Source organism: Hyperoodon ampullatus (assembly GCF_949752795.1).
Source record: "Hyperoodon ampullatus genome assembly, chromosome: 1".
In the NCBI taxonomy this organism is placed as follows: domain Eukaryota; kingdom Metazoa; phylum Chordata; class Mammalia; order Artiodactyla; family Ziphiidae; genus Hyperoodon; species Hyperoodon ampullatus.
In genome coordinates, this window is record NC_136914.1 from 39,808,106 (window position 1) to 39,880,194 (window position 72,089).

Below are 72,089 nucleotides of genomic sequence, written 5' to 3' on the forward strand. Positions count from 1 at the left end.
TAAGTGGGCATAGAGGGAACCTACCTCAACATAATAAAGGCCATATATGACAAACCCACAGCCAACATCATTCTCAATGGTGAAAAACTGAAACCATTTCCTCTAAGATCAGGAACAAGACAAGGTTGTCCACACTCACCGCTGTTATTCAACATAGTTTTGGAAGTTTTAGCCACAGCAATCAGAGAAGAAAAAATAAATAAAAGAAATACAAATCATAAAAGAAGAAGTAAAAGTGTCACTGTTTGCAGATGACATGATACTATACATAGAGAATCCTAAAGATGCTACCAGAAAACTACTAGAACTAAGCAATGAATTTGGTAAAGTAGCAGGTTACACAATTAATGTACAGAAATCTCTTGCATTCCTATACATTAATGATGAAAAAACTGAAGGAGAAATTAAGGAAACAATCCCACTTATCACTGCAACAAAAAGAATAAAATACCTAGGAATAAACCTTCCTAAGGACACAAAAGACCCATATGCAGAAAACTATAAGACACTGATGAAAGAAATTAAAGAGATACAAACAGATGGAGAGATATACCATGTACTTGGAGTGGAAGAACAAATATTGTGAAAATGACTATACTATCCAAAGCAATCTACAGATTCAGTACAATCCTTATCAAGCTACCAATGGCGTTTTTCATAGAACTAGAACAAAATTTTTTACAATTTGCTTGGAAACACAAAAGACCCTGAACAGCCAAAACAATCTTGAGAAAGAAATACGGAGCTGGAGGAATCAGGCTCCCAGACTTCAAACTATACTACAAAGCTACAGTAATCAGACAGTATGGTACTGTCACAAAACCAGAAATATAGATCAATGGAATGGAATAGAAAGCACACAGATAAACCCACACACATATGGTCACCTTATCTTAGACAAAGGAGTCAAGAATATACAATGGAGAAAAGACAGCCTCTTCAATAAGTGGTTCTGGGAAAACTGGATAGCTACATGTAAAAGAATGAAATTAGAACACTCCCTAACACCATACACAAAAATAAGCTCAAAATGGATTAAAGACCTAAATGTAAGGCCAGACACTATTAAACTCTTAGAGGAAAACATAGGCAGAACACTCTATGACATAAATCACAGCAAGATCCTTTTTGACCCGCCTCCTAGAGAAATGGAAATATAAACGAATGGGACCTAATGAAACTTCAAAGCTTTTGCACAGCAAAGGAAACCATAAACAAGACGAAAAGACAGCATTCAGAATGGGAGAAAATATTTGCAAACGAAGCAACTGACAAAGGATTAATTTGCAAAATATACAAGCAACTCATGCAGCTCAATAGCAAAAAAGCAAACAACCCAATCCAAAAATGGGCAGAAGACTTAAATAGACATTTCTCCAAAGAAGATATACAGATTGCCAACAAACACATGAAAGAATGCTCAATATCACTAATCATTAGAGAAATGCAAATCAAAACCACAATGAGGTATCACCTCACACTGGTCAGAATGGCCATCATCAAAAAATCTACAAACAATAAATGTTGGCAAGGGTGTGGAGAAATGGGGACCCTCTTGCACTGTTGGTGGGAATATAAATTGATACAGCCACTATGGAGAACAGTACGGAGGTTCCTCAAAAAACTAAAAATAGAACTACCGTACAACACAGCAATCCCACTACTGGGCATATACCCTGAGAAAACCATAATTCAAAAAGAGGCATGTGGCTTCCCTGGTGGTGCCGTGGTTAAGAATCCGCCTGCCAATGCAGGAAACACAGGTTTGAGCCTTGGTCCGGGAAGATCCCACATGTCTCAGAACAGCAAAGCCGATGCACCACAACTACTGAGCCTGCGCTCTAGAGCCCGTGATCCACAATGACTGAAGCCTGTGTGCCTAGAGCCCATGCTCCACAACAAGAGGAGCCACCACAGTGAGAAGTGTGCACACTGCAACAGAGTAGCCCCCGCTCACCGCACCTAGTGAGAGCCCACGCACAGCAGCAAAGACCCAACACAGCCTATAAATAAACAAACAAACAAACAAACAAACAAATAAATAAAAAGAGTTATGTACCACAGTGTTCACTGCAACACTATTTATAATAGCCAGGACTTGGAAGCAACCTAAATGTCCATCAAGAGATGAATGGATAAAGAAGATATGGCACATGTATACAATGGAATATTACTTGGCCATAAAAAGAAACGAACTTGAGTTATTTGTAGTGAGGTGGATGGACCTAGGGTCTGTCACACAGAGTGAAGTAAGTCAGAAAGTGAAAAACAAATACCATATGCTAACACATATATATGATATCTGAAAGAAAAAAAAAGGTTCTGATGAACCTAGGTACAGGACAGGAATAAAGATGCAGAGGTAGAGAATGGACTTGAGGACACGGGGAGGGGGAAGGGTAAGCTGGGACGAAATGAGAGAGTAGCACTGACATATATACACTACCAAATGTAAAATAGATAGCTAGTGGGAAGCAGCCACATAGCACAGGGAGATCAGCTCGGTGACCACCTAGAGGGGTGGGATAGGGAGGGTGGGAGGGAGGCTCAAGAGGGACGGGCTATGAGGATATATGTATACATATGGCTGATTTACTTTGTTATACAGCAGAAACTAACACAATATTGTAAAGCAATTATATTCCAATAAAAATGTTAAAAACAAACAAGGAAGGGAGAATAGACAAATCTCCCAGAAATATAGAATTTTAAATAATGTATGTAGGTACACCTCCCCCAAGAAGATAGAGCATAATTCCCCACCCCTTAATTGTGGGTTTGCATAGCAACTTTCTTTCAAAATGTATAGTATGAAAAGGAGGGGAAAAACTAACTTCACAGTGGAAAAACCTAACAAAACTACCTCAGCCAGTTAATATCAACGTTAACATCATCAGTGGTGTCCTGTTGATAGCATGTACCCCTAAAATGATGTGATGAGATTGGCACCTTACCTCTAGGGTTTTCCTCTCAAAACCCCACAACTCCAGTCCAACCATGAGAAAAACATTAGACAAACAAAAATTGAGACCCATTGTACAAAATACAAAAATTGAGGCAGATTCTCTTCAAAACTGTCAAGATGATCAAAAACAAGGAATGTTTGAGAAACTATTGGTTTACAGGAGCCTAAGGAAACATGACGACTAAAGGTAATACACCATCTAGATGGGTTCCTGGAACAGCAAAGGAACATTAGGTAAAAACTGAGGAATCTAAATAAAGTATAGGCTTTGTGCAGTACGCAAGCCTCTCACTGTCATGGCCTCTCCCGTTGTGGAGCACAGGCTCCGGACGCGCAGGCTCAGCGGCCATGGCTCATGGGCCCAACCGCTCCGCGACATGTGGGATCTTCCCAGACCGGGGCACAGAACCCGTGTCCCCTGCATCGTCAGGCGGGCTCTCAACCACTGCACCACCAGGGAAGCCCAAAGGATAGGCTTTGATTAATAATCTATCAACGTTGGTTCGTGGTCACAAACCTACCACAGTAAGATGTTAACCAATAAGGGAACTGGTACAAGGTATCTGGGAACTCTCTGTACTATCTTTGCAACTTTCCTGTAAATCTAAAATGATTCTAAAATTAAGCCTTTATTAAAATTAAAAAAGTAGATTGAGAAAATTTAACCCTATTTTTTGTTTGTCCCTTATAGGTGAAGAGCTCTTTTTTTTTCTTTCCTTTCTTCTGTGGTCTCTCTCCTGACCTCGTGAAGAGCTCTTACTGAAGCAACTAAAACCAGCTTCACACCTCTTCAGCTTGAGTGCTTCTCCACTTTTTGCAACTGAAATATGATTGGTATGTTTAATCACAATCAATGGGGTAAAAAAAATTGAACTTTGATTTATTTTAAAGGAATGTTGTCCCTTAGTTTTGCTAAATGGTCCAGCTTAGTTTCTCCTTGTTATTAAATTTTCTGGCTTATAAATTTTGTATTACATTTAAAATATAAACCAAATAAAAGATTTTACTAACATGAATCTTTATGCTTCTTTGCTCTCAGTAAAATATCCTTGCATCATTAGTCAGTTTCAGGGGGGGGTGTCAATCTCATAATTTGGTTCTGGTAGTTTCCTAACAGGAGATTTGGGTCCACAGCTACTCAGCTCTCTTTCCTCTAAGAAGTTTAAGAGATAGAGAAAACAGCTACAGACAACTATGCTAAGACACTTATGGTGCATTTAGCCAACACTTTTGCTCCTTTTCACGTTATCTATAAGCATTATCAATGCTGACAAAGCAACAATGCACTATGCTCTGCTTCCCAACTGCATACCTGATGGTTTCATTGTTGTGTTATTGATTTTCTTTCTCTTTTGGATATGAAGTAACAAAGCAAGTAATAAAAATTCAATTATCAATTCAATATGATTCAATTTTGGTTAAATATTGATGGATACATGTGTGAAGAAACTATTTTTTTCACATTTCTCAAACTGTTTGATCCCTGCAACATTGTACCCTGATGAAAATCTCACTGCCTAATTTCCTTTCGTTCTCCTCCTACACTTCTGAGTCCATTTCATTTGTTGGGGTGGGGGCTTGAGGGAGGCAAAACTATCTACTATAAGGAGATATTTCACTATAAGTATATTGTGAAATGTCAGTGAGATAAAATGTAAAAGCACCTGGAACTTAAGAGGCATTCAACAAACTGGAGTGTTTTGCCCTTCTTTACCTGCCGTATAGATGTAGGTGCTTTGCAAGGTTCCCTCCTGGGTCCACTCCTGTTACAACTCATGTGCTTCTTAGAGTCCTCTACTCCCGTGGCTTCAAACGCTTCCTATACACCAAGGAGGACTGTATTCCTAGTTTCTCCCTTACTGCTGATCTTCAGAATGTCTCTTCAGCTGCGTACTAAACAAGTCCATCTGGATGTGCCCTACCCCTACTCTACACAACAGGTCAAAAGATATTACCACTCAGTTGTTTAAGGTGAGAAATCTAGATATCAGTGAAACCTGAACTGTCTCAGCATACCATTCTCCCTTCTCCTCACATCTAATCCGACACCAACTTCTGTCACTTAAACTCCACTTAATACCCCCAGTGGATGATCTGTTTTGTTTGTTGCTGTATCTGTGGTGCCTAGAAGAATGCCTGACACCTAGTAGATACATACTGAAATCATTTACTGAATGAATTAATCTGTCCTCTCTTCTTTGTCTGCACTGCCATGGATGGAGTCCAAGCCCTAATTATGTCTTTGGAGACTCACATTCATAGCTCCTGAACTAGTTTCTCTGCCTCTAGTAACTCCAGCTCCCATTGCCTTCTCTCCAATTCATCCTATAAACAGCTTGCCATGAGTAAACTGTAAACATCCTAAAAAAATTTGCCTGGTGCTTCACAATATAACCTCAATCTACCTTGTTAGCCTATTCTGCCACTATTTTTTCACTCTACAAATTCCCTATTTTCCCTACTTTCAACACACATACTTTTTTCAAATTTCAAATTCCAGCCCTTCATTGTTATATATATAGGAAAGAAACTGACTTTTGTATATTAACCTTGTATCCAGCAACTTTGCTATAACTCCTTATTAGTTGCTGGAAATTTTTTTTTTGATTCCTTGGGATTTTCTACATAATCATGTCAACTTTGAATATAGTTCTATTTCTTCCTTCCCAGTCTGTATTTAAAGTTTAATTTCCTTTTCTGGAGTTATTGCATTACCTAGGACTTCCAGTGCAAAGTTTAATAGGAGTGGTGAGGGAATTCCCAGTGGTTAGGACTCCGCACTTTCACTGCCAAGGGTGTGGGTCGGGGAATTAAGATCCAAAAAGCCATAAGGTACGGCCAAAAAAAAAAGTGTGGTGAGAGCAAACAACTTCACTTTGTTCCTGATCTTAGGGGGAAAGAATCTAGCAATCTAGTATCTCACCATTATGATGTTAGCTATAGGTTTTTTATACATGTTCCTTATTAAATTGAGGAAGTTCCCCCTGTATTCCTAGTTTCCTGAAAGTTTTTATCATGAGTAGGTGTTGGATTTTATAAAATGCTTTTTCTGTACCTATTGATGTGATCAAATGATTTTTCTTCTTTAGCTTGTAGATGTGACGGATTACATTAACTGATTTTTGAATGTTGAGCCAATTTACACACCTGGAATAAATCCCACTTGGTCATGGTGTATAATTCTTTTTCTGTACTGCTGGATTTGATTCACTAATATTTTGTTAAGAATTTTTGCATCTGTTTTCATGATAGATATTGGACTGCAGTTTTCCTTTCTTGTAATGTCTTTATCTGCTTTTGCTGGAAGGGTGATGCTTGCCTCATAGAATGGATTAAGAAGTGTTCTCTGCTTCTAATTTCTGAAAGAGATTATAGAGATTTGGTGTGATTTCTTCCTTGTATGTTTCATAGAATTCACCAGTAAACCCATCTGGGCCTGGTGCTTTCTGTCATGGAAGGTTATTAATTATTGATTAAAAAATTTTAATAGATATAGGCCTATTTAGATTATTTCTTCTTGTGAGGCTTTTGGTAATTATGTCTCTCAAAGAAATTGGTCCATTTCATCTAGGTTATCAAATCTGTCAGCACAGAGTTGTTCATATTATTCCTTAATTATCCTTCTATTCTTCATAGGATCTGTAGTGATGGCCCCCTTCATTCCTGATATTAGTAATTTGCCTTCTCTTTTTATCTCAGTCTGGCTAGAGTTACCAATTCTATTGATCTTGTCAAAGAACCAGACTTTGGTTTCATCGATTTTCTTTATCAACTTCCTGTTTTCAAGTTTCACTGATTTACACTCTACTATAATTTTTATTATTTCTTCCCTTCTGCTTACTTTGGATTTAATTTGCTTTTTTTCTAGTTTCCTAATGTGGAAGCTTAAATTATTGATCTTAGATCTTTATGCTTTCCTAAGATATGCACTGCTTTCATTGCAACCCACAAATTTTGATAAGTTGTATTTTCATTTTCATTTAGTTCAAAATATTTTTAAATTTCTCTTGAGATTTCTTTCTTTTTTTTTTTTTTTTTTTTGCAGTATGCGGGTATGCGGGTCTCTCACTGTTGTGGCCTCTCCCGTTGTGGAGCACAGGCTCCAGACGCACAGGCTCAGCAGCCATGGCTCACGCGCCCAGCCGCTCCGTGGCATGTGGGATCTTCCCAGACCGGGGCACGAACCCGCGTCCCCTGCATCGGCAGGCGGAATCTCAACCACTGCACCACCAGGGAAGCCTGAGATTTCTTCTTTAATCCATGTGTTATTTAGAAGTATGTTGTTTATTATTTATTTATTGGCTGCGTCAGGTCTTAGTTGCAGCATGTGGGATCTTCGTTGCAGTATGGAGGATCTTTCGTTGCGGCACGAGGGCTCTTCACTGTGGCTCACAGGCATCTCTCAAGTTGTGGCGCACAGGCTCCAGGGTTTGTGGGCTCTGTAGTTTGTGGCATGCAGACTCTCTAGTTGAGGCACATGGGCTTAGCTGCCCCATAGCATGTGGGATCTTAGTTCCCCGACCAGGGATCAAACCCACGTCCCCTGCATTGGAAGGCAGATTCTTTACCACTGGACCACCAGGGAAGTCCCGAAGTATGTTGTTTAATCTCCAAGTTTTGAGGGAATTTCCAGGTATCTTTCTGTTATTGATTTTCAGTTTCATTTCATTGTGGTCTGAAAGCATGCATTTTAGGATATCTATTCTTTTTAACTTGTTAAGGTGTGTTTTATGGCCCAGGATGTGGTCTACCTTGGTGAATGTTCTATGTGAGCTTGAGTGTACTCTGCTGTTGTTGGATGAAGTGGTTTAGAAATAACAATTAGATCCAATCGATTGGTGGTGCTGTTGAGTTCAACTATGTCCTTACTACTTTTCTGCCTGCAGAATCTGTCCGTTGCTGATAGAGGGTATTGAAGTCTCGAAATATAGTAGTGGACTCGTCTACTTCTCCTTTCAGTTCTATCAGTTTTTGCCACATGTATTTTGACACTCTATTGTCGACGCTCTGATTTTAACTGAGCAGTTTATGATTACGTTTTCTCCATCCTCTTAGCTATCAACTATATTTTTTAAAATTTTACAGTTCCGAAACTTCAATCTGTCTGCTTACATTACCCATCTGTCCTTGCACGTTGTCTACTTTTTCCATGAGAGCCCTTAGCAAATTAAACATAGCTGTTTTAAATTTCTGTTCTGTTCGGAGAATTTCAACATCCCTGCCATATCTGAGTCTGGTTCTCATGCTTGATTTGTCTCTTCAAATTGTGCTTTTTCTTGCCATTTATCATCCTTTGTAATTTTTTGGTTGGAGGCCAGACATGACGTATCAGGAAACAGGAACTGAGGCAATTAGGCTTTTAGTATAAGGTTTTATGTTAATCTAGACAGGAGCTAGGCAGTACTTAACGTTTTCTGTAGCTCTAAGTGGCAGAGGCTTGCTTCCTCTATTTTCCTTGTTGTTTTGTCTTCTTCCCTGTTGTGTTTTTTCCCTAAGAATTCTTTGTTGAAGAGTCTGTCTTGGAGCTCTAAGTCATACTCCACAGATACTACACTGGAACTCTGTTATCATGGTGGAAGGGTATTTGGGAAGCATTCAATAATCTTATATCTCTGTCTTTTATTTGGCCTGGGTCCCTGGGCTGTGACCTTCAGAAGTATTTCTTAGACATTTTTTTCTCTTCTCCCATGATATAAGAAGGCTAAAGGGGGCTGAAATTGTCTAACTTGCTTTTCCCCAGGTGAGATAAGGCTCTGGTAGAGTAATTTCCTTCAGAGGGCAGGCCTTTGTCATGGAAAATGATATGGGTGTATTTCAAAATAGTTACCTTCTCCTCCCCTGAAACACAAGGGGATCCCTGATCTTAATCATGATAACTTGGTGGGGTTCCTGGGGATAAATCCTATAAAGTGTGGAGGTTCTCCTAAGAGTGGGGTTTTTGTTTTGTTCTGTTTTGTTTTGTGGTTCGCGGGCCTCTCACTGTTGCGGCCTCTCCCATTGCGGAGCACAGGCTCCGGACGTGCAGGCTCAGCGGCCATGGCTCACGGGCCTAGCTGCTCCGCGGCATGTGGGATCCTCCCAGACCGGGGCATGAGCCCGTGTCCTCTGCATCGGCAGGCGGGCTCTCAACCACTGCGCCACCAGGGAAGCCCAAGAGTGGGGATTTTAACTGTCAAGCCAGTTAGCATCCAGTAACTTGTCAAAGTTACCATTTCACTGTTCATATCAGTTACTGGCCCAAGCAGGTCTGCTTCTGGTGAGCTGATCTCTAATGTGATTCTATCTGGCTGTTTCTCCAGTTTGGGAGTAGTGGTTTGCCCTATGACCTCAATTCTCCTTCGGATCTAAGAAAAGGCATTGATTTTTCCGCCTGTTCAGCCTTTTTCTTATGATTCCATTTTCTCCATCCTCTCTTAGCATATCAACTATATTTTTTTAAATTTTATAGTTCTGAAATGTCAATCTGTCTGCTTACATTATCCATCTGTCCTTGCATGTTGTGGGATGTGTCTTGCTGTGAGGATGGAGTGATGACTTCAGCGCCTTATATGCTGGAGCTGAAACTGGTAATTGCCTACAAACTCTTTTTTACTTTTATTTATTATTTTTTTTGTGGTACACGGGCCTCTCACTGTTGTGGCCTCTCCCATTGTGGAGCACAGGCTCCAGACGCGCAGGCTCAGCGGCCATGGCTCACGGGCCCAGCGGCTCCGTGGCATGTGGGATCCTCCCAGACCGGGGCATGAACCCGCATCCCCTGGGTCGGCAGACAGACTCTCAACCACTGCGCCACCAAGGAAGCCCCCAAACTCTTTTTTAAAAGTTCTTCCCCGTTTTCAGTATAAAGCAAGGCTGAAATAATCCTGAGGAGTCTTCCCTGATCTCTCTCTGCTAAATGAAAAGCTCCTGCCTGTGTACTCTAGTACTTGGTACAACTACAAGTATTTCATATATTGACTCTTAGCTCTGTGACTCTGTGAATGCCTGGAGAACAGGCTTTTTGGCTTATCTTTGCATTTCTTGCATATGGTATAAATAATTGTCTGCTTAATTGAAAGGAAAAAGGAACAAAACACTGGTCACTAATTAAAAACAAAGTACTACTTGTATTTGGCTCACTTCTCCATTTATTAGATAACCACATGTGGAGAGGCACCAAGCACTTAAGTTTTACATAACTACAAAGTTATCACAAATCCCAAACTTTTTAGCCACAGATACTTCACCTACTCTGTTTAAAGAAAAAGCTTTCAAAACATCTGAGTTAGCCTGATACAGAGACCCTGAATAAATGGGAACTACATATTTTTAAATGCTTGTACTTCCTGTTCTAATAATGTCTTCTTTAAATTGAATCCAGCATAAAAGGGATGGAAATATGTAAGGTCATGATGCAAACACTTTTGAGAGATAGTGAAATTAATCTGTACAACATGGAAAAAGATGTAATGTGCACAGAAGGTCTGCAAGGATTCACTGAGCCATCTGGGCTTCCATGGCTTGTGCTGTCCATTCTGGTGCTGTCTGACTGATTTTCTCCAAAAGGTTATTCACTTGGAAACAAAGCGATTGGATCTGTTTGTCCCATGTTGGCAGGGCTTCTCGTGCTAAAGAAAAAAGGAATAATGTACAAAGTTTAAATTACTCCTTTGCAACCACAGTGAATGTTGAGTTAGAAGATAAGTACAGTAACATTGATTTTTAAAAGCTTACTCCAAAAATCTTAGTTAATGAAATTAAGCTAATTAAGAAATAGTTAAGAAAAGTACCCCAATCACTGGCACAAAGTATAAACAAAACAAAACAAAACCAAAAAAAACACAAAATAAAACCAAACCACCTCAACTGCAGCAGTCAGACAGACAACTTCACTGAGGCCACCTGTTCCCTCACCAATGTCTACTGCTTCGTAAGACACTGCCACCCACTGGAGAAAGTGAAACTTGAAAACACTACGTTCAGTGAAAGAAGCTAAAAGGTCACATATTGTATGGTTTCATTCATATCAAATATCCAGAACAGGTAAATCCATAGAGACAGAATAGAAATTGGTTGCCAGGGGTTGGGGAGAGAGGTATGAGGAGTAATTGCTTAAGGGGCATGGGATTTCCTTTTGGGAAGATGAAAATGTTCTGGAGCTAGGTAGAGATGGTGGCTGCATAACACTGTAAACATACTAAATGTTACTGAATTTTTCGCTTTTAAATGATTAATTTCATGTTATGTGAATTTCAACTCAATTAAAAAATAGTAGTGGAGGAATAGGTATTGCTTTACTAACAGTAAAATTTACTATAAATTTATTACCTAATATTGTTACAGATCAATGGAACCAAATAGAGTACAGAAGTAGATCCGAACATATATGTGGAACCTAATATACGCCAAAGATCAGAAAGCATGTTTTATTTAATAAAAGATATTTGCATAATTAGCAATCCATCTTTAAAAAAAAAACAACTAGACCATGCCTTAAAATTATTCACAAAAATGAACTGCAGACAGATTGAATTTCTAAATATAAAACAATAAATAAAATATTAGAAGACATTTTAGGAAAATATTAATTTTATCCCAAAATGAGGGAGACTTTCTTTTTTATTTTAACATCTTTATTGGAGTATAATTACTTTACAATGGTGTGTTAGTTTCTGCTTTAGAACAAAGTGAATCAGCTATACATATACATATATCCCCATATCCCCTCCCTCTTGCGTCTCCCTCCCACCCTCCCTATCCCACCCCTCTAGGTGGGAGGGAGACTTTCTTAATCAATACAGAAAACACAAAAGCCATAGAATTAAAAATGGACATATTTGGCTGCAAAAGAGCTTTTACATGTGTTTATGGTATGCACTGCGTTACAGAAACACAACCGACAGAAAGAGAAAAATATCTGTAACACAGATAGGAAAGGTGTGGAGGGGGAAGGAAGGAAATAGACAAGAAAAACTAACATGAATTCACAGAAAAGGAAATACTAATGGCCAATACATGGAAAGATATTAAACTTCACTAGTGCCAAGGAAATGCACAATAAAACAATAACATAGTATTTCCCCCCCAACAATTGGCAAAATATAAAAAGAAGAAGAATATCCAACTCTTAAAGATTCATTTTCTCATATTGGTGGAAGTGTAAATGGCTACACCTTTCTGGAAAGCAAACTGGCAGTAGCTATTAAGAATCAAAACATGTATATCCTCTGATGCAAAGTATCCAACTTCTGAGACTCTGTTCTATAGAACTAAGTGTCCCAGTATATAAAGATACGCACAAGGAAACCGCCTGAATGTCCATCAACAGGTGAATAGTTGAACTCCACGAAATATTATGCAGCTATTAAAACAAATAAATTAGATTTATATCTAGTGACTCGCAAATATATTCACGGTACATTAACTTAAAAAAACAACAAAACCACTTCGGGACTTCCCTGGTGGTCCAGTGGCTAAGACTCTGAGCTTCCACTGCAGGGGGCATGGGCTAGATCCCTGGTCGGGGAAGTTCCACGTGTCAAGCAGTGTGGCCAAAAAAAACCCCAAACAAACAAACAAACAAACAAAAACAAACAAAAAACACTTCATAGAACACTATGTACATTAAAGTATAATGCCACTTTAAAAAATCCCTACATGTTTTTACTTATCTATATAAACATGTAGAAAGGCACACGAGACTTTAGACTGACATTAGTTATGCCAGGCAGCTGGGATCAGAGGCATGCAGGTGAAAGTGGAAAGACATTACGGACTCTTCCTTTATTCATCCTTGTAATGTTTTACTTCTCATTATGAGCAGATTTACCATTGTATTTTTTAAATCTAAGAAAATTAGAAAGTAAAATATCCCATATTCTATCAAGTTGGTATATGTTAATTTAAACTGTGTTTACTTGGTGACGCCTCTGCTATACTCTTCATCATACATTGTGTTTGCTCATTCAATAATTATTTATTTCCCACTTACAACGTGCAGGACACTGGAAAAGATGTTGGATATACCATGGAGAACAAGAGACACTTAATATCTATCACTAGGAAGTTGAGCTTGGTTAACAGAAACAGACATTTAAACAAATTCAGGGTGACAAGAATGTATAACTTAAAGCCATACTTAACCTGGGAAGTCAGGAAAATCATTATTGATTAACATTGTTCAAACTAAGACATGGGGACAAATAGAAGATGGCTGGAGAGGCTGCTTGTGGAGAGGGATGACTATTTTGGAATGTTTAAAGTGGGAAGGAATTTACAATGCTGGAAAAAACAAAAAGTCCTGTGAGCTGGATTGGAAAGAGAAAACCATAAAGGATCACGTAGGACCTTTTGGAGACTTTGTAGAATCTTACTCTACAAGCAGTGGGGAAGCCATTCATCAGCATGTCAAGGAAGAGAGTAACATTTAATAATTTGTTTTTTATTTCTTTTTTCTGTTTGTTCGCATTTTTAAAAGATCACAATCCCGCTGGCTCTACTAGGGCAACTGGACTAGAAAGGAGCTATTGTAGATGTGAGAAGAAAAGCTAAAAGGCTATTTCTTAAGCCCAGAAGGGGTTTTGGGGGTTCAGAACAGGCTGGTGACAGTAAGAAATGAAGAAAGGTACATGGATTCCAGATACACTATGAGGTAAAATTCGAAGGATTCTGGGCAGTGAAGAAGAGAAGGGGTCAAGGATAAGGAATGCTGGAGAAAGTGAACAGTGTATTTTCTGGCTGGCTGGCTGGCTGTTTTGGGAGGCAGGCAGTGGAGGAGATAGTGAATTCAGTTTTGGGTATATTCATTCTGAGAAGCCCACGAAGCAATCAGGTGGGAAACACCTATTAGTCAATTAGAGCCGCTGAACCTGGGACTCAGAAGGGAGATTTACACTAGAAGTCTAAGCGCTGTCTGCATAGAGATGGTAACTGAATCAATGGGAATAGGTGAGATTACCTAGGGTAACAGTAGAGTGAGGAGAAAAAGGCCGAGGAGTATGTCCCAAGCAACCCCAATATTTAAATTTAAAGCACTATAGAATCTACAAAGACAACTGGGAAGAATACCTGGAGAAATAGGAGGGAAAACAGGAGAATAGGGTGAAGGAGATGACAGAAGTCAAGAAGGGGCGGGGGCACTCAAAACGGAGTGAGTGATCAATCCTATTCAATATTCGGAAAAGTCAGGATGAAGCCTGAAAGATAAAAGGATTTTTGTTAAAACGGAAGAGACCTGACCATGTTTAAATATCGATAAAAAGAAGCCAACAGAGAAAAAAAGGATGAAAATAGACAAAATAATTGCTAAGCTCAGGTTCCTAAAAAAGATTTCTTTTTTGGAGCAGGGAGTGGCAGAGTTCAGAGAAGGGATCCAAAGTGCAAGAGGAAGAACTGGAGAGAGAGATGGAAACCATCTCCCATATAACACGAAAGAAGAAAAAGACAGAATTAGATCTATACTGAACAGAGAGTGAAGGAGGAGAAAAGTCAGAGGTTTAGGAAAATGAAATTTGAAATTGTCATTGCAGAGTACAGAAAAAGTGGACTAGAGAAATGTATCAAGAATCCCGGGCAGCGTCGAGAATCCAGGACCTTGAATTTTGCAGTGGTATCAATCTGTCTGGTGCTCTGATTCTTCTCCAGCAACGTTAGTTAGTTGCTCAAGTACAGGCATGGGAAAGATGGAGAATGGGTTCATTCAAGGTGAAGTTTTGCTGGACAGCAGGAACAGAAAGTTCGCAGGCAAGTGTTCTGGGGCATCTGTAAAAGAAGTAACTGAATCATGAAAATGATTGAAATCCTGATTTCATGATTCACGATGAATCATGAAATCTAAGCTGGATAGGAAGAACAGTAAAGGTTAAAAAAGGGCTGAGCTGGGCTTCCCTGGTGGTGCAGTGGTTGAGAGTCCGCCTGCCGATGCAGGGGACACGGGTTCGTGCCTCGGTCCGGGAAGATCCCACATGCTGCGGAGCGGCTGGGCCCGTGAGCCATGGCCGCTGATCCTGCGCATCCGGAGCCTGTGCTCCGCAGCGGGAGAGGCCACAACAGTGAGAGGCCCATGTACCACAAAAAAAAAAAAAAAAAAAAAAAAAAAAAAAGGGTTGAGCTGACTGAAAGAAAGTGAAAGTCAATAGACCAGAGGCTCCAATGCAGTCAAGGAAGAGGTGAGGTTGAAGTACCTGAGAAAGACCACTAGAAAGGCTGGGAAAAGGTCATGGTCAGAGTGGGATACTTCAAATTAAAACTGTAGAAGTGGAATGGTTCTGGGTAAGGTCCAGGGCATAAATGAGGTGGGAAGAGGGCTGAGGAGGTATTAGACAATGAGAAAGACAAGAGATCTACTTACCTGTCTGCCTTCATCAGTTTAGTGAGCTGCTGAACAGGATATGCAACTGTCTTTTCTACATGCCCAATACACGGTATGTGGTCAATAAATGTTTGGTGAGTAATTCATGAGTGAACTAATATAACAATTCCAGTTTCAAATTTTTCCACGGCATAGAAAATGCTGCATTAATTAGATTCATGAATATAAGTTCATAAAAATTATTTTAAATTATTTCTTTGGGAAATAAGCTCATTCCATAGGAAGATTCTAGGTCAAAGGAAATTGCTCAACATGTTTTAATCACAAATGTACAACACTTCACTGCCATTTCATTATGATACAAACAAGCAAAACTTCTTACTTTCAAAATGAACTATTCCATCAGTCTGATCAATAAATCCATTCATACGTCCTTCTGTTATCATTTGCGATGCTATCTTTTCTGCCTGTTTAAAAAAAACAATAAATTCTTAGACACTTTAATAATCATTTCTAGTTATTCACATATTCTCACCAAGAGAACTGAAAGCTCTTGGTTTAGCTACCCAACACTAAGCTTTACGTATGTGTTCATCTGCCGTTCATTACAAGAGTAAATCTTGTAAATCTGCCTGTTATATCCCCCCAATTCTTTCTGGGTACAATCCATTATCTTAAGTTAATTGGGATCTGTTTTTCTTGTTGTAAGATTTAAAGCAAGAATCTAGTCTTCTAACCAAATTTTCTCTCTGCTCAAAATCAAACTAACAATTTTTCCTCTCACTGGGATCCACATCTCAAAAAAATCCCTAGCTTTTCTTATTTTATTTCATTTCAGTTTTCACAGTATTTATCACCCCCAAAACTCTCTAAGACAGTAATATTTTTGAAGAAAATATTGAAAGGAGGAATAACGTTCAAATTTAAAAGGGAAACGAAAGGATTTAAAAGACCATTAAAGGGGAGCAAAAGGTTCTCTACCTAATTCCTAAAGAAATACTTCATGTTTCCTGTCTGTTTAGCAAACTGGGCTGTGACAGTAGTTTTAGTAACTCTGACCATCTTCACAATCAACCCTAAATCACTCTTGAACAGACTGTGACTAGCGTTTATTGTTAAAAATATATTCACTTCCCTTAGTCTCAGCAAGGGATCATACCTCAAAGCCTAAGAAGGAAACATCTTTTAATGGTAACTGAAGCCTTGGTTCCGAAATTGTTCCACTTCCTTTACTGTGTGTTGAATGTGTATACGTAAAGGAATTGTATTAGAAAATACTAAATTAAAATTTCACTAACAGATAAAAGGGGATGTGACCATAACTACGTGATTCTAAGCTCTACAAGTTTTGTAGTGAGATGGATGGACCTAGAGTCTGTCATACAGAGTGAAGTAAGTCACAAAAAGAAAAACAAATACCATATGCTAACACGTATATATGAAATCTAAAAAAAAAAAATTTTCTGAAGAACCTAGGGCCAGGACAGGAATAATGACACAGACGTGGAGAATGGACTTGAGGACACAGGGAGGGGGAAGGGTAAGCTGGGATGAAGTGAGAGAATGGCACTGACATATACACACTACCAAATGTAAAATAGATAGCTAGTGGGAAGCAGCCACATAGCACAGGGAGATCAGCTTAGGTAGATCAGCTCGGTGCTTCGTGACCACTTAGAGGGTGAAATAGGGAGGGGATATGGGGATATATGTATACATATAGCTGATTCACTTTGTTATACAGCAGAATCTAACACAACAATATAAAGCAATTATACTCCAATAAAGATGTTAAAAAAAAAGTTCTACAAGTTAGGTAAAAGTAAGGTCGATTGCTTGCTTTTACTGTTATTTAAAATTAAGAGAATGTTTTATAGATGTTACCTGAAATACTCTCTAAATACGACCGGTACTTTTTTGGAATTTATACATAGCCAACCAAACGCTATCATGACTAAGAATAAAATTAACTCCCTAATAACTCAGTCAACTTCTTAAGTTAAATCAAGCACAGAAGTTACAATAGAATAGCCTAGAGTATTACCATAGTCATTCTCTCAAAGAGATGAACTTTTTAAACTATGAGTCAATCTAGGGCAGAAAAAAGAATTAAGGCATAGATCAAATGTTAGTTAAAAATCAGAAACCACTATGAAGTGGATTTAAACAGATACTAAACAAAGATATTCTTACAAAATGGGTATCATAACCTGGAACCCCTTTAAGATTTCCATTCTAGGTCACTTTACCATAAAATACAACTTAAAAAATAATCAAAGACAATTCCATTACAGTACTATTTTGACATTCAAATAATTTATTTCCATTTACCTTAGGCTTTTAATGTATATTTTTGTTGCAACTGCCAATATTTATCAATTACAGTCATCTCTCAGTATCCATGGGGGACTGGTTCCAGTAGCCCCCATGAATACCCAAATCCACGGATGCTCAAGACCCTTATATAAAGTGTAGTAGTACAATGAATACAGTTGGCCCTCCAAAATATTCCTCCAAAATATCCACAAGTTTTGTATCCGCAGATATGGAGGTCCAACTGTATATATTTTATTTTCTCTTTATGTCAATAATTTAGTCTCTTAACTTCCTTTTATGTATTGGAAATAAGAAAATACCTTAGCTGCAGGAATCTCTAAAAGGGCTCCAAGTTCCTCAAAGGTAATATTATTAAATAATTTGCTTGCAGACAATAAACTGTGTTCAATAACAGCTCTGTCCAAGATGCTGGAACCTTAAATATATATAAGAATGTTATAATTTTGAAACTAGTTTTACACTCTTAAAAGATGCATCTTGTTAAAAATTTTCTAGGCATGCACTAACTCATAATCATTGCCTTTATTCCTATCAAAATTTTAAAAGTAACCAAAATCCCTTGATACATTTTGAATAACATGCAGTTAAATACAAATAACATTTAGAAAATGATTGGCAAGTATTTATTAACTAGCTGGACAGATTTAATCCTGTGGGTTTGGGGTTTTGCTTCCTTGGACTAGCTATCAACTTCACTAACTTTTCTTGCTATAAGCACATACTTTTATTAGCAAGCAGCAGCAAAACAATCATGCAAACAATCATGCTGTTTTTAAGCTTGATAAGTCAAAAAATACTGCTCAGTGGAAAGATCTCTATTCCCCTGGGCACTTCACAAGCACTTTACTCTGAGGCAAACATGAGAAATGTTTGGAAGGCAGGATCCCTTCATGAGATATCAGGCATAGGATCATCCTTTAAGTAAGATAATACAGGGCCTGACAAAGTTATGGACCTCAGGCCCCATCCTGAAGATGTGGCTCACCCACTTCTTTTTTTTTCCTTTCCAGTTTTATTGAGATATAATTGACATATAACATTGTATTCATTTAAGGTGTACAACATAATGAGTTGATATATGTATATATTGTGAAATGATTACCACTACAAGTTTAGTTAATTAACATCATCACCTCACACAGTTACAGTTTTTTTTCTTGTGACAACTTTTAAGATCTACTTTTTTAGCAACTTTCCAATATAAAGACCTAAATAAACAGGAAAATATGTAAGACTTAATATTGCTAAGATGGCAGTACTCCCCAAATTGATCTACAAATTCAGTGCAATCCCAGCTGGCTTCTTTGCAGAAATTGACAAGCTGATCTTAAAATCCATATGGAAATTCAAAGGACCCATAGAAGCCAAAACAACTTTGAAAAAGAACAAAGTTGGAAGACTCAAATTTTCTGATTTCAAAACTTACTACAAGGGACTTCTCTGGTGGCACAGTGGTTAAGAATCTGCTTGCCAATGCAGAGGACGTCGGTTCGATCCCTGGGCCAGGAAGATCCCACATGCCACAGAGCAACTAAGTCCGTGTGCCACAGCTACTGAGCCTGCGCTCTACAGCCTGCAAGCCACAACTACTGAGCCCACATGCCGCAACTACTGAAGCCTGCGTGCTGCAACTACTGAAGCCTGTGCACCTAGAGCCCGTGCTCTGCAACGAGAAGCCACCGCAATGAGAAGCCCGCATGCCACAATGAAGAGTAGCCCCCACTCACGGCAACAAGAGAAAGTCCGCGTGCAGCAACGAAGACCCAACACAGCCAAAACTTAAAAATTAAAAAAAAAAAACTTACTACAAAGATAGAGCAACCAAGACAGTGTGGTACTGGCACGAGGACAGGCATACAGAATAATGGAATAGAATTTAGAGTCCAGAAATAAACTCACATTTACAGTCAACTGATTGTCAACAAAGATGCCAAGGCAATTCAGTGGGGAAATAAGAGTCTTTCCAACAAATGGTGCTGGGACAACTGAATATTCACACGCAAAATAATTAAGTTGGACCCCTACTTTACACCATATACAAAGATTAACTCAAAATGAATCAAAGACCTAAATGTAAGAGCTACAATTATAAAACTTACAGAAGAAAATAGAACAACTTTTCATAACCTTGGATTAGGCAATGGTTTCTTAGATACAACACTGTAAGCACAAGCCACAAAAGAAAAAACATAAACTGGACTTCATCAAAATTAATAACTTTTGTGTTTCAAAAGATACCATCAACAAAGTGAAGAAACAACACACAGAATGGGAGAAAATATTTGCCAATCATTTATCTGATAATAAGATCTAGAATATATAAAGAATTCTTACAATTCAATAATAAAAGCACAAATAACCCAATTTAAAAGTGGCCAATAAGCATATGAAAAGATGCTTAACACCATTAGCCCCCAAGGAAATACAAATCAAAACCACAATAAGATACCACACTTCATACCCACTAGGATGACTAAATCAAAAAGACAGATAATATAACAAGTGTGGGAGAAAATATGGAGAAAATGGAACCCTCGCACACAGCTGGCAGGAATGTAAAATGGTGCAGCCACTTTGGAAAACAGTCTGGCAGCTCCTTGAAAGACTAAATATAGAGTTACCACATGACCCGGTACTTCCACTCCTAGATATACATCCAAGACAATTAAAAGCTTATGTCCACACAAAAACTTTTACATGAATGTTCACAGCGGTATTATTAATAGCCAAATAGTGAAAATAACCTAAATGTCCACTAACTGATGAAGAAATAAAATGTGGTTAACAGAATGTTATTTGGCAATAAAAGTGAATGAAGTACTGATGCACACTACAAAACGGATGAACCTTGAAAACATCACGTTAAGTGAAAGAAGCCAGTCACAAAAGATCATATATTGTATGATTCCATTTATATGAAATGTCCAGAACAGGCAAATCTATAGAGCAGAAAGTAGACTAGTTGTTACATTGTAAAACTCAGAATATACTGAAACCACTGAATTGTAATAACAACAACAAAGCTATGTCTCAAGATTGCTAGCCTAGGTTTGTAATGACAATAAACAAAGATGTCCAAGAAAGATAAATAAGGAAGGCAATAAAGTCTAAAATGAAAGAGGAAGAAGACAAAATGCCTGTTCTATATACTGATACATAGTCTCCTATGAGAAATTTGAAAATCATTTGCATTCTCCGAGATCCTAGTGAGTAGCCCTCATTTGAGAAGAGAATTATCTGATGTTATCTTTTCTTTTTTCATGGCCAGAAAGCTCAAAGTCAAATGTGAAGCTCAACTACATCAATTCTGGAAACTCTTTCATATTTATCTAGCTTTTGTTTGTCAGACATCTTCTTGCAAAAGAATTTATTTAAAGCTGCTCAGAATACACAGAAGACGAGAAAATTTAAAAGTTAAAAAGAAAAAGAATAACAACAGTCAAAACACACACACTACAGGTGGGCTACAAGTTTAATTTTTTTAACTTTCTAGCAGCCCATCAAATTAAGAAAGCCGGGATTTCTCTGGTGGCACAGTGGCTAAGAATCCGCAAGCCAATTCAGGGGACACGGGTTCGAGCCCTGGTCCGGAAAGATCCCACATGCCGCGAAGCAACTAAGCCCGTGCGCCACAACTAGTGAGCCTGTGCTCTAGAGCCTGTGAGCCACAACTACTGAGCCTGCGCTCTAGAGCCCACAAGCCACAACTACTGAGCCCACTTGCCACAACTACTGAAGCCCGTGTGCCTAGAGCCCATGCTCCACAACAAGAGAAGCCACCACAATGAGAAGCCCACGCACCCGCACCGCAACGAAGGGTAGCCTCCGCTCACTGCAACTAGAGAAAGCGTGCACGCAGCAACAAAGACACAAAGCAGCAGAAAATAAAAATAAATAAATATTTTTTTTTAAAAAAAATTAAGAAAACCAACCAGTTTATCAACTCACAGTGTTTAAATAAGATAAAAATCAATTGCTCTGGAGAATCACAACTAATCCTAAGGCTGAAAAGGAATTTTTCTGAGGATCTGCATAAAGGATATCCTATAGAATAAATATCTCCTTTAGACAGAAAGATAATAATCAATTGATTTGTTTCTTAAAGTACAATTAAATAAAAGAAATTCTATAGGTCAATATAATTGCTTCAATGATCTGGTTTAACTCAGGGCAGTAAGACTGGTGAGGTATATACCTTTCAGCCAAATCTTACATAAATAATTCTTTACAGCTAGATTCTCTTCAATATGGGATGACAGTGAATCCAAGGCGATGAGTCTGACAGATCTGCATGTTTGTCTTGACCTTTTCCATGCTTCTAGTGGCCTACATCTATATTTTTATTATCATGTGTGTTACTGTTATAAGCTACTTTAAAACCTCTGTAGATAAACATACATAAAATAATTGATGTTATGAACAAGCATCTATTACAAAATTCTTTTCCAGCAAAGGCAGTCTGACTTAAGCAAATACTAGGAAACATGACACCAAGTTCTATTCTTATTGCAAACACTTTCCCCTCAGTAACCTTGGGCAAGCTATTGTGCCAAATTTTGCTCTGTCTAAAATAGGACTGGATAATTATGCTCTGTTACAAATTGATGTTTAAGATTAATTAAGGTACTTATCAAATGGTTTGAGTCTTTAAAAAACCAGGCGCTATAAGCCTAGCCTAGAATTCTTCTGCTCTTACAGTTTCCAAAAAATGCTTTATTCCACGAAATGCTTTCCAATAGAGCTACTCTTATACTTCAGACTCGTATCTGTGTATAATATTCATCTTCAGTCAATACTCCTTCTTTTACCAAGTGTTACATAAAAATATTACAGAAAGATATCAAGATGCTTCAAATTTAACATATGTTCTACTAGTGCGACCTCAATATTTACTACCACATACTTATAAGAAGTAATCATTACCATCAGCTGTAGTTGCTTTCTGGTGAGGCATCAGCATGGCAGCAAATTCTTGAAGTTGATTTCCTCTGATGATCCTATCTAGGTACATTTTCTCGAGGATTCCATAAGCAGCAAGTTGCTGGCACCTTTCAACCTTAAAAAGAGTAGCAAGCATCCGAGAACGCTGCTGTCCTAAGGGGAACAAATGAGCATCACATATTCTCACAATCTGTTTTTTCAATGAAAAGCAATCTTTTTTATGACCCCATTTTTGCCTACTAAAATATGCAGGTCGATTCTCGTTATTTCTGGTAGCTATGTTCTATAAATTTGCTGCCAACAGTGTATTAGTGAATACTCAACTCCTGCTCCTAGGGGATATATGGGGTTAGGTTCCATGAGCCTCTGGTCACAACATTTTTGTCAGCTGGTCAATATGTAACCTTGTTTTGTGTATTTCTGTTTAAAGGCACCACATTCAATACATATTGCTGATTCAGTAACATTGAATTCATGGCTTACACTATGACTCATGCCTGAATTAAGTTTACCTAAATTAACACACGTAGTTTCTCCAAAAGGCACATCAAAGACTTCTCACACTTAAGTACACAACATAGTACTTCAGCACTATGCTAGGGGCCATTTTAGACAGCAAAACCACCAACAAAATGCATGAAAATGTGGAGAATGTGGTATTAAATAGACCACAAAAACGACGCTTGTTTATAGTATGAGAGCTGAAACAAGGTAGAGCATTGCCTTGTTCGATCCCAGCTAGAAACATAAACGGGGGACTCAAATTTTTTGCTGCTCTGCACATGTCTGCAAATGACTGTGAAAGCATCGTATTTTGAGTACTGATTTGGGGGTGACAAATTTTAGGAAGTAGGCAAAGTCACTAATGTGGAATCTGTGAATAATGAGGATCAACTGTATATTCATTTGTGAAGACTATGATATACAGTCATTCCCTCAGTATCCAATGGGGATTGGTTCCAAGACCACCCCCCCAATAAATACCAAAATCTGCAGGTGCAAAAGTCACTTATGTAAAGTGATGCTGTATTTGCATTACCTTCATACATCCTCCCCTATACTTTAGATCATCTCTAGATTATGTATAATACCTAGAGATGATCTATCTATGGAAATGCTATGTAAATCATTGCTGGCACATGGCAAATTCAAGTTTTCCTTTTGGGACTTCCTAGAATTTTTTTTCCCCAAATATTTTCAATTCACAGTTGGTTGAATCTGAGGATGAGGAACCCCTGGATATGGAGAGCCAACTATAGGCCAAAATGTTACACGTGATTCCAGTTATAGTTGTTATTTTCTTCTTCTTGCTTATCTGTACTTCTACAATGAACATGCATTCTTCCCCTAATAATAAAAAATTTATAAAAGATGAACAAACATTTCTCAGATGGGAAACTTGATTTTCATAGTTTCAATTTATACCTTCAAGGACCTTTAAATGGTGAAAAAATACATGACAACTGATGACATTAAAAACTGAACTAGAGGGAGCTGGGGGAAGATGGCGGAAGAGTAAGACGCGGAGATCACCTTCCTCCCCACAGATACATCAGAAATTCATCTAAACGTGGAACAACTCCTACAGAACACCTACTGAACACTGACAGAAGACCTCAGACCTCCCAAAAGGCAAGAAACTCCCCACGTACCTGGGTAGGGCAAAAGAAACAAGAATAAACAGAGACAAAAGGACAGGGACGGGACCTGCACCAGTGGGAGGGAGCCGCGGAGGAAAGGTTTCCACACACTAGGAAGCCCCTTCGCGGGCGGAGACTGCGGGTGGTGGAACGGGAAAGCTTCGGAGTCGCGGAGGAGAGCGCAGCAACAGGGGTGCGGAGGGCAAAGCGGAGAGATTCCCGCACAGAGGATCGGTGTCGACCGGCACTCACCAGCCCGAGGCTTGTCTGCTCGGCCGCCGGGACGGGCGGGGCTGGGAGCTGAGGCTCGGGTTTCGGGTTTCAGTCGGAGCGCGGGGAGAGGACTGGGGTTGGCGGCGGGAAGAGAGCCTGAAGGGGTCAGTGCACCACGGCTAGCCGGGAGGGAGTCCAGGAAAAAGTCTGGAGCTGCCGAAGAGGCAACAGACTTTTTCTTCGCTCTTTGTTTCCTGGTGCGCGAGGAGAGGGGATTAAGAGTGCTGCTTAAAGGAGCTCCAGAGACGGGTGTGAGCCGCAGGTAAAAGCGCGGACCCCAGAGACAGGCGTGGGACGCTGGGGCTGCTGCTGCCGCCGCCAAGAGGCGTGTGTGCGAGCGCAGGTCACTGTCCACGCCCCCTTTCCGGGGAGCCTGTGTAGCCCGCCACTGCCGGGGTCCCGTGGTCCAGGGACGGCTTCCCCGGGAGAGCGCACGGCGCCTCTCGGGCTGGTGCAACGTCACCCAGGCCTCTGCCGCCGCAGGCTCGCCCCTCACTCCGTACCCCTCCCTCTCCCCCGGCCTGAGTGAGCCAGAGTCCCCAAAGCAGCTGCTCCTTTAACCCCATCCTGTCTGAGTGAAGAACAGACGCCCTCCGGCGACCTACACGCAGAGGCGGGGCCAAATCCAAAGCTGAGACCCGGGAGCTGTGAGAATAAAGAAGAGAAAGGGAAATCTCTCCCAGCAGCCTTAGAAGCAGAGGATTAAAGCTCCACAATCAACTTGATGTACCCTGCATCTGTGGAATACATGAATAGACAACGAATCATCCCAAATTGAGGATGTGGACTTTGAGAGCAACATTTATGATTTTTTTCCCCTTGTTCTCTTTTTGTGAAAGTGTATGTGTATGCTTCTGTGTGAGATTTTGTCTATGTAGCTTTGCTTCCACCATTTGTCCCAGGGTTCTATCCGTCCATTTTTTTCTTTTTTGTTTATTTGTTTGTTTGTTTTTTTAATTCTTATTTTTTTAAATAATTTTAATTTTAATAACACTATTATATTTTATCATACTTTATCTATTTTACTTTATTTTCTCTTTTTCCTACCTTCCCTCCTTCCTCCCTCCCTCTCTCCTCCCTCCCTCCTTCCTTTCTTTTCTTTCCTCCCTCCCTCCCTCCTTTCATCCTTCCCTTCTTTCTTCCTTTCTTTCTTTGTTTCTTTGTTTCTTTCTTTCTTTCTTCTACTAATTCTTTCTTTCTACTTTTTCTCCCTTTTATGCTGAGCAGGGTGGATGAAAGGCTCTTGGTGCTGCAGCCAGGAGTCAGTGCTGTGCCTCGGAGGTGGGAGAGCCAACTTCAGGACACGGATCCACAAGAGACCTCCCAACTCCACATAATATCAAATGGCGAAAATCTCCCAGAGATCTCCATCTCAATACCAGCACGCAGCTTCACTCAACGACGAGCAAGCTACAGTGCTAGCCACCCTATGCCAAGCAACTAGCAAGACAGGAACACAACCCCACCCATTAGCAGAGAGGCTGCCTAAAAACATAATAAGGCCACAGACACCCCAAAACACACCACAAGATGTCCACCAGAAAGACAAGATCGAGCCTCATCCACCAGAACACAGGCACTAGTCCCCTCCACCAGGAAGCCTACACAACCCACTGAACCAACCTTAGCCACTGGGGACAGACACCAAAAACAATGGGAACTGTGAACCTGCAGCCTGTAAAAAGGAGACCCCAAACACAGTAAGATAAGCAAAATGAGAAGACAGAAAAACACACAGCAGGTGAAGGAGCAAGATAAAAACCCACCAGACCTAACAAATGAAGAGGAAATAGGCAGTCTACCTGAAAAAGAATTCAGAAATGACAGTAAAGATGATGCAAAATCTTGGAAATAGAATAGACAAAATGCAAGAAACAGTTAACAAGGACCTAGAAGAAGTAAAGATGAATCAAGCAACAATTAAAAACACAATAAATGAAATGAAAAATACTCTAGATGGGAACAGTAGCGGAATAACTGAGGCAGAAGAACGGATAAGTGAGGTGGAAGATAAAATAGTGGAAATAACTGCTGCAGAGCAGAATAAAGAAAAAAGAATGAAAAGAACTGAGGACAGTCTCAGAGACCTCTGGGACAACATTAAATGCACCAACATTTGAATTATAGGGGTTCCAGAAGAAGAAGACCAAAAGAAAGGGACTGAGAAAATATTTGAAGAGATTATAGTTGAAAACTTCCCTAATATGGGAAAGGAAATAGTTAATCAAGTCCAGGAGGCACAGAGAGTCCCATACAGGATAAATCCAAGGAGAAATATGCCAAGACACATATTAATCAAACTCTCAAAAATTAAACACAAAGAAAACATATTAAAAGCAGCAAGGGAAAAACAACAAATAACACACAAGGGAATCCCCATCAGGTTAACAGCTGATCTCTCAGCAGAAACTTTACAAGCCAGAAGGGAGAGGCAGGACATATTTAAAGTGATGAAGGAGAAAAACCTGCAACCAAGATTACTCTACCCAGCAAGGATCTCATTCAGATTTGATGGAGAAATTAAAACGTTTACAGACAAGCAAAAGCTGAGAGAGTTCAGCACAACCAAACCAGCTTTACAACAAATACTAAAGGAACTTCTCTAGGCAAGAAACACAACATAAGGAAAATACCTACAAGAGTGAACCCAAAACAATTAAGGAAATGGGAATTGGAACATACATATCGATAATTACCTTAAATGTAAATGGACTAAATGCTCCCACCAAAAGACACAGATTGGCTGAATGGATACAAAAACAAGACCCATATATATGCTGTCTACAAGAGACCCACTTCAGACCTAGAGACACATACAGATTGAAAGTAAGGGGATGGAAAAAGATATTCCATGCAAATGGAAATCAAAAGAAAGCTGGAGTAGCAATTCTTATATCAGACAAAATAGACTTTAAAATAAAGACTATTAGAAGAGACAAAGAAGGGCACTACATAATGATCAAGGGATCGATCCAAGAAGAAGATATAACAATTGTAAATATTTATGTACCCAACATAGGAGCACCTCAATACATAAGGCAAGTACTAACAGCCATAAAAGGGGAAATCGACAGTAACACACTCATAGTAGGGGACTTCAACACCCCACTTTCACCAATGGACAGAGCATCCAAAATGAAAATAAATAAGGAAACACAAGCTTTAAATGATACATTAAACAAGATGGACTTAATTGATATTTATAGGACATTCCACCCAAAAACAAAAGAATACACATTTTTCTCAAGTGCTCATGGAACATTCTCCAGGATAGATCATATCTTGGGTCACAAATCAAGCCTTGGTAAATTTAAGAAAATTGAAATTGTATCAAGTATCTTTTCCAACCACAATGCTATGAGACTAGATATCAATTACAGGAAAAGAGCTGTAAAAAATACAAACACATGGAGGCTAAACAATACACTACTTAATAACGAAGTGATCACTGAAGAAATCAAAGAGGAAATCAAAAAATATCTAGAAACAAATGACAATGGAGACACGAAAACCCCAAACCTATGGGACGCAGAAAAAGCAGTTCCAAGGGGGAGGTTTATAGCAATACAATCCCACCTTAAGAAACAGGAAACATCTCGAGGAAACAACCTGACCCTGCATCTAAAGCAATTAGAGAAAGAAGAACAAAAATCCCCCAAAGTTAGCAGAAGGAAAGAAATCATAAAGATCAGATCAGAAATAAATGAAAAAGAAATGAAGGAAACGATAGCAAAGATCAATAAAACTCAAAGCTGGTTCTTTGAGAAGATAAACAAAATTGACAAACCATTAGCCAGACTCATCAAGAAAAAAGGGAGAAGACTCAAATCAATAGAATTAGAACTGAAAAAGGAGAAGTAACAACGGACACTGCAGAAATACAAAAGATCATGAGAGATTACTACAAGCAACTCTATGCCAATAAAATGGACAACCTGGAAGAAATGGACAAATTCTTAGAAATGCACAACCTGCCAAGACTGAATCAGGAAGAAATAGAAAATATGAATAGACCAATCACAAGCACTGAAATTGAAACTGTGATAAAAAATCTTCCAACAAACAAAAGCCCAGGACCAGATGGCTTCACAGGTGAATTCTATCAAATATTTAGAGAAGAGCTAACACCTATCTTCTCAAACTCTTCCAAAATATAGCAGATGGAGGAACACTCCCAAACTCATTCTACGAGGCCACCATCACCTTGATACCAAAACCAGGCAAGGATGTCACAAAGAAAGAAAACTACAGGCCAATATCACTGATGAACATAGATGCAAAAATCCTCAACAAAATACTAGCAAACAGAATCCAACAGCACATTAAAAGGATCATACACCATGATCAAGTGGGGTTTATTCCAGGAATGCAAGGATTCTTCAATATACGCAAATCAATCAATGTGATACACCATATTAAAAAATTGAAGGAGAAAAACCATATGATCATCTCAATAGATGCAGAGAAAGCTTTCGACAAAATTCAACACCCATTTATGATAAAAACTCTGTGGAAAGTAGGCATAGAGGGAACTTTCCTCAACATAATAAAGGCCATATATGACAAACCCACAGCCAACATTGTCCTCAGTGGTGAAAAAGTGAAACCATTTCCACTAAGATCAGGAACAAGACAAGGCTGCCCACTCTCACCACTCTTATTCAACCTAGTTTTGGAAGTTTTAGCCACAGCAATCAGAGAAGAAAAGGAAATAAAAGGAATCCCAATTGGAAAAGTAGAAGTAAAGTTGTCACTGTTTGCAGATGACATGATACTATACATAGAGAATCCTAAAGATGCTACCAGAAAACTACTAGAGCTAATCAATGAATTTGGTAAAGTAGCAGGATACAAAATTAATGCACAGAAATCTCTGGCATTCCTGTACACTAATGATGAAAAATCTGAAAGTGAAATCAAGAAAACACTCCCATTTACCACTGCAACAAAAAGAATACAATATCTAGGAATAAACCTACCTAAGGAGACAAAAGACCTGTATGCAGAAAATTATAAGACACTGATGAAAGAAATTAAAGATGATATAAATAGATGGAGAGATATACCATGCTCCTGGATAGGAAGAATCAATATTGTGAAAATGACTCTACTACCCAAAGCAATCTACAGATTCAATGCAATCCCTATCAAACTACCACTGGCATTTTTCACAGAACTAGAACAAAAAAATTCAAAATTTGTTTGGAAAAACAAAAGACCCCGAATAGCCAAAGCAATCTTGAGAATGAAAAACGGAGCTGGAGGATCAGGCTCCCTGACTTCAGACTATACTACAAAGCTACAGTAATCAAGACAGTGTGGTACTGGCACAGAAACAGAAAGATAGATCAGTGGAACAGGATAGAAAGCCCAGAGATAAACCCACGCACATATGGTCAACTTATCTTTGATAAAGGAGGCAGGAATGTACAGTGGAGAAAGGACAGCCTCTTCAGTAAGTGGTGCTGGGAAAACTGGACAAGGACATGTAAAAGTATGAGATTAGATCATTCCCTAACACCATACACAAAAATAAGCTCAAAATGGATTAAAGACCTAAATGTAAGGCCAGAAACTATCAAACTCTTAGAGGAAAACATAGGCAGAACACTCTATTACATAAAATACAGCAAGATCCTTTTGGACCCACCTCCTAGGGAAATGGAAATAAAAACAAAACTAAACAAATGGGACCTAATGAAACTTCAAAGCTTTCGCACAGCAAAGGAAACCATAAACAAGACCAAAAGACAACCCTCAGAATGGGAGAAAATATTTGCAAATGAATCAACTAACAAAGGACTAACCTCCAAAATTTATAAGCAGCTCATGCAGCTCAATAACAAAAAAACAAACAATCCAATCCAAAAATGGGCAGAAGACCTAAATAGACATTTCTCCAAAGAAGATATACAGACTGCCAACAAACACATGAAAGAATGCTTAACATCATTATTCATTAGAGAAATGCAAATCAAAACTACAATGAGATATCATCTCACACTAGTCAGAATGGCCATCATCAAAAAATCTAGAAACAATAAATGCTGGAGAGGGTGTGGAGAAAAGGGAACACTCTTGCACTGCTGGTGGGAATGTGAATTGGTACAGCCACTATGGAGAACAGTATGGAGGTTCCTTAAAAAACTACAAATAGAACTACCATATGACCCAGCAATCCCACTACTAGGCATATACCCTGAGAAAACCATAATTCAGAAAGAGACATGTACCAAAATGTTCATTGCAGCTCTATTCACAATAGCCCAGAGATGGAAACAACCTAAGTGTCCATCATCGGATGAATGGATACAGAAGATGTGGCACATATATACAATGGAATATTATTCAGCCATAAAAAGAAACGAAATTGAGCTATTTGTAATGAGGTGGATAGACCTAGCGTCTGTCATACAGAGTGAAGTAAGTCAGAAAGAGAAAGACAAATACCATATGCTAACACATATATATGGAATTTAAGAAAAAAAATGTCATTAATAACCTAGGGGTAAAACAGGAATAAAGATACAGACCTACTTGAGAATGGACTTGTGGATATGGGGAGGGGGAATGGTAAGCTGTGACAAAGCGACAGAGAGGCATGGACATATATACACTACCAACCGTAAGGTAGATAGATAGTGGGAAGCAGCCGCATAGCACAGGGTGATCAGCTCGGTGCTTTGTGACCACCTGGAGGGTTGGGATAGGGAGAGTGGGAGGGAGGGAGACGCAAGAGGGAAGGGATATGGGAACAGATGTATATGTATGACTGACTCACTTTGTTATAAAGCAGAAACTAATAAAAAAATCACTAAAATAAATAAAATCTTTGGTTTAAAAAAAACTTAACTAATGGAAATAATATTATGAACAAACTTTTTCTTTTTAAATTTATTATTAGCTCTGTATACTGAAAGAGCCTAATAAAAGTGATACCCAGCATCAATGAGCATATCTAGTAACCTGATCTCACTATCCTCATTAAAAGGAACTAGAGATCCTCAAAAAATAGCAGATTTCATGTCTGGAACAGGGAAAATACAAAAGTGGCCTGAAGCATCTTTTTATGCTATTAATACATTTCAGGCAAGTACTCAAAGACTAATGGGGCTGTGTCAAAAAGACATAATTTGGTCATATTTGGGACAAGTTGAGCATCAAAAAGAATAACAACTATATTGTGACACACTGAATAAATAAAAAACAGAGTCAAATATACAAGAACTTTCACAGCAGTACTATTACTAATAGCTAATAAGAAGGCAATAGGATAAACAAATTGCGGTATATTCACATAATGGGATACCACAAAACAATGAAAATGAAGAAACTGAATGTAACAATGTGGATAAATTTCATAAAGTTGAGCAAAAGAGGCAAGACAAGAGTATATGATTTCATTTATATAAATATAAGAAGCAGGCAAAGCTAACATATATTAACAATTGCTCTTGGGGGATAGGGGCTGGGGCCAGGGGTTAGGAGAAAGCAGGACAGAATATTTCAAGGTGCTGGTAATATTTTGTTTTTCGTTCTGGACGTTGATTACATGATGGTGTTCATTTGTGACAATTCATCAAATTGTACACTTCTGATATGTACAGCTTTCTGTGTGTATATTATACATGCAGAAAAATAAGCTAAGAAAAAAATCCAGAGTGATATTTGGGGGGAGAAAAAAAAGGAGAAAAAAGGAAAGCTCCTGAAGAACACTATCTAATAAATACAGAAGAAAAGAACTAGTAAATCAACATTTTTCATTTTCATTTTATATTATGCATATAATGAGTGATCCAGGCAAGGATTATTAATAGATATTAAATTATGGAAAGGAATATGTGAAAGGAATTTGGAGAACAGGATTTCTGTAGTGTCAATGCAGCACACCATGAATTATTTACAAAATACAAAGAGACAAATGACAATGGAGACACGACGACCCAAAACCTATGGGACGCAGCAAAAGCAGTTCTAAGGGGGAAGTTTATAGCAATACAATCCCACCTTAAGAAACAGGAAACATTTCGAGTAAACAACCTGACCCTGCACCTAAAGCAATTAGAGAAAGAAGAACAAAAAACCCCCAAAGTTAGCAGAAGGAAAGAAATCATAAAGATCAGATCAGAAATAAATGAAAAAGAAATGAAGGAAACGATAGCAAAGATCAACCAAACTAAAAGCTGGTTCTTTGAGAAGATAAACAAAATTGACAAACCATTAGCCAGACTCATCAAGAAAAGAAGGGAGAAGACTCAAATCAGTAGAATTAGAAATGAAAAAGGAGAAGTAACAACTGACACTGCAGAAATACAAAAGATCATGAGAGATTACTATAAGCAACTCTATGCCAATAAAATGGACAACCTGGAAGAAATGGACAAATTCTTAGAAATGCACAACCTACCAAGACTGACTCAGGAAGAAATAGAAAATATGAATAGACCAATCACAAGCACTGAAATTGAAACTGTGATTAAAAATCTTCCATCAAACAAAAGCCCAGGACCAGATGGCTTCACAGGCGAATTCTATCAAACATTTAGAGAAGAGCTAACACCCATCCTTCTCAAACTCTTCCAAACAATATCAGAGGAAGGAACACTCCCAAACTCATTCTACGAGGCCACCATCACCTTGATACCAAAACCAGGCAAGGATGTCACAAAGAAAGAAAACTACAGGCCAATATCACTGATGAACATAGATGCAAAAATCCTCAACAAAATACTAGCAAACAGAATCCAACAGCACATTAAAAGGATCATACACCATGATCAAGTGGGGTTTATTCCAGGAATGCAAGGATTCTTCAATATACGCAAATCAATCAATGTGATACACCATATTAACAAGTTGAAGGAGAAAAACCATATGATCATCTCAATAGATGCAGAGAAAGCTTTCGACAAAATTCAACACCCATTTATGATAAAAACCCTGCAGAAAGTAGGCATAGAGGGAACTTTCCTCAACATAATAAAGGCCATATATGACAAACCCACAGCCAACATTGTCCTCAATGGTGAAAAACTGAAACCATTTCCACTAAGATCAGGAACAAGACAAGGCTGCCCACTCTCACCACTCTTATTCAACCTAGTTTTGGAAGTTTTAGCCACAGCAATCAGAGAAGAAAAGGAAATAAAAGGAATCCAAATTGGAAAAGAAGAAGTAAAGCTGTCACTGTTTGCAGATGACATGATACTATACATAGAGAATCCTAAAGATGCTACCGAAAAACTACTAGAGCTAATCAATGAATTTGGTAAAGTAGCAGGATACAAAATTAATGCACAGAAATCTCTGGCATTCCTGTACACTAATGATGAAAAATCTGAAAATGAAATCAAGAAAACACTCCCATTTACCACTGCAACAAAAAGAATAAAATATCTAGGAATAAACCTACCTAAGGAGACAAAAGACCTGTATGCAGAAAATTATAAGACACTGATGAAAGAAATTAAAGATGATATAAATAGATGGAGAGATATACCATGCTCCTGGATTGGAAGAATCAATATTGTGAAAATGACTCTACTACCCAAAGCAATCTACAGATTCAATGCAATCCCTATCAAACTACCACTGGCATTTTTCACAGAAGTAGAACAAAAAATTTCAAAATTTGTTTGGAAAAACAAAAGACCCCAAATAGCCAAAGCAATCTTGAGAACGAAAAACGGAGCTGGAGGAATCAGGCTCCCTGACTTCAGACTATACTACAAAGCTACAGTAATTAAGACAGTGTGGTACTGGCATAAAAACAGAAAGATAGATCAGTGGATCAGGATAGAAAGCCCAGAGATAAACCCACGCACATATGGCCAACTTATCTTTGATAAAGGAGGCAGGAATGTACAGTGGAGAAAGGACAGCCTCTTCAATAAGTGGTGCTGGGAAAACTGGACAGGGAGATGTAAAAGTATGAGATTAGATCATTCCCTAACACCATACACAAAAATAAGCTCAAAATGGATTAAAGACCTAAATGTAAGGCCAGAAACTATCAAACTCTTAGAGGAAAACATAGGTAGAACACTCTATGACATAAATCACAGCAAGATCCTTTTGGACCCACCTCCTAGAGAAATGGAAATAAAAACAAAGATAAACAAATGGGACCTAATGAAACTTCAAAGCTTTTGCACAGCAAAGGAAACCATAAACAAGACCAAAAGACAACCCTCAGAATGGGAGAAAATATTTGCAAATGAAGCAACTGACAAAGGATTAATCTCCAAAATTTATAAACAGCTCATGCAGCTCAATAGCAAAAAAACAAACAACCCAATCCAAAAATGGGCAGAAGACTTAAATAGGCATTTCTCCAAAGAAGATATACAGACTGCCAACAAACACATGAAAGAATGCTCAACATCATTAATCATTAGAGAAATGCAAATCAAAACTACAATGAGATATCATCTCACACCAGTCAGAATGGCCATCATCAAGAAATCTAGAAACAATAAATGCTGGAGAGGGTGTGGAGAAAAGGGAACACTCTTGCACTGCTGGTGGGAATGTGAATTGGTACAGCCACTATGGAGAACAGTATGGAGGTTCCTTAAAAAACTAAAAATAGAACTACCATATGACCCAGCAATCCCACTACTAGGCATATACCCTGAGAAAACCATAATTCAAAAAGAGACATGTACCAAAATGTTCATTGCAGCTCTATTCACAATAGCCCGGAGCTGGAAACAACCTAAGTGTCCATCATCGGATGAATGGATAAAGAAGATGTGGCACATATATACAATGGAATATTACTCAGCCATAAAAAGAAACGAAACTGAGCTATTTGTAATGAGGTGGATAGACCTAGAGTCTGTCATACAGAGTGAAGTAAGTCAGAAAGAGAAAGACAAATACCGTATGCTAACACATATATATGGAATTTAAAAAAAAAAATGTCATGAAGAACCTAGGGGTAAAACGGGAATAAAGACACAGACCTACTTGAGAATGGACTTGAGGATATGGGGAAGGGGAAGGGTAAGCTGTGACAAAGGGAAAGAGAGGCATGGACATATATACACTACCAAACGTAAGGTAGATAGATAGTGGGAAGCAGCCGCAGAGCACAGGGAGATCAGCTCGGTGCTTTGTGACCGCCTGGAGGGGTGGGATGGGGAGGGTGGGAGGGAGGGAGATGCATGAGGGAGGGGATGTGGGTACAGATGTATATGTATGACTGATTCACTTTGTTATAAAGCAGAAACTAATAAAAAAAAAATACAAAGAGGACAATGTACCTTTACAATGGAATTTCTACCTTCATCAAATGAACAAACTCAGCATCACTAACAGTGGGACCAACCTGACAGTGTGTGCTCTCTGACGTGATTCAACAGCAAGTACATAGCATCATTATAAGGTATTCTTGCTAGAAAAAAAATAACCTGAATCTAATCTCACCTCTGGCTAACTTCCATTTTACAGGAAATATAGGGGATTAAGGAATAAAAAAACAGTATATATATATCAAAAAATCTAGGATGAAGGACATTTTACCTAACAACTTCAAAGTCAGTATTTTTTCTTTTTTTAAGTGAGGCAACTATACAGTGTTGTATGTCAACTATATCACAATAAAGTTGGCAGGAAAAATAAGGAAACTACTCTAGACTAAAAGAATCTAAAGACTAAAGAGCCATAATCACCAAATGCCACACATGAAGTTGCTCCTTGTTCAAGGGGAAAAAGGCAGGTATAAAAGATATTCTTGAGCTAACTGGGGCAGTGATAATATGGACCAGCTGCTAAATTCTACAGTGGAATCACTGTTAATATTTTTAGGGATGATGATGGTATTGCAGTTATGCAGAAAAATGTTCCTGTTCTACGGAGATACATGATGATATATAAAGAAGGAGTGTCATGATGGCCTACAACTTACTTTAAAATGACACATCAAAAAATATGTGTGTGTGCGTATGAGACAGAGTGAGAGAGAAAGCAAATATGACAAAAAGCCAGGAAAATTTAGAAAAAGAGTAATGAAGGGTAAGTAGATCTGCAAGATAATAAAACACTATAAAGCTATAATAATTTGAAGAGCATAGTACAAGTATATTCATAAATAGACTGGTTAATTAACAAAACAGAATACTATGTCCAGAAATCTACTACAGTGTGCTTCAAATCAACAGGGAAAAAAAAGATGGATTATTCAATAAAGAATGCCAGGTCAAATAACTAGCCATTTAGAAAAACAAACAAATAAGCGTTAATTTCCTATCTCATTTCTTACAGTAAAATAAATCCAACTAGATTAGGATTTATAGGTAAATTTAAGTAGGCGAAACTAATCTATACTAGTGATTACTCTTGGGGGGCAGGGGTTAGAGATCGTGACTAGGAGGAAGCATGAAGGTAAAAAATGAAACCCTAAAGCAGCGATTCTCAAAGGCGGTCCCCATGACCTTTTCAAGGGATCAGCGGTTGACACTCAATTTAGAATAACAAAGACATCCTGTGCCTTGTTCACTGAGTTGACATTTGCACTGCTGGTGCAAAAGCAATAGTGGCAAAGACTACTGGCACCATAGCACAAATCAAGGCAGTGGCGCTGGCAACAAACTATATTATGCCACACACTCAACAGTCAAAAGAGATAGTTTCACTTAAGACTGTCCTAGCAGCAGTAAAAAATTATTTTCATTAAATCTTGACACTTGAGAACATACCTTTTTAATATTTTGTGTGACGAAATGGGAAATGTACTTACAGCACTTTTGCTATAAACTAAACTATAATGGTCATCCCAAGGAAACAGTGCAAGCTGAACTAGTTTCTTTTTCATGGAACACATTCACTTAAAATAACAACTGACAAATTATGGTTTCCAGACTTAGGTATTTGGCAGACATTTTCTTAAAAATGAGCAAAGTGAGCCTGTTACCACCAATCAACAGCATTTGCTGCCCTTGATAAAATTTGAGTTTTAAAGAAAAAAATTAAAATTTCTGAAAACTTGTATCTGCCACTATGAGGCTGACAACCTCCCAATACTTAAAGGTTTTTCTGATGAGATCAGTGGTAATACATTGGATATTGGATATTGGATAATAAAGTACATCAATATTTGGAAGCTCTGCATAAATCAGCAAACCAACATTTTCCAAACAACCAATACATGATGATACAAAATCTTACATGGGTAAAAGATCCATCAACGTTGAAGACAGACCAAGATTTTAACATTATAGAGTGCAAAATGTTCACTGATACGGTTTCAGATGCCACATTCCAATTAACCCATAAGAAACTACACTACTTGTCAAGTTATAGTATCAAAGATGAATACCCACGGTTATCTGAAAAAGTCACTAAACATGCCTCCTTTTTCCAACTACGTATCTGTGTGAGACTGGGTTTTCTTCATATACTCCCACCAAAACATATCAAAACAGGCTAAGCACAGAAGTACATTTAAGAATTCAATTTCTGTCTATTAAGCTAGACAATGAAAAGACTTGTAAAGTCAAAAGTAAAACAATTCCAATTCTCTAACTTTTTTTGTTTTAGAAAAAACAGCTATTTTATTAAAATGTCAGGAATTCCCTGGCAGTCCAGTGGTTAGAGCTGTGTGCTCCCACTGCCCAGGGCCTGGGTTCGATCCCCGGTTGGAGAACTAAGATCCTACAAGCCGTGTGGTGCAACCAAAAAACAAATAAAATTAAATTAAAATGTCATTTACGTTTATACCTAATAGATCTATTATTGTTACTTTTAAATGAATTAATAAATATTTTAAAATTTCTCACTTTAATTTCTAATTCAATAATCAACAGATATACCCCACATAAACAAAAGCTCTCTAGGGTTCTCAATTATTCAGAGTCTAAGGGGGTCCTGAGACCAGAGAATTTGAAAACTTAAAGTACTGGAAGAAAACATGAAGGAATTTAAAATATGTAATTTCAGAATAGAGAAGACGTTTCTAAGCAAGTCAACAAAACCCAGAAGCCATAAAAAACTAAAATATTTAACTATATAAAAATTTAAAGTTTCTGCATCGCAAAAATTTCATAAGCAAAGCCAAAAAGGGGACAATAAATTGGGAGGTAAAAAATTGTTAATTTCTTATATACATGAAGAGCTTTTATTAAAAAAATGATAAAAACACACAAAAAATGGCTAATGGACATAAACAGATAATTCACTCAAAAAAATGGGTTTTTCAATGATTTTTTTAAACACATGAAAAGATGTCCAAGAGTATTCATGATAAATGAAATGCAAATTAAAACTAGAATGAAATACTATTTTTCTTCTACCAGGTTAGCAAGGATAAAAAAATTCGGTAATGTGTGTGTGAGTAATCAGGTTCACAAAGATATTGTTGTTTAGAAGGTCTAACATTAAAGAGCAACTTATAATTTCTATCAAAATTTTAAATGTATGTACCCTTAGATTCAAGAATTTAACCTATACATATATTCATATATGTGTATAATCACTACAGCATTGTTTATAATTGACTAATTATGATAAAGACAAACAATAGAAAATCAAAAAGAATGAGCTTTATGTAATGACATATAAAGACCACTGTGATGAATATCCACATTAAAAAAAGAAAGTTGCAAAAGTGTATTTATCTTGCTATCATTTGTGTATAAAATAGAGGATACACACTTTTATATTGAAGGAAATAAAAGAATCAGTAATAGTTCTTCAGAGTAAAAAGCAGTCCATTTTATGTACTGCCTTTTCAGTAACAAAAATAAAATAAATAAGATGACTGCTTCAAAGAGAATGAAATGTGTAGTCTGAACATGTCATTAGGCTCTCAACTAAACACAGTTCCAAATAGACATCCTAGGGCTTCCCTGGTGGCGCAGTGGTTGGGAGTCCGCCTGCCGATTCAGGGGACACGGTTTCATGTACTGGGCCGGGAGGATCCCACATGCCGTGGAGCGGCTGGGCCCGTAGGGCTGCTGGGCCTGTGCATCCGGAGCCTGTGTTCCGCAACAGGAGAGGCCACAAGAGTGAGAGGCTCGCGCATGGCAAAAAAAAAAAAAAAGAAAAAAAGACATTCTAAAATGATTTAGAAAAGCCATGGCTTAGAATTATCAGCATTTCCTCTAAATGCCCTTTCCTGCTTTATAAGTTGAATGATTTAATTGCATTTCTGTACACTAATAATAAAATATCAGAAAGTGAATTTAATAAAACAATCCCATTTACAATTGCATCAGAAAGAATAAAATACCTAAGAATAAACTTAACCTAGAAGGTGAAAGACCTATACTTGAAAACTATAAAACATTGATGAAGCAAAGTGAAGAAAATACAAATAAATGGAAAGAAAGGTCTTGTTCATGAATTGGAAGAATTGATATTGTTAAAATGTCCATACTACTGAAAGCAATCTACAAATTTAATGTAATTCCTAGGAAAAAAAATCCCTGACATTTTTCACAGAAATAGAATAAGTAATCCTAAAATTTGTATGTAACTACAAAAAAAACTCTAATAGTCAATGTAATCTTGAGAAAAAAGAACAAAGCTAGAGGTATTGTGTTCCTTGTGTTCAGACAATACCACAAAGCTACAGTAATCAAAACAGCAGAGTAATGACACAAAAATTGACATATAGAGCAATGGAAGAGTAGAGAGATCCCAGAAATAAACTCATGCACATATGGTCAATTAATCTATGACAAAGAAGGCAAAAATATACAATAGAGAAAAGTCAGTCTCTTCAATATGTGGTGCTGGGAACATTGGACACCCTGCACATAAAAGAATGAGATTAAAACATTTCCTCACACCATATACCAAAAAATCTAAAATTGCATTAAAACAATAGATACTGGAGAGGGTGTAGAGAAAAGAGAACCCTCTTACACTGTTGGTGGGAATGTAAACTGATACAGCCACTATAGAGAACAGTATGGAGGTTCCTTAAAAACCTAAAAATAGAACTACCATATGACCTAGCAATTCCACTCCTGGGCATATACCTGGAGAAAACCATAAGTCAGAAAATACATGCACAGGCTTCCCTGGTGGTGCAGTGGTTGAGAGTCCACCTGCCAATGCAGGGGACACGGGTTCATGCCCCAGTCTGGGAGGATCCCACATGCCGTGGAGCAGCTGGGCCCGTGAGCCATGGCCGCTGGGCCTGCGCATCCAGAGCCTGTGCTCCACAACGGGAGAGGCCACAACAGTGAGAGGCCTGCGTACCGCCAAAAAAAAAAAAACAAAGAAAAAAAAAACATGCACCCCAATGTTCATTGCAGCACTATTTACAATAGACAGGAGAAGGAAGCAACCTAAATGTCCATCAACAGAGGAATGGATAAAGAAGATGTGGTACATATAAACAATGGAATATTACTCAGCCATAAAAGGGAACAAAATTGTGCCATTTGCAGAGATGTGGATGGACGTAGAGACTGTCATACAGAGTGAGGTAAGTCAGAAAGACAAAACCAAATATTGTATATTAACACATATATGTGGAATCTAGAATAATGGTATAGATGAACTTATTTGCAAAGCAGAAATAGAGACACAGATGTAGAGAACAAACGTATGGGTACCAAGGGGTGAAGGGGCAGGGTGGGATGGATTGGGAGATTGGGATTGACATATATACACTACTATGTATAAAATAGATAACTAATGAGAACTGACTGTATAGCACAGGGAATTTCACTCAGTGCTCTGTGGTGACCTAAATGGGAAGGAAATACACAAAAGGGCAGATGTATGTATACAGATAGCTGATTCACCTTGCTATACAGCAGAAACTAACACAACATTGTAAATCAACTATACTCCAATTAAAAAAATGCATTGAAGATGTAAATATAAGACCTGAAACCATACAACTCCTAGAAGAAAACATAGGCAGAATATTCTTTGACACAAATTGTAGCAATACCTTTTTGGACCTGTTGCCTAAGACAAAGGAAACAAAATCAAAGATAAACAAATGGGACCAAATTAACCTTATAACCTTTTGCACACCAAAAGAAACTATTGACAAAATGAAAAGATAACCTACTGAATGGGAGGAAATATTTGCAAATGATATGACTGATGAGTCAATATCCAAAATATATAAATAGCTCAAACACTTCAGTGTCAAAAAAAACGGTTAAAACATGGGCAGAAGACCTGAATAGACATTTTTCCATAGAAGATATACAGATAGCCGACAGGTATATAAAAAGATGTTCAACATCACTAATCATGCAAGTCAAAACCACAATAAGATATCATCTCACACTTGTCAAAATGGCTCTCATCAAATGTTGGCCAGGATGTGGAGAAAAGGGAACCCCAGTATACTGTTGGTGGGAATGTATTGCACCAAAAATTGGTGCAGCCACTAGAGAAAACAGTATGGAGATTCCTCAACAATGTAAAAATAGAATTACCATATGATCCAGCAATTCCACTACTGGATATATATCTGAAGAAAAAAACCCACTAATTTGAAAAGATACATGAACCCCAACATTCACAGCAGCATTATTTATAATAGACAAGATATGGAAGCAACATAAGTGTCCATCACAGATGAAGAGGTAAAAAAGATGTGGTATATATTGCTCAGGAAATATTACTCAGCCATAAAAAAGAATGAAATTCCATAATTTGCAACAACAAGGATGGACTTACAGGGTATTTATGCTAAGGGAAATAAGTCAGACACAGAAAGAAAATACTGTTGTGTTATCACTTACACATGGAATCTAAAAAATAAAACAAGTGATTGAATATCACAAAACAGAAACAGACTCATAGATGTAAAGAACAAACCAGTGTTTGCCAGCGGGAAGAGGGAAGCAGGGAGGAGTAAGGTCCAGGGGTAGGGGATTAAGAGGTTAAAAACTGCTATGCATAAAATAAATAAGCTACAGTTTATATTGCACAGCACAAGGAATAGAGCCAATATTTTATAATAACTTTAAATGCAGTATAATCTATTAAAAATTTTAAATCACTATGCTATACCCCTGAAACTAGTATAATATTATAAAAAAAAAAAAAACTATACTTCAATTAAAAGAAAAAAAAGAAAGCTCCTCTGCAGCCAACCATGCCTTCCTTGGCCCTCAGTGTACGAGGTGCCTACATCACCTCAATCTCTCTGCTCTGTGAATACTATGGAAATTACACCACATTTCCTTGTGATTTTTTTTCACACTAATCCCAATCACCCTACCCCTCAGACACAAATCATTCCCCCTAAACATAACTGGTGATTAGTTTCTATGTCAGCACCAATGAGGGGAAAACAGTTCAGAAGTTCCTAGCTAATCTGACAACTCAGTTATGGCCGAAAGCTGGTCACCTGGAAGAGGACCATCTGTGCAGAACAGGCCTGACCTCTGGCCACTGTCAGGGTGTGAGAAGATTTAGGGTTCAGAAGAGAGAAGGTTCCACAGCTACTAGTTACGGACTGTCTGAGCCTCCGGAGTGCCACTTCCCAGATCCCATAAAATTACAGAACAAGCACGAACACAGAAGCCCTGTTCCCCTCAGGCTTCCCTGTGTCCATAAATGTCACCACCACCCGCCCAGGCGCTCTGCTCACTAACCTGCATGTCGTCCTTGACTCCTCTTTGCTCTCATCCCACATCCAGTCCACCTGCAGGCCCTGCTACCTCTCTGTCCAAACTTTCCTGAACCTGGCCAGCCATGCGACAGGCTCACTGAACTCAGAATAAAGCCCAAACCCCTTCCCAGGGCCCACGAGGCCCCGCCCCCTCTCCTCACTCACTTCTTTCCCACAACAAGCTCAGCGAGTTATGCCTCAGGCCTCGGAACAGGTGTCCACAGCCCGGACCCTCTTCCCGAGACCTTTCCCTGCCTTTCCCTGCCTTTCCCCTCATCTGGTTTCAGCTCCAGGAACACCGCCTCAGAGAGACCTTATCTTTAATGGGAATTTTCAATAATACACAAAAGTAGCAAAAATCGTATCATGCCCTTGAAACAGCCTTCCCCTACTTTCAGTAATTACCTATCCTGGCCAATCTGGTTTTGCTGATACTCTCCCCATTGATTATTGTGAAGCAAATCCCAGACATCCCATCATGTCCTGTATAAATATTTCACTTTTTCTTAAAGAAAAATTGAGTCTCTAATGGAGAGGACAGGTCACCTGCTCCTAAACAGCTGTCTCTTCCCCTCCCTTCTCTTTCCTGTCCCTTGCTTATTGATGTCACTGCACTTTTCACTCCAGCACGTATTTTGTTCATTGTTTGTTAATTTATTGTCTGTCTCCTTCTCCAGTCCCGCAAATGTCAGGTCCTTGAGAGCAGGGCCTCTGTGTGCCTTGTTCCCATTAAATACCAGGGCCTTTTATAACAACTATAAATGGAGTACAACTTTTAAAAAGTGTGAATCACAGTATTGTACACTTGTAATTTAGGGAATATTGTATATCAACTGTACTTAAATAAATAAAGTTTAAAAAACCAAAATACCAGAGCTCTGCACAGCACTTGACACATGGTACATGTCAGAAGAAGGCAGAGAAGAGAAGCTGCTTCTGCCAAAGTGGCAGGTCTGCTTCCAAGGCAGGCAGAAGGGGAGGGGTGGATGGGTGGACAAGTCCACTGACATTCCTCTCACGTGGTTTTCTTCTAGATAAAACAAGAAAATGAATCAAGAAAAATTAATTTGCCCAGGACATATATTTGACAAGGCTGGACAGTAAGTATTAGGCTTGGGGGCCATCTGAGCCAAGAATATCAGAAGCCACCTCTGCTGGGGCAGCACATGTCTGTCTCTGGGAGGGCTCAGGGCATCCTCTGCACCTGCCCTGGTTGACAATCCCCCGAGGAGCTCAGGGATCCACGGTGGCCCAGGCTCTGCTGAGGAGGGCAGGATGTGGGAGATGGTGTGCCCCAGGGCTGGTACCTTTGCTCCAGGCAGCTTTTCCGAGTGAAGCCAACATACCGTGTACATACAGAGGAATCGGCATGGTGCCACCAAAAAGCCATCCCTGGTCACTTCGCTCCTGGTCTTGAGGGCATCTGACCCCATGCGGGGCTCCTCACTGCCTGGTCAGCCCTCATTGCAGAGGTCAATCTCATGGTGCTTGGGGATGAACGCCCCCTACCCCTACTGTCTACTCTCTGGTAGCCCTGAATGGCTGATGTTCAAAGTCATTTCCATAAGGAGAGCTGTGTGCTAAGGACTGAGCCAAGTGCAAGAACTGTGTCTATTTGATCTGGTGTTTACCCTCTGCCTTTCTGTGCTTTAGGGAGGTCTTCATTGATTACAGCCTGGACAATGGTGTCACCTTTGAGGCGAAGACCTGAAAATTGCCAGCAAGGACTGTGTGAATGACAGGGTAAGCCTGAGCCTCCCTCAGTGGATGGAGGCAGAGACATCCTGGGGAGATGAGGGGAGGGGAGCAAAGACCCTGCAGAAGACAGAGCACGTAGCTTATGAGACAGGCATCTCGGGCAGCACCTCACAGACACACAGGTGCCCTTAGCCCTTCATCACGTTGGTAAAATTCATTGCAAATTCTTCTACAAGAGCACCAAGGTTGCAGGCAGCTGTCCAGGTCTTGCAGAATCTCTGCTCTCTCTGTGAACCAAGTGTCACTGAAGGCACTTGAAAGGGACCAATTCGAGCCCTAAGCAGACTCCAGAAACAGTGCTGAGGCTCTGCCCACCCTGGACCCACCTAGCCACCTCCCCTGGCCCCAGCCTTGTGGTGGGGAGCTCAAGGCTCCATCCTGGATTCCAGCCTGGGGCACTGTGTACTAGGGGACAGGGTCCAGGGCCTCTAGGAACCCTGGGCCTTCCAAGTCGGGGTCCCCGGCACAGAGGTCAGGAGGGTGGAAGCAGCTGTGGCCGTGCATAGTCAGGGTGTGTTTGCACTGCGCTGGTGTAGCAGCGGGCAGGGTTCGGGACCCTCTCATGACCGTCACAGCCCTGGCCTCCCAAACCCATTTGGGGAACACCGGCTGTCACTTTGCAGATGTCATCAACCTCACTGAGGCCACTCCTCCTTTCTCGTGCTCCACAGTTACCCCTCTCTGCTAACTGGCTCTGACCTCTGCACGGGGACTCTCCCCTCTGTTGCTGGGAAGCTGGCAGGGCCGGTGGGAAGGGCAGGGCTCAGCTCAGGGAGAGGAAGCTGGGAACAAAGTGCTGCTCCCAGGGGCCCTCTTTTCCCAGCTCCACAGCCTCCAGGCCCCTTAGCCTGGGGCAGCCCGCCATGGAGGACAGAGCGTGTGAGCCTGGAGTGAGGTTCCCCTGGGAGGAGGGACGCGAGTGCCTAATGCCACCTCCCTTGTGTCCAGTCCCAGCTGGTGAGGGTTCCCGCAGCGTGACGGTCCACTGTGTGTCTGTCTCCGCTGGTCCCTGCACATCCACCGCCAGACCCGAGATTCACCTCCACGATTCCCAGCAGGAGTCCCACCACCGGATGGCCCCCGTCCACAGGCACAGTGAGAACTCAAGAGCCACCCATGGCTCCGGGCCCAGAACAGGGTCATCCTCAGCCCCACTCGGCCTCTCCTTTTGGCCTCCCTGTTTCCTGGGCATAGGTTCTCTCTGCCCCCTTCATCCCCTGCTTGTCTCAAGCAGAGGCTCGATGTAGGGAAGGGCTGGGCAGCCCGGGTCCACAGATGCAGCACACGTGCCCTTGGTTATGCACAAAACAAGAGAACAGAGCGCGTTCCTTAATCCCCCACGTGGACCTGGCCTGTGCGTGGGCTTTCTATAGCCGCTCTCTAACGCTCTCAAGTAACTGCTCTCTTCCTCACTCCCGATGTGCAGATGGAGGCTCTGAGAGAGGGAGTAGCTCGGCCCGAGGATGCAGAGCAGGGAAGTAGGGAAGGGAGGCTACGGGGAGGTGAGCAGGGTGTCCTGCCTCTGCTCTTGCACCCACACCTCTCTGGGGCCCCGAAGCCCCTCCCTCACCAATCTGTGTATCGTAGCATTTTGTGGTCCTCACAAAACCCCTGTGCTCTCAGCCAAGAGAGGCAGTGAAGGCTGTGTTGTCGATCCTTAGAGGACTGGGCTTCCTTGACAGGGCCCTGAAGAGAGTCTCGGAACAGGGCCAGTGGTGGGGTCTGTGGCCCAGGGCTCCACACTGGCTCTCTGGGTACCAGCCATGAGCTCCTCGCCCCTCTGTGATCCCTCTGGATGAGGCAACCCGAGGAGAAGGGGAACTGAGAGGTCTGGTGTGGGAAGTGGATATTGGGTCCACGGGAAGAGATCACCCAGGCCAACCCCAGGACTTTGGCATGTGTGCCCTGTACAGCATGAGACTGTGGAGAGCCCAGCGGTCCCAACTACAACCAGAGTCACCACAGTGCCTACGACCGTCAGGACCAGGAGGACGACAACAAGGACGACGACAACAACGATGACAACGAAGACCACAGTGCCTACCACTGTCAACATGACAACAACCACAGTGACTACAGTGGTCACAACAACCACAGTGACTACCGTTGTCGCAGAGGAGGAGACCACAGTGCCCATGATTGTCACCCAGAGCCCACCTCCCAACAATCATCTCTTGTACCCGACACTCATCCCGTCCCTGGTCGTGATACCATTGCTGCTTGTCTGCATCTGCTACTGCAAGAGGCTGAGGGACCCCCTGCCCGCACAGCCTGCATCCAGCCCTCACCGACCCCTGAGGGAACAGCCCCATGCCTGCCCCATGATTCGGCGTGTGGCCAGGTTCCATCAGCTCTGGGGTCCTCACACCAGCAAACAAGGCACAGACTCTGTCCTCCCATCCCGGGCATAGACACAGCCTGGGCTTCTAGGGGGCCACCTGCTTCATGCTTTCACCTTCACAGGGAGGTGGCCTATGAAATGTCCCAGCCACTGGGGAAAAAGGACCCCATGCCTCCTGAGACCAGGGCTGCCCCACAGCAGTCAGGCTTCTGAAGGACTCAGGTGGACCAAGGCCCCAAGAATCTCTGCTGTTGGGGGACGAACAGGGGTCTTCATGGGCACTGATGGCCCAAAGGGAGAAGGACGCTGGCCGGGAGGATGCTAACCCCGGGGGCAGCTGCGCCTTTGAAAACAGCATGGATCCCTGCCCATCTCTGGTGCCTTCCGTCATTCCTTCATCAGTCATCACTAAGTCACCAGGATGTGCAGGGCCCCGTGCTGGGCACAGAGGGGCAGAAATGAAGCAGCCGCCTCCCTTGCCCACAGGCACTCACCATCTGGTGTCTGGTATGGTATTGTTAGCTGGGGGGCATTGAGGATAAATGTCACCTTCAGAGGGTGTGGCAGGTGCCCTGATAATGTTAAAGGACAGGGACTGGCCCCCGGTGGGTTGGAAGGCAGAGGTGCTGGCTGGCTGGGTTTGCAAGGACACAGGCCAGAGGTGGGTGAAGAGGAGGAACAAGCAGAGCTGAGAAAGGACAAGCAAAGCAGCATAGAAGCCAGCAGGTCAAATTTCTGCAAAGGGCGAGAAGTGAGGAGAGAAAGCCGGGTCGGGGAGAGGGAGGTGTACTGTCATCCCTGAGGGCTGGGAGGCAGGGAGGGCTGCAGGGGGAGGGAGGGAAGGGGAGAGGAGGAGGGGTGTGGCGAGTGTTCTCTTGTCTTCATATGATGTCAGGGCTGCTGCTGAAAACTCTACCAGGGACCAGGGGCCCTAGTCTGCCTGTCTCCCCCTTGACCCTCCACGGAGATACCGATTCCCCCAACATGACTGAGGAGCCTGAGGCTCAGGGAGGTGGAGCCTGTTGGCCACAGACCCTCAGGCTCTGGGCACCTAGGTTGACACCCCAAAGCCCATGTTTTGATCCCTTACTGCTGCCGAGCGGGGTCCCCTTCTGTCTGCATAGCTGAGCCAGAGCCCTCCATGCCCCTTCCAGCCTGTGTTTATGTCTCTTTAACATCCTAGATCTTCAAGGAGCCACCACCAGCCCAGAAACCAGAAAAAGTAAGTGGTGTGTTTCGTAGTGATATTGTCAGCATACTTGATGCCCACACTGACCTGCACAGAGAGGCCCTCTGACGTGTATGGGGAGATGCCGTCCCCCACCCCTCCTGCTCCCACCTACCTGGGCAGAGAGAGGTGGCAGAAAGAAGAGGGTGACAGAGGGCAGGGAGGGACCCCAGAGAGGACCTGAGACTCACAAAATGTCCCCCAGACAACACGGTTCCCCACCTCCGAAGACAGCCTGAACCAGGGCCTTTGTCACTGAATCAGCAACATGGGGTAGCCTATTTCAGAAACAGCTATGGTCCCTCGTGATATAAATGGGCCTTTTCTCAATTCCCAAAAGACTCTTTGTAGACTGATCCTTCCCAGGACTCACACTAGCATTTGGAAAAGGATCCTCAGGTTTCAGGGACCTGATCCCCCTCCCCGGGCTCTGATGTATGCTGGGCTCCATTTCCTTGGTCTTCATCCCTGGCTCATGTCAGGATGAGGGTCGTGGCAGGGTTAGCCTTTAGGGACTGGGGACTGGGGAGGCTGGAGGGAGTCCTAACCTGAATTTGAGCTGTTGGGGCATAGCACAGGTGACCACAGGGAACAAGGGTCAGGTGAGGAGGCTGGGGCTGACCCAGGGTAGGGGCCAAGCCAGGGCCCATAAGAAGTAGTTAGAGGAGGGGTGCCGTGTCCCGAGGCAGGGGGACCTGGGCCTGAGATCTGGTGGGAAACAGGGTCACTGCCCAGGCTGACGTCTACACTGGCTGCAGTGTGGTCCTGAGGAGGCTGGATCTGGCAGAGTCAGGTGAATACAGCCCTGTCACCTGCTAATGCCCACACCCCTGCCAGCCTCCGTTACATGGCACAGCCTCACGCCCAGCTTCTCCTACAAGGGTGGCTGCCAGGAACGAAGGGGACAGGATAGAGTTTGTTGATATTTGGAAAAGAGCCATCTCTGTAAACCAAAAGGAGTTGGTGTGGTTTTCACATGGAGGCCACTTTCTTACTGTGCTGGGTGTTGCTCATTTGTCCTTGATTCTCCAACAAACATTTGCTGACTGGCCAGTACTTGACAGGAGCCCAGGCAACAGATGTCGTGTGTCTGCACCCAGGAGCTTCCAGACAAGGACTCAGACAATAATTTTCTCTCTAGAAGCCATGCCCCGTGCAGGGATATATACCGCAGTGATTATCCCTTGCTGTGGGTGCCAAGAAGACAGGATAAGGCTGCTGGAGGTGAGAAGTGTCCTTAGGAAGGGAGACAGAATGCCCTCCAAGCTGAGGGGGTGGGAGGAAGCCTGCAGGCCTCCTGCAGCAGAGACCTGGACTTCAAAGTCCTGGCTGGGTGGAGATGAGTTTATGGGTGCTAGCCTTTGACCATGTGGGTCCCAGCACCAGGGTCTCCCCATTGGAACGGGCCCAGGATTCTTGATGTTGGTGGCTGGCTCACAGCCGGCCAGTCCCTAGTTCTCACAGAGGTTGTCATCAGCTTCAGCAGTGGCCTGGATTTCACTGGCCAGTGACTGGATGAGTGAAAACTAACCAAATTACAAATAACCTCATGCGGGTCAGTAACAAATATTTCTGAGACAAGATCTTACCAGCATTAAACTACCCGGGAGTGCCTATGGCTCCTGTCTGTTCAGTGAGGGAGGGAGAGAGCTCACTGCATTGTCCTTGAGGCCCCTGAGATGGGGTGACAAGGGCCACATGGAGGAGGGGGCCTGAGGACACTTCCCTCCCCCAGGTGACTGAGACCCCAGCTGGCAGGGGGCTAAGAGATGAAAGGGATGAAGAGGGCCCCAGGTGGCAGGTGAGGAAGAAAGACCCCACCATCTCTGGGTTCAGCTTTGCCTTCCTCCCCCTGGTCCTGCCTCTGTCGCTGTGGGATCCATTGGTCCTCCTGGGAGCTTCAAATGGCAGCCGGAGGGCGGGCCCCGCATCTCCCCTGAGAGTCAGTGTGAGGGCTCGGAGAAGCCAGAGCTCACCTTCCAGAGACGGAGGAAGCACCTGCCATGGGCTCGTTCCTGCCGCAGGCCCGGCCCCACCTTCCGCCCACACCACGTCCACGTTTTCACCGGTTTTTTAGTTTCCTCATCTCTCTCTTTGCCCCCCATTTCAGGACCCTCCTCCCTGAGCAGGGACTGGGTCTCTTCCCTGCCTTCTCCCTCTGAGCCCCCCGAAAAGCAGGCCCTCTTCCCTCTTCTTCAAGCTGCTGCCCAGTCCCCATGACCCCTCACCTTTCTCCTTGAGGACCTCTCCTTGGCTACTGCATATCTCCACCAAACTTTGACACTTTTTTCAAAAGTAGCCCCGACTTCTCCTCCTACACCAAAAGTACTGATCTGTTCCAGAATCCAAAACAATCTGTGACCCACAGTGACGAGCTCCCAACAATCACAGAAGGCTTTTAAGGCCCCTGCCCCAGGTGATGGCTGCAGTGCTGTCTCAGCCAGTTTGTGGGGACACAGCCCTGGGAAGCCATGGGAGACAGAGGGGACACCACCCATCTGGAGGCAGCGTCTGTGCCTGTAGCTTCCTCACTACCACATCTGCTTTTCAGGGAAAACTGGATACTTTTTGTGACATTGCCCAGCACTGCAGCCAGCTGCCACTGATGTGGTATCCACCCAGGGACATGGTAAGCAGGGCACAGGGATGCTCCCCGTGGGCTGGGGTCTTGCTTTTGCCCTTGACAGTTGCCCCTGGGACTTTGGGTCAGAGAGCCCTCTCCGGGCATCTGCCGAGAGGAATGCCCAAGGCGTGGAGACCTGGAGCTCATGAGCCTCCAGACGATTCTCAACATGGTGCCCGTGCATTTCCCCTGCGTCCTCGCCTCAAGGATGTCAGGACCTTTCTTCTCCAGAGCAATGCCCAGCAATTGCAATCTTAAGCGAAAAGGGCTGGAGAGGCCTATTGGACTCCCGTCCATCGTCCCTCCCCACTGCCTACCCGACCCTGTGGGACTGCTGGCTGCACCCCATCCATGAGACCCTCCTGGGCTGCTCACTCAGCTGCAGGAGTGGCGGAGGACATGGTGACACCCCCTCCCCCAATATTGTCTGGCCAACACTGACTGGTTTTACCAGGTAGTAAAGATGCACCCCTTGTGTCAGTGCCTGTGACAATGTGGAGAAGCCCAATTTCTCCACTTGTCATCCTTGTTATTTAATAATAAAAATGATAGATAATTTTATTGTGTCCTTTCTCTGGGTCAGTTGCTAGACTAAGAACTTTACATGTTTTCACTGCTTTCATCCTCCCAGTAACTGTATTTTTAGGTGCTCTTATTATCCCATCTTTACCAAGGGGGTTCTGACCCACAGAAATGCTGAGTGACTTGTCCCAGGTCACAAAGGCCAGGAGGGGCGGAGCTAGACTTCAATTCGGAGCCTGGCTCCACCCTTCTCACCGCTCTGTCCCCCTTTCAGTTCAGCACTCATGGTCTCATGATGGTTACCCCCAAACCACCAGAGTTGGCCCTACTCAGGCCCCAAGCCCATAGAGAATGGTGCTCCTGATTTCCCTTATAATCATCTGCCTGGGCATCATATTCCTGGGTGTCCCCATGCTCAGACATTTTGTACAGACTGGGTCAGGGACTTAGAGGATGTTGTGGTCTCAGGGTCTGTAGTGAGGGCTGCACTGACCACATTCACTGAATCAGGAAAACACTGGCTCTTGGTGGCTGGGCAGTGGGCGATTGGAAACTCTAGACAGGCCTGAAAGCCTCTGGACACTGCTGGTGACATACCTGAGGCATGCTCACACCCAGCAGAGACACTGTCTGGTGACAGTGGTGTCAGGGCTCCTTTGGCAGCTGGGCTCCCAGTTCGGGGTCTGAATCGAGCTCTGAGTCCCAGCCTTGATTGCACAGAAGCCCCATTTTCCACCTGATTCTCCTGGAGCCTCTCCCAGAACCAGCCTCTTTATAGTCATAAGAGCCCCACCCCAGCCTTATGCCCTGAACAGTGGAGACAGCCACCCAGAGATGCTCACTCAGGATCGGGAGGGACACAGCAAGACAGAGGGCTGAAGCAGAGGGAGGCAAGAGACAAGAGGGTGGACCAAGGGAAGGTGCCAGGTATGGCCTTCCTGCCCAGCGAGGTAAGGGCAGGGGCGCTGAGCGCCTCTCTGAAATGGTCCCATTCCCAGGGCCACTCTTCGAAGCTCAGGTTGGGGAAGTGGCAGAGTGACGGATTAGGGGGCCTTATAGCTGCCCAGGGCCCTGCCAGGCCCCTGCAATGCCAGCTCTCGAGTCCGCCCAGCAGTCTGTGGCTCACAGTGACCTGTGTGCTCGCTGGAGGCAAAACTGAGGCCTGACACATCAGGGGAGTTGCCAGGACCACCCAGAGAGTAAGTGGCAGCAGCCAGAGCTGCCTGAAATCAGCCCTGCTCATCCTGAGAGGGGCTGGGAGCCCGTACCTGTGCCTGGTGGACGTGACCCCTCCCCCTCCTCTGCCCCCATCCCATTTGACCTTGTCCCTCCCAACCTTCGTCCTGGAGACCTAGTGTTGCAGGATTTCTGTGGATACCCCAGTATTCCAGTAGGTGCAGGAGTGAGTCCTGATTCCTTTCTTGAAGCCCTCAGTGCTCTGGTCCCAGGCTTCAAGTCAATCTTGGTCTAAGTGACGGGGTGTCAGCTGGGACCTACAGTCTCTGCAGACCACAGTCGGCCCCCAACCTCAGCCCTGGATGTGCAGCAGGAGATTCCCAGACAGGCTATGTGGACACAGTACCCAGGAGTGTCCTTATGACAGTCCACGCACTATGGCAGTCGGTCTTGTTTACCGTTACCTTCTGTGAAATGACAGTGTCTCTGTGCTCCACCACCTTCTAATCCCCAGAGGAATTTTTCTAATATTGGCCCTTCCAGAACACACTCCTTCCTGAGGTTCCAGGAGAGAATGCTTTTCCTGTCTTTTCAGCTTCTAGAGCTATATTCCGTGTGGTCCTTGGCTCCTGGCCCTTCTCCATCTACAAGGCAGCAGGGCAGCACCTAAATCTGCTCTGCTTGCACAGTCACATTGCCTTGTTTTTTGGGCAAATCTCCCTCTGCTTCCCTGTCACAGGACCCTTTGATCAAGTGTAGGAGCCCCCCCACGTAACCTAGAATAGTCTCCCCATCTCAAGATCCTTAATCACACCTGCAAAGGCCCTTTTGCAATATGACCTACAACATCCACAGGTGACAAGGATTAGGACTGGGATATATTCAGGGCCTTTATTCAAGCGACCATAGCAAACCACTGAACTAGAAGCTTCCTTGAGAGCAGGGACTGTTCTATAGGGCACCTTGCATACTATGCTTCATGTAAAGAACAGAGGGACACAAAGGCACAATGGTGTGAGTGTACATGGTGTGGGGATGCACAGATCAGGCTAAGAAGGGTCCACACTCAGGGGCCATGGCTCAAACTGTGCTCCTACGTTCTGACTGCCTTGGTTGCCAATGAGATTTTGGGGGATAAAGAGAGACCCCGTGGTCCTTGAGGACCTGCCCACTGGAAGTGAGCTGGGAGTCTGGGAAGGACCAAGGTGTTCTCCCTCTTCTCCCTTCTGCTGCCTCAGAGCATGGAGACCCTTTCTTACTCACTGTCTGCATCTCTTGGAGCTGAGTGCTCAGAGTTGTTGCCAGCTTCCAGAGTGCTTAGGGCACCCTGTCTGGCAATCTGGGCTCTTCAGCTGGGAGTCCTAAGCTGAGCAGGAGCTGGGGACCAGGAGGAAATGACAGAAAAGCCAGGGGCAGTTTTTGCTACAGACGGATTACACTGTCCCAAAGGATCTGCATCAATCTTTACCCAAACCTAAGGGCCCATGTGCCTCCATAGCCCATCACCCACCTGACGGTGCCCCCACCTGCCCTTGCCCTGTGGGCCCAGAGCCCAGCCTGAGGATTGTAGTGGGGACTCATCCCTTTGGCACACACTCATCAAGAGAACCAGGGCAATGCTGGGGCTACAGTGGCAATCAGCCCTTGTCTTTTCTCCATAGGCTCCCAGTCCAGAAGGAAGCAGGCAAGTTCAACACCAGAGCAAAGGCAGGCCAGAGTCAGAACAGGGTTCCCTGGAGAAGGGAGGGCAGATGTCCAATAACTGAACTGAGTCTAGAAATAGGAGCACAGACTGGAGGCCAGCACCCAGGGAGAGGAAGGGCATCAACAAGGGCTCACCCTGGGGATCCTAACAGGTCCTGAGCCTGCTCCCCTTGAACCAAGGAAACCACAGCCTTCTGCTCCCAATTCTGGTGGCTTCTCAGTGACCTCTCTCTTCTCTTCCTTACAGGGGAGGTGTGTCAACTTTGCCTTAATGTATCCCCACTTTGCACAAATGCTCTGCAGACCAAAGATCTGCCTTTGATCCAGCCAGGAGTGCCACCCCCTCGATAGCTGTTGCTCGCATTGTTAGCAAACACACACACACACACACACACACACACACACACAATGGAATGCTACTCAGCCCTAAAAAAATGAAATTGTGTAATTTGCCACAACATGGATGGACATAGAGAGTACCATGCTCAGTAAAATAAGTCAGAGAAAGACAAATACTGTATGTTATCACTTATATGTGGAATCTAGAAAATGAAACAAACTAGTTAATATAACAAAAAAGAAACAGATTCACAGATATAGAGAACAAACTAGTGGTTACCAGCGAGGAGATGGAAGTGGGGAGGGGCAAGATAAGGGTGGGGAATTAAGAGGTACAAACTACTATGTATGAAATAAATAAGCTACAAGGAAATATTCTGCAGCACAGGTAATATAATATTTTATAATAACTATAAATGGAGTATAATCTCTAAAAATTTTGTACACCTAAAACTAATATAATATTGTAAATAAAGTATATCTCACTAAAATTTTTTTGAATTAAAAACTTGTGGTATATATATATATATATATATATATATATATATATATTCACAATGGAATTTTATTTGGCCATAAAAAGGAAGGAAATCCTGCCATTGTGACAACATGGATAGAACTTGATAGTATTTTGCTAAGTGAAATAAGTCAGAGAAAGATAAATACTGTGTGATCTCACTTATATGTGGAACCTTAAAAAAATAAAATAAAACCTCATAGAAAAAGAGGTCATATTTGTGGTTACCAGAGGTGGGGAGTTGGGGGAGGAGGAATTGAATGAAGCTGTTCAAAAGGTGCAAACTTTCAGTTATAAGATAAAATAGTACTTGGGATGTAATTTACAACATGATAACTACAGTTAACACTGCTATATGGTGTATTTGAAATTTGTTAAGACAATAGAGCTTAAGAATTCTCTTCATAGGAAAAAACATTTTTTTCTTTTTCTTTTTTTTGTATCTAGATGAGTTGATATAAGTTAACTAACTTGACTGTGGTGACCATTTCACAGTATATGTAAGACAAATTATTATGCTGCATACATTAAACATACAATGGTATGTTAATTATATCTCAATCAAATGGGAAAAAAGAACCTCAGTTAATAAATACAGAAGAAATAATAAAATTAGAAGTCACCATTTTACCTGCTGTATAGCACAGGGAACTCTACTCAATACTCTGTAATGGCCTATACGGGAAAAGAATCAAAAAAAAAAAAAAAACAGTGGATATATGTATATGTATAGCTCATTCACTTTGCTGTACACCTGAAACTAACACAGCGTTGTGAATCAACTATACTCCAATAAAAACAATTTTTTTGGGGGAGGGGCTTCCCTGGTGGCGCAGTGGTTGGGAATCCGCCTGCCGATGCAGGGGACGTGGGTTCGTGCCCCGGTCCGGGAAGATCCCACATGCCGTGGAGCGGCTGGTGCTGTGAGCCATGGTCGCTGAGCCTGCGCGTCCGGAGCCTGTGCTCCGCAGCAGGAGGGGCCGCAACAGTGAGAGGCCCGCATACCGCAAAAAGAAAAAAAAAAATTTTTTTTAAAGTCACCATTTTGCGACCCTTAATGAAATAATATAGACATTTATCATTAATAGATGCTTAAGCCATTAGTTGGAATGTTGCTGGGGGATTTAACCATGAGTCAAAACATTGCTGGAGAAATTTAATGGTGGGAACAGACTGATAAACTTGATCCCATTTACCAATCTTATCATCAGTAAAAATACAACTACCAAGTATCATGAATCTCCTGAAGAATAAAATCAACAACAACAACAAAAACAATTAACCTTGGATCTCACCAAGTTTCTAGCTCTAACCACTAGCTTATAGGAAATTTATGATACAAAAAAATTGTTTAATGTAACATCACAGAGAAACTATATATCTCTTTATGACTGTGCTTCCTACTTAAAAAGATTCTTAACTAATTTTCAACCTCTTGGAGGCAATACCCTCCTTGTCGTGAATCCATAAAATAAGAAAAGACACAAGGAATAATAGGAATTAAAAACAAGATAGAGCAGAAATATAAAAATCAAACATATTCTGAACTTTATACCAAATATAGGGAAAAAGATGTTCAAATTCCTAGAAAAATATATCTGAAATGACTGATAAAAGAATGGAAGCACTAAACAATCCAATGTGGTAGCCTGCTCAGGCTGCCTTAACAAAGTACCACAGGCTGGGTGGCTTGAAAACAGAAATTTATTTTCTCACCATCTGGAGGCAGGAAGTCCAAGATCAAAGTGCCAACAGGGTTGGTTTCTGATGTGGTTTCTCTTCCTGGATTTCAAATGACCACCTTCTCGCTGTGTCCTCACATGGCCTTTCCTCTGTGCCTGTGTAGGAAGAGAATTCTGGTGTCTCTTTCTCTTCTTATGAGGCTATCTGTCTTCTGGGATTAGGACTCCATTTTATAACCTCATTTAACCTCAGTCACCTCCCTAAGGGCCCTAATCTCCAAATACAGTCACATTAAAGGTCAGGGTTTAAAATCTAAATTGGTGGGTGCACAATTCAGTCCATAACATTCAGTAAATACTGAGTAAATTTTATCAGTAGTTTAAAAAGTTCCCACAAGGAAAACACCAGGCATAGATTATATCATATCAAATATTCAAGGAGGAGAATATTGTGATCATGTTCAAAGTCTTTCCAAAAGAAGGTGAAAACATTCCCAAGCACATTTTATGAGGCTAGTATACCTAATATCAAAACCAGATAAGAATAGCACAAAAACAGGAATTAAAGGGCAGCCTCTCTCATGATCATAGGTTAAAAAATTCTAAACTAATGGTAAACGCAATCCAGCAGTGTTTTAAAAAATTATCATGATCAATTTGGGTTTAGTAATAAAATATTAAAATTAGCTTTACATGCACCAATGTAATTAATCACACTAACAGATTATTGGTGAAATGCACATATTCATCAAAAGAATATACAGAAAGGGAATTTAGATAAAATTCAACACTCCTTCATGATTTGTATCAAACCGAGAATAACAAGGAAACTGCCTAATCGGATAAAAGATAGCCAACAGAAGCCTTCAATAAATACCATTCTTAAACGTGATGTGTTAGAATTAGTCTCTTCACAATCAAGAATGCCTCCATCACAACTTCGAGTCAACATTTCATTGGAGAACTAGTCAGCATAATGTTTTTGGGGTTTGTTCATTTTTTATAGAAATGCAAACAATTCTACAGATAAATTTTTATAATAACAGAGTTTAGCAAGTTGGGTGAGTATATCAAATACATACATTTCTTCAGGATAGCAATCATTTAAAAACTCTGTATTAAAAATGCCATTCCAATAGCATCAAAAATACAGAGTATATAGGGAAGGCACTTGACAAAAGAAGTCAAGATATTCATAGGGAAATTTATAGGCAAGGCACTGAAAACAACTCAAATAAATGAAGACATTGCCGTGTTCACTGATAGGAGGAGTCCAGATCACAGATTCAAATCCTTCCAAATGTTTACAGTTATTGTAGTCGAATATTAGAAGGTTTGGCGGGGGAGAGGAGTGAAAACAGTGTGCTACTTCTAAAATTGACATGAAAGAGCGAATGGATTTTTTACCCAAACGCAAGTCCGTGTGCCCGACGCACTGTGAGGCCAAATACCGGAACGTCTGAGTTTGGAGCAGAGAAAGGTTTATTTCAGGGCCACGCAAGGAGACAATGGCTCATGCCTTAAAAACCCCAAACTCCCCGAAAGCTTTCAGCTAAACCCTTTTATAGGAAAGGTGAGGGAGGGGCGTGGTTAGTTGTTGCAGACATCTTGGTGTCAGATCCTTCGTTCAGGAGGTCAGGTCACAGTCAGGTCACGATGTTCTTCACATTTGTTAATAACAAATGTTATTCTCTGTTCTGACAAGAAAGGGAAGGGGAGGCATTTAATTGTCTGCACGCCTCCTTTCGACTTTCAACACTTAACCAATCCCATAAGCAAAGCGACATCATTACCCCTCATTTTACTTGTTCAAGGTCCCAAGGCTGGACTTTCGTCCTCCGAGGTCCAGGCGCCGGCTAAGCGAGGGGGTCCCTGCGCAGGCCCGTCACCCTGCCCGGGAGCGTTCGTCCAGCACCCAGTCTGGGTCCTTCCGCCAGTGCCCAGGTCCAGCTGAAGAGGCAGGTCTCAGCTGGCGGCGCCCTCAGGGCCAGGTCTCCAGACCCTGCCCAGCCTGAGGGAGCCAGGCACCCAGGACCAGCCCTCAGGCTCCTCAAGACGCCTAAATGGGGGCCGGGTCCCACGGACTGTGACCCATGGAGGCCGCCGCCGCCATTAGGTCCCGGAGGCGGCTTTTGGGGAGAGGTTCGGCCACTGCTTCAAGGCCTGAGCCCAGTCCGTGGGCGGCCATGGCCAGGGCTTCACAGCCCTCAGCCTGTCCCCCAACCCCCAGCTCACGTGGCAGCCTGAGGCCGGAGGGCCTGGAGGGCCCCAGGGAAAAGGCCGCAATCCACGCCTCACCGCACTCTCTGCCCGAGGGCCGCTGGGAGGATGACTAAAGGTCGCGTCCTAAGGGTCTCGAGCTAATGGTCGCAAGTTAACAGCTGCGAGCCACGCCCCGCCCCCTCCTCCCCCCTCCCCCCTTATTTAGTTGTTGCATGTTTTTCTTTTTTTTTTTTAATTTTTTTTTTATTAGTTTCTGCTTTATAACAAAGTGAATCAGTCATACATATACATCTGTTCCCACATCCCTTCCCTCATGCATCTCCCTCCCTCCCACCCTCCCCATCCCACCCCTCCAGGCGGTCACAAAGCACCCAGCTGATCTCCCTGTGCTCTGCGGCTGCTTCCCGCTATCTATCTACCTTACCTTTGGTAGTGTATATATGTCCATGCCTCTCTTTCGCTTTGTCACAGCTTACCCTTCCCCCTCCCCATATCCTCAAGTCCATTCTCAAGTAGGTCTGTGTCTTTATTTCTGTTTTTCCATGGAACAGAGACAAGCCATCGTCACTCGGCCCTCTCTGAATTTCTGGTCCACAGACCCTGTGAGCATAACGAAATCGTTTTTGTTTTGTCACTCAGCTTGTGATGGCTTTTACAAAAAGTAGATAACTGGCAGGCCCTTCAGTCACAAGGGACTTTGACATCCTTGCAGGACCTCCTTCCATCCACTGGGTCACACGAATGACCACGGCAACACGCTACACTCCCAGTTCCGGGACCTCCTCCCCCACAGCGATGCCTCATCTAAGCCACCTCAGCTGCCCTCTTTCAGCTGACAAGAAGGCAGGATTCCTCCAGGATCTTAATGGCCACCTGAGAGGGTTTGGGATGAGGAACAAACGGAGGCCTCATCTCACTGCCCCTCCAAAGAGCCCCTGACTCCCCCCTGGGATTGTCAACAGGCAGGACACTGAGCAGAGCTGCAGGTCACAAAGTCACCATGCCAACCTTTCTGCCCATCATAAGGGACATCATAAGGGAATTCTGCCTCCTTGGGGCTGGGGGCAGGCCGAGCAGGTAGTGGGCCATCGCCCAAGGCCAGCGATCTTTGCATCTTCCGCCCTCAGTGCAGGTACCGGGGGAGGCTCACAGCTTTGGGGAAAGGGCTAGAGGGGTCGAGGACCCTTGGAACACGCAGACACAGCGGAGGCCGGCGTCCAGTGGGGCCGCAGGGGCAGCCAAAAAAAATGGGAAGCGGCGGGTCTGGCATACCAGGGCCCACGCTCTTCCTGCTGCTGGTGCTGCTGCCACCGCTGCTGAGCGCGGGGAGCTTCCAGCACGACGGTCCAGGCTGGAAGGACCCCCACCACCTTAGTCTGGACTCGGGGAACCTCTACCGCCACCTCATCCAGGACACGGGGACCTCCCACCACCTCCGCAGCCCCAGCACCTGGACCCGGAAGAGCCGGGCAAAAGATGAGAATTCCTGCCAAAGCTCTTTTGACCTCTACTTCATCTTGGATATGTGAGTGGCCCTCCTGCCCCTGATGGCGCCATTGGTAGTAGTAGTGCTGTCTCTGATGTCCGTGTGGGCAAGACTTGGCTTAAACAGATGCCAGCTTCTGTGAGGGGAGAGGGTGGAGTAGTCTTGGTCAGACCTCTGTGGCCTCCCTCCTTGTCCTGAGGCAGAGGGAGTGACCCGGGCATTCGTTTCCTGGGACTTTTTCTTTTGGAAAGGAATAAAGGCCACCACAGGTTTCTGGATGGCTCTCAGCTTGATGAGGACCCGTGGCCTGCACGCCCCTTAAACAGCTGGAGGGGCAGGTGATTGCTAGGCGCTATCTTCTCAGCACTTGGGAGAAGCTCACTTTGCGTTTGGGGTTGTGTTTTTTGTTTTGTTTTGTTTTTAACCAAATGACCTCTAGTTTTCCTGGGCCCCAGAGAGATTGCCGTGTCATCTGTTAGGCATTCTCCTAGTGTCACTGCTTAGAAAGTCCTTTGCTTTGCTGGTTCTAAATGTTTTGCTTCTTTCTTTGACTGCTTAGAGATCCACATTACAGTTTGTGTGCACTTTCTGAACACTTTGGTCTTTCTGCATGTGGCCTTGGGAAACCTGGGCTGTGCATTAGGTACCTTCTGGCCCTCAAGGAAGGAAAGGGATGGGCTGGTCTTCGGACTGGAGACATTGCCTTGGTTCCATTTTCAACTCCTCTGTGGGATTGAGGATAAATTTTACTCATTCAGTAATAACAGTGGTTTGACTCCCAATATCACTGAAGCACTTTATGGTCCCCAAAGCCCTTTACTGGGCATCTGCCATCCTCAAAACAATACTGGGATATACAGCAGGGAAAATCTTTGCATATGCAATCTCCTGGAAAGGGGAGCAGGCTCCCAGAGTTTGGGTGAAGTAGCCCAGAGGCTGGTGGGGGTGACAGAACCCAGGCTTCCTGTGTTTCCCTAATTCCAGCATCCCAGTTTGTACTACCTCTGATTCCTCTTATTCTCTGTGGAGACTGATGATTGGAGGGTGGGGGGTGATGTGTGCCCCAGCCCACTAGCTTCTAAGCAGAGGCAGCAGAGGTGGGAGCACCCTGCTTGCTAGAAGAGAAATTCCCTCCTCACGGTCCAGTGGCAGGAATTCTGAGATGCCCTGGGCACATCTTGTCTGGTTGCCCAGGGTGGTAGTGATTCCCCTCTTGGGCACTGGGGATGGGGATGGATGGGCATTGTAGGGAGATGACAGCCTCTTTGGGTCAGTCTTTCCAGAGAGTGGCAGTGAGTCCAAAGGGTCCTGTCAGCTGCCATGCTGTTACAGTGCCACTGCCCACACCCCTGCTGTCTGCAGTCAAGCCCAGTGTGGGCACAGCACAGCCCCAGGATGGATGGGGGAAGGGCTCTGGGCACAGGTGGGTCGCTTACTATGTTTCAGGGATGTGCTGAACACTAAGAACAAGCAAGAACTTGAGGAAGTAGGTTCTATACCCCTACTTTAAGGTGACGAAACTGAGGCTGGGAGTACTAAATGATTTGCTCAATGTCAATCAAAGTTAGTTTGCTGCAAAACATTAAATAGTGGAGGGATGCTCCCCTTTCCTCTCCTCCAAGGAGGGTGTGAGGTAGGGGGACTAGAAAGGCACCAGAGAAATGGCTTCCTGAGCCAGGTTGTCCCCACTTCCCACCCCTCTCCCCCACCTCCTGCCTCCTTTGTCTTCATAAGTGCTGGGAGGCAGCACTGATCCCTCTGACCATAGCTGGTGTAGCTGTAGTTCGGCGTGAAGTGCGTGGGTCTTCCCATGAAGGCTGGGAGGGCAGGAGAGAAAGCGGAGCAACTCAAGCTCAGTCCAGTCAGGCTCCAGGACTGAAGCTGCTCCACAGTCCCCGCCCCTTACTGTCAGTAAGACACTTGCCTTGCAGTCTGGCCAGGTCTGAATCCTGCTGGATTCTGCAAATGAGAAGGGGAGCTGGGGATGTCCAAAGGAAGGCCCTGCACACCCATTTCTCAGCCCCAGGCCATCAGGGAGGAGTAGGCCTACAGCTCGGCCACAGTGGGCCAGGCCAGGCTTGTCTGAAAGCACAGTACACTCCTCAGCCCCAGGGAAGGAACAGCACTCCCTGGGAACTATGCTCTTTTAGTCTAGTTGAAGAAAACCAGCTTGACAAGATTTTCCCAGAATGTGAGGACAGCCTTCCTCCTGATGTCCCCTGCTACTCTTGCGGAGAGGGGAATAATGACCAGGGAGGAGGCAGCCCCAGCTTTGCAGTCAGGCAGACTCCACTCATCATCAGTCATGCGGCCTGGGGCAAGTCGCCTCACCTCTCTCTGCCTCAGTGTCCCCATCTGTACAATGGGGCCTTCATACCCACCTCACCAGGTTGGGATGGGGATGAAGGGGAGTTTATATGGTTTGCCCAGCATGTATCAGATGCAGCTCTGGAGGATAAGCATAAAATAAACTTCCAGGGAAGGCAGAGTCACACACCCTGGGAACTCCCCGGCACTGCAGGGGCCCCGATCCAGCCCTGACTCCGTGGCTCACTCTCTCTGCATGTGCCCTTTGTGGGGAGGTGGGCTGTGCGTCAGACACCTCTGCTGGTGGCGCTCCCAAGGCTCTCTGGATCTTTCATCCATTGGTGAGCAGTCTTATTCATTCTCTCATTCCCTTGTTCATGCACTCACTGAAATAATTACTGGAAAACTGCTCTACTCCCGTCACTGTTTTGGGCAGTGGGGATAAGGCAGCAAAGAAAACTTGAAAAAGTCCTCATGCCCTTAGAGCTTTCATATTAGGAGACAAGAAATAAATAAATCAAAGAGGAAATATTGTGTTAGATGGGGATAAACACCAGGGGGAAAATCAGGACAGGAGGATGGGAAGTGCTGAGGGAGGGGCTGTTCTAAAGATGTGTTCAGGAAAGGCTATGCTGACAGACTGGAAGGTGAGGAGGTGGGAGAGGGTAGGTGTCGTTTGAGCAGAGGAGGTGTGTGATTGCACTGTTTCTAAAAGGGTCACCGTTAAAGGGCACAAGGGCAGATCCTGGCAGGAGACCAATGAGGGGCCTCGTGCAGGGACCCAGGGAGGAGATGATGGTGGTGTGGACCAGTAGGTACGGGTGGCGATGATGGAGCTCTTTTGAAGGTAGAGGCCACAGGATTCCAGACAGAATGGATGGAGGGAGACCAGGTGTGTCCCTAGACTCAGGGTAAGGGTAGAGGAGGAAATCAGCCTCATCACTGCGTCTTCTTAACAACTATGTGTAAATGTTATTACCACTATTTTACAGATGAGGAAAGGAAGCTGCTCAGGGCCTGGGAATAACCACCAAAATCCTCAGATAGGAAAACATGGAGCTGGAATTAAAACCCTAGAGTATCTGATTTCAAAGCCATTCCAAAGACTCCAAGACTGGGTGGGTCCCTGAGAATCCCTCCGGGTGGTTAGAAGCAAAACCAGTGTCTCACCTGCAGGAAGGTCTTGAGTGGTTCACTCCCAGCTGCTTCATTAGATTCCTTATTCATTGGTTCCTTCGTTAGGCTGAATTGGATGAAAATGACAGACCCTCCCGTGTGCCCACAGTACTGGCCAGTGGCCTATGAAGGCCAGGGAGCTGCAGGCTAAGGGAGTGGCCTGTGCAAAGGCCTGAGGAATGAGGCCCTCAGGTGATCCCAGAAGATCCAGGTGTGTAGAAGTTGGGCGTGGGGGAGAAGGAGAAAGGAGGGGCACAGGCCAGTGATGTGGCCCTGGGCCCACGTGGGAGGTGTGTTCTTCACATTTTATCAGGGGAGAAATGGATCAGATCCGCATTTTCAGAAGGACCCCTTGGCTGCCTTGGGGAGGATGAGTAGGAAAAGGAAAGACTGGAAGCAGCAGCTGGAGTAAAAAAGAGAAGGGTCCAAGGAGGTCCCAGGCAGCTGGAGAAAGGCAGGTAGGAGCCCAGGGTGGGTGTGCCCGAGAGGAGAAGGAGGAGACAGAACCCAGAGGAGCACCCACACATGGGGCAGCGTGGAAGGAGAGGGGCTGGCCAAAGAGGAGAGAAGCAGAGCGCCGGGAACAGAGCGAGGCAGGATGTTCAGTAGGAAGTGCCTTGGCATCAACACCTGTGCGAGGGGACTGACAGAAGGAGGACGGAGTGGCGCTTTAGTGCAGGCCTGACAGGCTCTGCTGACCTGGGAGGAGCTTTGGAGCTGAAAGGCACCCTCAAGGTTGTCCCAAGTTGGGCCAGATGATTAGGCCATCAGTCACCGCAGGTGGCTACCTGAGGAAGGGAGGGACCTTGGGCAAGGAAACTCTGCACATGAGGGGTTCCTAGAGCTGATGACAGCTGAAGGGACATCCTCAGAGTAATATCCAGACTCAGCATATCTGTGTCCTTCACAGCTCCTCCCGCAGCTTGGATGAATGGAAGAATAGGGCTATGCAGGCCAGACCATTGGTCTGTGTTCTCCTGTTTGTGGGTCATCTCATGTCTTGTTTTCTCCTTCTTAGGACCCCTCACAGTCCCTCGTGGAGCTAGACATGGCTTATGTGCTTTGGTCAGCAGAGGACATTGAAACCTGTACCTATTAAACAATAACTCCCATTCATCTCTCCCCAACCTGTTGTAACCTCTATCCTATTTTCCATATCTGTGAATTTGCCTCTTCTAGGTACCTCATACAAGTAGAATCATACACTAGTTGGCCTTTTGTGTCTGACTTATTTCACTTAACAAGATGTTTTCAAGGTCCAACCATGTTGTAGCATGTATCAAATTTTCATTCTTTATATGGCTGAATAATATTCCATTTAATGTATATACCATTTCCTTTATCCTTTTATCTGTAGATAAGCACTTGGATTGTTTCCTCACTGGAGCTATTGTGAATAGTGCTGCTGCCAACACTGGTCTACATGTTAACTATTTGAGTCCCTGCTTTCAATCCTTTTGGGCATATGCCTAGGAGTGGAACTGCTGGATCATTCTGTGCTTTTAATTCTGTGTTTAACTATGTTAACTATGCCATACTATTTTCCACAGTGGCTGCACTATTTTACAGTCACACAAGCAGTGTACAAGGGTTTCAGTTTATCCACATTCTCTCTGGCACTTATTATTTTCCAAATTTTGTTTTGTTATATTTTATTTCGTTTTGTTTTGTTTTTCATAATAACCATCATGAAGTGGTATCTCATTGTGGTTTTGGTTTACATTTCCCTAATGACTAGGGATGTTGAGCATCTTTTTATGTGCTTAATGGCCATTTGTATATCTTCTTTGTAGAAATGTCTATTTAAGTCCTTTGCCCATTTTTCCATTGGGTTGTTTGGTGTTGGTTGTTGAGTTGTAGGAGTTCTTATGTATTCTGGATATCAGTTTCTTATCAGATATATGATTTGCAATTGTTCTTTCATTCTGTAGGTTATCTTCTCATTTTTAAAATTATTTATTTATTTGGCTGCATCGGGTCTTAGTTGCAGCATGCGGGCTCTTCGTTGAGGTGCGCGGGCTTCTCTAGTTGCAGCACGCAGGCTTCTCTCTAGTTGTGGCTCGTGGGCTCCAGAGTGCGCAGGCTCAGTAGTTGCGGCACAGGGGCTCTCTAGTTGTGGCATGGGTGCTCTAGAGTCCGCGGGCTCAGTAGTTGCAGCTCACGTTCTTAGGTGTCCCACGGCATGTGGGATCTTAGTTCCCCAACCAGCGATCAAACCCATGTCCCCTGCTTTGGAAGGCGGATTCTTAACCATTGCACCGCCAGGGAAGTCCCTCTCTTTTCATTTTTTTTCATGGTATCCTTTGTACAAAAGTTTTTACTTTTGATGAAGTTTGGTTTATCTCTTTTTTCTTTATTGTCTGTGCTTTTGGTGTCATATCTAAAAACCATTACAAAATCCAATGTCATAAAGCTTTTCCCCTATGTTTTCTTATAAGTTTATTAGTTTTAGCTTTTACATTTAGGTCTTTGATCCATTTTGAGTTAATTTTTGTATATACTATGGAGGTGTAAGATAAGAATCTAACTGCATTCTTTTGCATGTAGACATCCAGTTTTCCTAGAATCATTTGTTGAAAATACTGTCATTTCCCACATTGGATAGTCTTGGTGGTACCCTTGTCAAAAACCAATTGAATACATATATGAGGGTTTACTTCTGGACTCTCTATTTTATTCCATTGTTCTATATGTCTGACCTTATGCCAGTACCACACTGTTTTGGTCAGGCTATTAATACAATAACTTTGTATTAAATTTGGAAACCAGGGCTTCCCTGGTGGCACAGTCGTTGAGAGTCCGCCTGCTGATGCAGGGGACATGGGTTCGCGCCCCGGTCCGGGAAGATCCCACATGCCGCAGAGCGGCTGGGCCCGTGAGCCATGGCCTCTGAGCCTGCGCGTCCGGAGCCTGTACTCTGCAATGGGAGAGGCATCACAACAGTGAGAGGCCCGCGTGCTTCAAAAAAAAAAAACCAAAAAAAAAAAAAAAAAAAAAAAAAAAATTTGGAAACCAGAAAATATGAATCTGCCAACTTTGTTCTTATTCAAGATTTTGCTTATAGCTATTTGAATCCCCTGAGATTCCATATGAATTTTAGGGTAGATCGTTCAATTTCTACAAAAAAAATTGCTGTTGAGATCTTGATAAAGATTGCATCGAATCTGTAGATAACCTTAGCTAGTATTTCCAATTTAACCATATTAAGTCTGCTAATCCATAAATATGTAATGTTTGCTGATGAAAATTCAATTAACAATCAGGCAAAGAAGAAAAATTAGAGAATTTTATTTGAGCCAAACTGAGGATTATTACCTTGGAGACAGATTCTCAGAAGCTCTGAGAACTGTTACACTTGCCAGGAGCTAGAGATGCAGTTTTATATATTTTTGAGACAAAGAATTATGTGTCACACTGACAGGTTAACATGATACCTAAAGTTCATCAGAGAATTTTTGCCCAGATATGCATATACAGAGTGAGCCTTTAGGTCAATTTGATCCAATGTCAAGACGACAAAAAATATTGATCTTAGAAATTACAATGCTGGCATCAGAAGAAAGGGACCATTATCCTCAAAGGTTGATTATATCCTCCTGCCTTGAGGAGGTCTGGTTAATGCATAATGCAGAAGCACAATGAATATTTGGGAGAGGTCCATCACAAATGGGGGCATGTCATGCACGTTTCAATTCTGACTTAGTCTGATTTTCTTGCCATAGAAAACTTTATGATTTTCCTTATCATGTTTTTCCAATGATTTACATATTTTAAAATTTCTTTCAGCAATGTATTCTAGTTTTCAATGTACTGGTCTTTTGCCTCATTGATTACATTAATTCTTAAGTATTTTATTCTGTTTGATGATATTGTAAATGGAATAGTTTTCTTAATTTCCTTCTTGGAATGTTCATTATTAGTATATAGAAATAGAACTGATTTTTATACATTGATTTTGTATCCTATAACTTTGCTGAATTTCCTTATTAACTCAAACATTTTTTTGTGAAATCTTTGGGGTTTTTTACATGTAAGATTATATTGTCCAAGAACAGAGATGTTACATCTTTTTTCCTTTTTTTTCAATTTGGATGCCTTTATTTCTCTTTCTTGCCTAGTTGCTCTGTCTATAACTTCCAATGCTATGTTGAACAGAAGTGATGAAAGCGGGCATCCTTGTACTACTCTTGATCTTTGGGGAAAAGCTTTTAGTCTTTCACCATTGATGTGTTAGCTGTAGATTTTTCATATATTAGCCTTTATCATGTTTTTCATAGAATTTTTCTCTATTCCCAATATGAGTGTTTTTATGAAGAAGGGGTTTTAGATTTTATCAAGTGATTCTACAGCAGTTGAAATGATCACATAGTTTGGTTTCTCTGATATGTTAATTTTATTCATTACATTGTTTGAGTTTTATATGTTGAACCATCTTTGTATTGTGGAAATAAATCCTACCTTTTCAGATTGTGCTAGATTTTTTCGTTGAGGATTTTTGAATTTATATCCGTATGAAATATTAGTCTGCACTCTTCTTAAAGTGTTTGTCTGGCTTTGGTATCAGGGTAATGCAGGCCTCATAAAATAAGTTTGAAAGTGTTCCCTCCACTTCAATTTTTTGGAAGATTTGGAGAAGGATTAGTGTTAATTCCTCTTTAAATGATTAGTAGAATTAATCTGTGAAACCATCTGGTCCTGGACTTTTCTCTGTTGGGAGATTATTGATTACTGATTCAATCTCTTTACTAGCTATAGGTCTATTCAGCTTTTGTTTCTTCATGATTCCGTTTGGGCAGGTAAGTGTGTTTCCTGGAATTTGCTAATTTCATCTAGGTTATCTATTTTGCTGGCTTACAAATTCCAGTGTTCTCTTATAATCCTTTTGATTTGTATAAAATCAGTAGTAGTGTCCCACTTCATTTTCTGATTTCATTAATTTGAGTCATCCCTCTTTTACTTAAATCAATGGATATAAAGGTTTGTCAATTTTGTTGATCTTTTCAACATACCAATTTTTTATTTCACTGGTATTTCTCTATTCTATATTTTATTTACCTCTGTTATAATCTTTATTATTTCTTCCCTTCTGCGACTTTGGGTTAGTTTTCATTTCTTTTTCCAGTTCTATAAGCTGTAAAGTTAGTGTACAGATTTGAGATTTTTCTTCCTTTTTAATGTATTTGTCTACAGCTATAAATTTCCCTCTCAATTCTACTTTCACTGTGTGTTTTGGTATGTTGTGTTTTCATTTTCATTTGTCTCCTGGTATTTTCTAATTTCTCTGTGATTTCCTCTTTGACCAATTTGCTGATTCAAAGGGTATTGTTTAATTTCCACATATTTGTGAATTTCCAGATTATTTTCTGCTATTGACTTATAGCTTTATTTCATTGGGGTTGGAAATGATTTTAAGTTTTGGGGTGATTTCCATCATTTAAAAATTTTAAAGAAATGCTTTGTGGTCTAACATGTACTCTATCCTGGAGAACATTTCACATGCACTTGAGAAAAATGTGTATTCTACTGTTTGGGAGAAGAGTGTACATATCTGTTAGGTACAGTTGGTTTATGATGATGTTCACATCCTCTATTCCCTTATTTCTCTATTTTCTTATATTCTGTCTGATTGTTCTATTACTGAAAGTGGGATTTTGAAGTTTCTAACTGTTACTGTAGACCTGTCTGTTTCTCCCTTAAGTCTGTCAATGTTTGCTTCCTAAATTTTGCTTCTCTGATATTTGGTTCTTATCTGTTTATAATTGTTGTGTCTTCTCAGTGAAATGACCCTCCTGTAATTATATAATGTCTTTCTTTGTCTTTTATAACAGTTTTATATGTAAAGTCTAGTTTGTCAATTATAGTCATCCCAGCTCTCCTTAGGTTTCTCTTTACTTGGAATATCTCTTTTCATCCTTTCATTTTCAACCTCCTGGTGTCTTAACATTGAAAGTGAATCTCTTGTAGACATCATATGGTTGCATCTTTTTTGATCCATTCTGCAATCTGTACCTTTTGATTGGAGAGTTTAATGCATATACATTTAAAGTAATTACTGATAGGGAAGGACTTACATCGGACACTTTGCTATTTGTTTTCTACATGTCTTCTAGCTTTTTTCTCCCTAATTTTCTCCATTTCTACCTTCCTTTGAGTGTAGTTGATTTTTTTTTTTTTTTTTTGTAGTGACAGGTTTTGGTTCCCTTTTCACTTCCTTTGTGTGAAGCTATTTTCAATATCTATTATAGATATTTTCTTTACAGTTACCTGGTTATTAATGGTTACAAGTTAATATTCTCATATATGATATATATATTATATCTATATATGTAATTTTCCTGATTTTCTTTTTCTTTCTTTTTAAAACTCATTATCTGTATTCAAATATATTTGACATATATCAAATAAATTTAGATAGCACCTCTATCACATCACATAATTATTTCTTTTTTTGTGGTTGGAATAATTAAGATCTAGTCTCTTAGAAAATTTGATGATTAAAATAAAATATTGTTGTCTATGTTCACTAAACTGTGCATTAGACATCCAAGATTTATTTGTCAACTATTTGCAAGTTTGTACCCTTAAACAACACCTCTTATTCCCCCAAGCCCCTGGTAACCACCATTTTACTCTGTTTTGATGAGTTGGGTGTTTTAGATTCACATATAAGTGATATCATAGAGTATTTGTCTTTCTCTGTCTGACTTATCTTACTTAGTGAAAAGTCCATCAGTGTTGCCACAAATGGCAGGATGGCCTTCTTTCTTATGGCTGAATTATATTCTATTGTATATACATACAACCTCTTCTTTATCTACTCATCTGTTGATGAGCGCTTAGGTTGAGTCTATATCTTGGCTATTGTGAATAATGCTGCAATAAACACGGAAGTGCATATATCTCTTCAATATCCTGTTTTCATTCCCTTTAGATATATACCCAGAAGTGGGATTGCTGGGTCATGTGGCAATTCTATATTTAATTTTCTCAGGAAACTCCATACTGTTTTCCATAGTGAATAAAACAATTTACATTCCCATCAACAGTGCAAAAGTTTCCTTTTTCTGTATGTCCTCACCAATGCTTGTTATCTCTTGTCTTCTTAATTATAGCCATTCTAACAGGTGTGAGATGTATCTCATTGTGTTGGTTTTTTTTTCACATCTTTATTGGAGTACAAATGCTTTACAATGTTTTGTTAGTTTCTACTGTACAACAAAGTGAATCAGCTCTATGTATATATATCCCCATATCCCCTCCCTCTTGAGCTTCCCTCCTACCCTCCCTACCCCATCCCTCTAGGTCGTCACAAAGCACCAAGGTGATCTCCCTGTGCTATGCAGAAGCTTCCCACTAGCCATCCATTTTACATTTAGTAGTGTATATATGTCAGTGCTACTCTCTCACTCACTTCATCTCCGCTTCCCCTTCCCAACCCCGTGCCCTCAAGTCCGTTCTCTACGTGTGCATCTTTATTCCATCCCCTCACTTTCAGTCTGTATTTGTCCCTAGGTCTGAACTGAGCTTCTTATAGACAGCATATATATGGGTCTTGTTTTTGTATCCATTCAGCCAGTCTGTGTCTTTTGGTTGGAGCATTTAATCCATTTACATTCAAGGTGGTTATTGATATGTATGTTCCTATCACCATTTTCTTAATTGTTTTGGGTTTGTTTTTGTGGGTCTTTTTCTTCTCTTGTATTTCCCACTTAGAGAAGTTCCCTTAGCATTTGTTGTAAAGCTGGTTTGGTGGTCCTGAATTCTTGTAGCTTTCGCTTGTCTGTAAAGCTTTTGATTTCTCCATCTAATCTGTATGGGATCCTTGCCGGGTAGAGTAATCTTGGTTGTAGGTTTTTCCCTTTCATCATTTTAAATATGTCCTGCCACTCCCTTCTGGCTTGCAGAGTTTCTGCTGAAGGATCAGCTGTTAACCTTATGGGGATTCCCTTGTATGTTATTTATTGCTT